This window comes from Podarcis cretensis (genome assembly GCF_951804945.1).
Source record: "Podarcis cretensis genome assembly, chromosome: 5".
In the NCBI taxonomy this organism is placed as follows: Eukaryota; Metazoa; Chordata; class Lepidosauria; order Squamata; family Lacertidae; genus Podarcis; species Podarcis cretensis.
The window spans coordinates 57,936,969-58,009,057 of NC_137174.1; the positions used below are offsets into that span (position 1 = coordinate 57,936,969).

The following is a 72,089-nucleotide window of genomic DNA, read 5'->3' on the forward strand; positions in this document are numbered from 1 at the left end:
ACCCAGGAGAAAGAATTACCCAGGAGAAAGAAGAAGGACAAGAAAGAAGAGCAGGGAAACGGAAGCCAGAGATGGGAAACAGAGCGCTGATGAATTGAGTGTGTGAGAGAAGAAACAGGCAGTTGCCATCTCAGGTACGTCATATGTTCTGATTACCCTCCAGTATGAGGAGCAAGGGCGGAGAAACTCTGCTCTGTCTCCATCTCAGTGGATAAAGGGCCCAGATCTGCTGTTGGTTTGTGTTGTTATTCCTGTGGGCATCCATGAGATCAGAAAAATTGTAGGTAGAGAATTTGCAAGTGTAGTGGCCATGTTTACCTTTGTAATGCCCTCTTTGGGTCTTTCCATCATGGAATTCAAGGCAGGATACAACAGGTTCTTAGATGGTCTCAAATCCAGGAATGGACCAGATTCAGACCTTCTTGACTTTAAGAAGCTAAAAAAAAGTATTTATTATATGATCCATACAATTTTCTGTTGGATGGTTTCTTTAAATGTAAAGGTTCATCGTTGTTCCACTCGATGTGTATGTCTTTAAGGGGCCAGAGCAAGGGCCAGAGCAAGATAACGAGACCCAGCTTTACAGCTGTGAAACATAGCAGGTGCTGCTGAGTTGTATTGATTAAGCTGTGTCAGCAATTGGGTGTACTATATAAGGAGCAGCACCTAGCTCTCCCATTACCCTGGGGGATGGGTTGGTGGTTGGGTCTGGTTTGTTGATGTATTTAGTGTAAATGGAGTTTTTGTTTTTGCTATTAAAACCTTTTTAAAGTTATTTTTGAGTCCCTTTTTAATGCATGGTCTCCCCAGCAAGCTCTCTGCGCTACTAAACTGCAAATAGCCAACATTTTCCACTGTAATAAGTCACAAAACACCAAATTGTGAAAACACTCCCAACTCACCCACCCATAACAAAGGTGCAGTCCAGCACAGGTAAGCATAGTATATGTAAAAAACAGATTATCATGATTCAGGGAATTGCAAGAAAGGATATACAGTCCAACTATTGGACCAACAAAAATATATTATAACCCCCTAGAAGACCAGTATTGTCCACTGTATTCATAATAAAACAAAAGCAATCTGCTGCAGATATGCTCTAGGAATGTTTCTGTGCCCTTAGACCTTTGTTTAAAAAGTCTGCCTATGGTCTCATGCAGTCAAATTCTTTCATGGAAAGATGGTAGGCATTCATTACACAGAGGTTGCTGGTTGGTTCTTCCTCCTTCTAGCATTTGCAAGAATGTGTCTCTGCTTAAGCAGCACTTCTTATTCACATTTAAAATAAATATCTTGTAGATTTTTGAGTGCAACAATAACATATACAAACAGCAGTAAATAAGACAAGAGTTTGGGAGAGAAATGAAGATACGTTGCTCATTTCAACTTCTGTTTTCTGTCAAGCCGCATTTCTAACCTCTGCTGTTGTTTCACTTCCTGTACAAGTTTTATGTGGATGTTTTTGGAAGGAGCCTATGGAAAAATTCAGGCTCTGGCAGTGGAATAACGTGCAGAGTTTAAATCAATAGTAGTAATTTTTAAAATGTCTAGGTTGTTTATAGACATACACCCTACCAACATTGGAAAGCGAATGGGTATTTTCCTCTTATGCAGTTAGTCCTAATGACCCACTGTTACAGTTTTTAAAGAAAGGCCTGGTTTCAGTGAGCGACAGACTTTTTGAGGGATAAGGCGAGAGCTGAACATCACTCCACAGACACCCAGATGCTGCAGAAACAGAATTGTGAATGACCTTGGCTAGTTACTGCAGGATGTATAAGACTGATAAAATACTCTGATTAACCTCTCTCACCAAGTAGCCATGTAAACTGTACAAAGTGTGTTAGTTACTGTGGTTTCAAAGAGAAAAGGTTGATTTCATGAGGGAACTGGTCGGAGAGAAACACTCTAAAGCAAATCTCATCTTTCGTCACCTGTGTGATGCAGAACAGAAAAAAAGTTTGAAATCTTAATTGTAGTAGTAACTCCTCCTCCTCCTCCTCCTCCAATTTATATTCCATACCTCCTCCCAAAGGAGCCCAGGGAGGAAACGCACAAGCGATAAAACAATTAAAACGTTTAGCAGTCTCTTTTCACCCTGGTGTGTTCTTTCTCAATTTCACCATGTTTTATTGGCAGTCAAGTCACTTTTTAACCTCAGGTGGCACTAAATAGACTTTGCTGCCAATATATCTCCCACTACTTGCATTTTATAGGGCTGCAGTGTTATACTATAAGAGAAAACATTTAAAACCTTGGGCTATATATATATATATATATATATATATACAACATTTTATTCTATAATTAATGGAGACTGAGTACTTATTTTTCTATGTAGATCTGTTGCATTTATTTATTTTTTTGCCCTTGAAAAACACTTCTTCAGAAACTGGTTTCATTCTGAAAAGTAAAGCTCACTGCAGACTGATTTGGCATCACCCCACAGGTGACCATTTGAAAACAGATGAAAACAGATGTAGGCAGTCCCAGAAATGGTGTGTCTGTGTGGCCACACCTGTCCAATGATGTTTTGGGTGGGCATATACCACCACTTCCTTCTTCATTCACCTGGGGCATGTGCAGGGTGGAAAAGGCATGGGAAATCTAATCAAGGGGAAAGTTTCCAAATGTGTATCAAGTAACCACAGGCTCCCTTCTGGACTGTAGAATCTAGAATCAATCTAGACTGAAAGCAGTATGTTGTGGATTAGCATGAGTGATTGGGACTGATAAAAACTACATTATTATTCTACAAGCAGGTTAGCTGTGTATGCAGCTAAAATCTGCAGAATGCATGTGTTTACATTTGATGCTCTTCTTGCAATTAGAGTTTGCAAGTTTTGTTTATTGTTTATGAGTTTCATTTAAATTCATGCAGGAATTTGGGAAAGGTTTTCTTTCTGGATCTCAAGCCCATTTAGAGCAACTGTTGTCCCGTGACCAGTTGGGATCTGGGAGACCTTGGTTCAATTTTTACCTTTGTCTTGGAAGTTCTTATCTCTCTACATAAATAGGCAACGAGAAGAAAAACAGTTCACCTCCACGGGTTATTATGAAAATCAAAAAGAAAAGGTTTCTGAAGCCCCCCCTGCACAAAAAGTGCTACGGCATTTTGCACAAGCAAACAGAGGGGAGCAGGCGTCTTGCCTTGCTGGCAAAGGAAGAGTTTCAGGAATAAACTTTCTGTATAATGACAGAGTGAGATTCCACTGCAGGATATTTGTTTGGGAACTGTGGCTTCAAACTAGCACTCCTACATATTTACTTAAAATAGAAATATATATATTTAAAGCAGCAGGAAATGCAATTCAGAATCCCCCATATCTGGGCCTTAGCATTCTGTTCCATGCGTGAGGGACCCTATATTTCCAAACAGCTGAAAGGAAACTGGATTATTCTCAAAGAGGCCGTATACCATTTAAATATGATGGTGTTTTGCCCTTAATTAAACAAGAGGGACTGCAGTGTTGCTCAGATGCAGTGTTGCACCCTTTAGCAGGTTTCTCCTCTAGGTACAACTCAGATTTATTTATGTTATATATTTTGTGCCTGCTTCCCTCCCCATCCCCAACATGCACATTAACATGTGCTCAGACTTAGAAACTAAAAGATAGTAAATAATAAAACACATTAAAAAGAAAAGAAAAGAAGCCTTAGTGTGGTAGGTTATAATCCTAATCCTGTACACCTGTGAGTAAGTCCCATGAAATTGAATGGGAGTTCTGAATAGGGATGGTTAGTATTGTAGCCATAGATGACATTGTGATGAGCTAACAGGGGTCCTCCTCTGGAAATTCATTAATTTTGAAATGGAACACACAGTGAAGGTAATTCATTTGTAAATATCTGTTGATGGGTAAAATATGTGTGCCTATTGTGTGCTATGATATACATTTTAAAATGTGTGGTTTCCCATTCATTCCCAAGGATCTACTCTGAGAAACCAATTGCAGTAGAACAGAAAACACCAGTTGAAAAAAACAGAGGAATGAATGTCGGAATGGGTTGAAGCACTTTCAGACAACGCTATGATGTCATCCCATTAGATGTAGTATTATCACATCATCAACAAAAAATGTGGGGCACCACAGTCAATAAGATCAAAGGCAAGTGTGGGCAAAGGAGACTGAGATGGAGCTGTGAAAGCAATGAAAAAGAGAAATGGAAATGGTGATGGGAAGTACTGAGACAAGGCTCGTATGTTCAAAACAAATGCCAAAATCTGCTGAAAAGGGGAGGTGCTTTTTGACATGAAAACAAATGCAAAAATGAGATGAATAGTTTTAACTTTGAGTGGATGAAAATAAACACTGCTAGCTGTGTAGACTGCAAACTGAGCAACATTACTGCACATGCTTTAATTTTACAAGGTGGGCATAGAATCCAGGAGGCATGTTAATGGACAGGCAGTTGGCAGCAGCTGCAAGATTGTACAGAGGCTCCGACTGCACGGATGTTTTGTCTAGACCCGACCCAGAGAAGGGGCTCGCCTCTTTCAGCAGTGTGCAGAGAAGGCCTGCAGAACTCCACTGTGAATGTATTCTTCATGCCTCAATAGTTTGTCTGTTGTACATGATTCCCAGCCCATTGCATTGGAAAGATTAATGCCCTCCCAAGGGGTTTGCTGCTTCTTTCTCTCTCTCTCTCTCTGCTACTTCAATGGCATTCCCCTCTCAGCAAAAATGCTGCACTGAAAACAAAGTTCCATTCAGTCATTTCAAAAGTGGAGCAGGTTTAACTCATTCATTCCAGCAGATGGGCTTTCCCAGCTTTTTAATGAAGTTATGGCTCAGATGGCTGGGCCTTCGCAACACATTTAAATGGCTCTTATTGATTTGCAGAGCTGTAGGGGTGGAAGAGGCCTCAAGAGGCTCACTGGGGTAGGATGTCGCCAACATGTTATCCTGCTGTTGAAAGAATTACATTGGCTGTCAATTAGCTACCAGGCTAAGTTCAAGGTGCTGGTTTTGGTATATAAAGCCCTGTACAGTTTAGGACTAGGATACCTGAAATATCATCTTACCCCTTATGTACCTAATCAAACACTGTGATCTAAAGGTGAAGGCCTCCTACCAACAGCATGTTATAAGGAGGTCCATTTTGCACAATGTAGGGATTGGACCTACCCATTGGAATTTCTTCCCCTTGGATGTTGTCTTTTTAGTACCTATTCAAAGGCCTTCCACTTTCAACATGCCTTTTAAGTTGAGATCTTTTCCAGTCTGCATCTGTATTGGAATTGTTTTGAAGATGTTTTGAAGATGTTTTATTTTTCTATCGCTTGTTATTTTCTATCGCTTGTTATCCATACTAAATTGATAACAAAAGGTTTAAAAAGGATAATTTGTAGAATTAGTTATTTATCTAGCTTCTTAGGTACTCATATTAGGCTATGATATGTGATCCTGTACCATTTACACAGTGACAGAGAGGAAGGCTAGCCAGGAGGAATTCTATTACTGATTTGCTACATCGCATCAGCCTTGCAAATAAGCCTACAAAAGTTACTAGCCTGAATTTTATTTTTTTTACTAGTCTGCTAAGAGACTTGCAGCCTGTGTTTCCATCCTGGCCATGGAGATGGGAAGCTTCCTCCTCTACAGCCAGCATGGAAATGAACAAACAAAAGTTATACCAAGTAGGCTGACAGAGGAGGACTAGATCACTCCACCCCCCACCCCCTTCACCACCATACCACTGCATTTCTGTGCTGGTGGAGGGGGAGGAATGAAGAGGTTCATCCCTCCTCTTCCAGCCTCATCATTCCCCTGCATGGAATTCCTGGTTACCAAGCAAGTCGTTAATTATAAGACATGGGCATGCCACTTCATTTGCTTAAGGTCCCCATCTTCCCTTTCAACTGCATTCTTGTCTATTTTACTTTACGTTCTTCAGCAAATGGACCAGCTCTCAGTATGTGCCCATAAGTATCCATTTTTGAGAGCAAAGGGGGCCCTTCATATACAATTTTTATGCTGAGAACAGCAGTGGGACGCTGATCAGACCTCATCTGCTTGCAGCCCTGGCCTGCCTTGTAAACTTCAGATGTAACCACAATAGCAGAAATGTATGGCACATGTACTCCTTGTTTTTCCAACCTCAGAAGTAGTTCCTGGTGTGATCTGTATGTTTCAAGTTCTGTTTCTGCGTTGTTAGAAATGGTTCGGCTGTCTGTAGCACTTAAAGTTAATGCCAGCTTGCTTTCTGTAGCCAGACATTATATGAAGCTGAGCTGTAGTTGCTGCTTGGAGGAGACCAGAGAACTCGGACAAGGCCTATAATGGAGAAAACATGCATTGAGACTGGATGTCCCAGGGAGCCTTGGGAGATGCAAGCGAGTGGGAGGAGAAACACACACCAGGTGCTGGACTGTTTAGTCTGCAACCTTCGAACTCCCACTTCCTTCAATTTAGCTCCAAGCAAAGGAGAATGTAGCATTACTGGAAAGAGACTTAGTTGGACCAACTTCACTTTATGAAGAAAAAGATGCAGTACAAAATACACAAACATGCAGGTTAAGGTGTCTATGTATGTATGTGTGTGTGTATGTATGTATGTATGTATGTATGTATGTATGTGTTGTGCATACTAGGAGAGGATGTCATTGGGCAGACAGCTATACTTGGTTCTGTAGGATTTGACTGAGTTTCCACCAGGAAAGCACATCTGGGTGGCATCTAGCTGACACGGGGGAAGAGCTTACTAGCTCAGCTTGTAGCTCAACCTTTGCTCTGCTTGGGCAGAGCCAGTCCGAAACATTTTGCCACCTGATGCAAAATTGCAATGCCAACAGCAGGTTTTATTATTATTATTACTTTTCAAACAGAAAAAACTCAAAATCCTAAAGAACTATACTGCTTACTGAGTATAGTCCTCACATGGCAAAGCACCAGCAGTGATAGCATAAAGGTAAAGGTAAAGGGACCCCTGACCATTAGGTCCAGTCGTGACCGACTCTGGGGTGGTGGTGCTCATTTCGCTTTATTGGCCGAGGGAGCCGGCGTACAGCTTCCGGGTCATGTGGCCAGCATGACTAAGCCACTTCTGGCAAACCAGAGCAGTGTATGGAAACTCCGTTTACCTTCCCACTGTAGCTGTACCTATTTATCTACTTGTACTTTGAAATGCTTTCGAACTGCTAGGTTGGCAGGAGCAGGGACCAAGCAACGGGAGCTCACCCCGTCGCGGGGATTCGAACCGCCGACCTTCTGGTCAGCAAGTCCTAGGCTCTGTGGTTTAACCCACAGCACCACCCGCGTCCCTAATGATAGCATAGCTTTGTGCAAATTACTTGGGCAGCATGAAGAACAGAATTTTTCTGGGTTTTGCAGCAGGTGTAAAATTCATGACTAGAGTGTGTGTTTGCCATTGAGGATGGCTAATGGCCCAGAATAGAGTTTAGCACAGGCCATGCATTCTTTAATATGGTTCTGTCACTGCTCTTTTTGCACTTGAGTAGATGCACAAAATCTGCAGGGCTTTTTTTGAGGCCCCTGCTTTCTGCTGTGCATCAGAACAGCATCCATCCCTCATGTGCCCTGCTATAAATGGGGGCAGGTGCTGCTGGCTGAGGGAACCTCACTTAGAAGAACACAGCTTGGCTGCTGATACACTCATGGAAATTTCTGGCTAGTCTTCACCTCATGCTGGATCTCTGCTAATCCCATGCGCCCCAAAGTTTGGGAAACAAAACAGAGTTTCCATGGTGTGGAGGCCCTTCGAACATACCTGAGGACTGAAGGGAGGCTGTAGCAGGATCCTTTGGCAATGCTACTCAAGAGCCTTATAGCATCCTCTACTCCTGAACCTATGGGGTAAAATGCTGATGAAAACACGTTGGCCTGGAGAGAACCAGACATTGGCTTGGGAAAGGGAAAGGTGCATAGAAAGCAGCTTTACCAAAGTGTAAAGGGTGAAATCGCTAATGATCAGGCATGGCCTATCCTAACCAGCCTTGGAGCATTAACAGTTTTTCTGGCTCCTCTGAGAGGAAGCCTGGGAAACTCAAGTGTGGCTGGCGGCAGCAGGCAGAATGGTTTCTGAAAGAATTTGCTGAGAGGGAAGTTTTTAACGGGAAGTCGGCTTACAAAGTGCCCAGAGAAAGGCAAGCCAAAGGCCCCTCGCTTATGGCTTCTGCAGTTAACACAGGTGGGGAATGTGTGGCGCTGCCGAACACAAGAGCAATTCCTCTAGCATGGCTCTTGTGGTCGGCAAGAGATGTTAGAGATGCAGTGAGCATCATTAACTTTTTCAGGTCTACCCACCCTGCTGGCTTCAACACGTTGGATAGCCATTCCCTCTCTGAAGGAGATCCTGGGAAATATGAGGTGGCCTGTATGAAGGGGCCTGTGGTTCAGTGCAGGGCCTAAGCATCTCTAATGGAGGGTTCCCAGCCTTTAATGCACTTTGGCAGACATCACTAGCCCACTAGTCTTACTGTAGCTGTAAGAAAAAGGACCACCACTATGAAAATAGTGGTGGTTCTTTTTCTTACAGCTGCAGTAAGACACACAAGTCTTACTTGGGGACCTGAATGTGGTGGGTAGTCATGGGAAATGAGAATCCTTTAGTGGACTGTAGCCAGAACATTTGTGGCAAGGAAACTTAAGGACCACAGAGCAGCCAGAACAGGTAGCCAAACAAATGCATTCAACACTATTCAGTTGAGTTACTTTTTAGTCAACAGTTGGGTACAATACAGTCTGCATGGTTTTCTTTCTGCAAGTAAAAAGGCTAACTTTCCTTTACAAAAAATGAAAACTGAACATTTACGGAGGTGTCTAAATCTGGACAGACCCTGAGGTTTCTAGGCATCCACATGACCCCTTGACTATGATCCTGATTATTTCCTAACAAGATCAACATTCTGGCAATGGAATAAATGAAGAACCACTTGGACCCATAGTGGCTGGCTTCTGCTTCCCCTGTTTTTTAGTCCCTTTTAGGTGCACCCAGTGACATACTTCCTTCCTACACGATCATGCCCTTTCCCATCAAAGTATGAGTTAAGCATTAGAGAAGGAGAACCATGACTTGAGGTACATTGGTTGGGTGGGGCAGAATGGGGGATTGTGAGGTTATGTAGGGGAAAGTCCAGCTGTTAACAAACTATAGGTGCATGCACTCCAGAAGTATAGGGCCATATCCAACACTGCAGCTCCCGGGGTGCAAGGGCCTTCTTTGCACACAACAGAACTTCCTCTCCAGTCCTCTCCAGCCCTTCCCACACATGTCCTCAAAATCAGCTTCACAGAGTTGGCAGGTTTTCCAGATCAGGTTTGGGAGGTGTACAGAGGGAGGAGAAGAAATGGAAGTCTTGTTATGCAAGCAGAAACTTTTCATTTCTACACTGTATTTGCTAGGGTTGCCATATTTCAAACAGTGAAAATTGCTGTTTTGAGCTATTTTTATGGAAAATTGGCAAAAACAGCACTGCCAACATGGGCTGCCATATGTCTGGATTTTCCCGGACATCTTTGCCGATTTCTGCCCGGACACTGCTGCCGACTGCAGCATTCCTGATATGTCTGCATATCCGTATTCCTGATATGACTGCATGTGTAAGTGAGCGGTCTAGCGCAAGTGGGCCTGTGCAGTGAGCAGGCAGGCAGATTCAGCAACCTGGCCAGCAGGCAGCCCAAGGTAGGGCTTTCTGCACTCGCCCTGTTTTCGCTGTTGTGGCCACCATCACCCCTGACAAAGGAGAGGAATGAAAGGGAGAAGCTCTTTCTTCCCTTCCTCTATCTCACCCCCACCAATGGGAGAAGGAAGGCTGCATTTAAAATGCAGGCCTCCTTCTCTTGGCCAAGGCAGCACTGGTGGGGTTGGTGGCATTGACGGGAATGACCAAGGGAAGAAAGCATTGGTCCCCTTCACCTCTTCCTGCCACACCACCTCAGCTAAGAGAAGAAAACCTTTGGGGATGGGGATGGTGGGGAATTGGGGTGAGCTTTGAGCAGGATGAGTTTTAAGGGAAGCAGGGACGGATCTTTTGGAGGGAGGTATAAAGGGGCGTGGGTGGCGCTGTGGGTTAAACCACAGAGCCTAGGACTTGCCGAGCAGAAGGTCAGTGGTTCGAATCCCCGCGACGGGGTGAACTCCTGTTGCTTGGTCCCTGCTTCTGCCAACCTAGCAGTTCAAAAGCACGTCAAAGTGCAAGTAGATAAATAGGTACCGCTCCAGCGGAAAGGTAAACGGCGTTTCCGTGCACTGCTCTGCTTTGCCAGAAGCGGCTTAGTACGGTGGCTCCCTCGGCCAATAAAGCGAGATGAGCACCGCAACCCCAGAGTCGGTCACGACTGGACCTATGGTCCAGTCAGGGGTCCCTTTACCTTTTATAAAGGTAGGGGTTTGGGGGGCTGAGGTGTGAAGGGAGGGGGAGGGCATTGGTATGGGGGTTTGGTGGGGGGTAATTGGGAGTGACAAACAACACAAGCAGGAGTGGCAGTCCCTGGTACAAAAGAAAGAAAGAAAGAAAATGAAAGGTTCCAAAATTCATAAATGAACATATCACATCTATGCATATATCTGGGCTTGTTAGTTTTTCCACTGCTAATATGAAGTCTATGCCAGTACTTTTGTCCTTCTGTTACAAAGCTTCTTCCCAGACCTCAAAGCCAAGCAGTCTCTCTATAGGAATTCCTTGAAGAAATAAAACTAACAATGGCTAAAAAGTCTATGTTTGATTTCCTTGGCTCAAAGCCCTGGGATTTCTCTGTGTTTGCATAGGAAGAGGTTCCAAATCAGGTGCTGGTGGGAGGCAGACTTGTCGGCTCATTTCCTCAGATCTCTGGGCTCTTGCCAAGAAAACCTATAGAGGAATTCCAGCTTAAGGAGCAGTGAGTGAAAGCTGGTTTAGATGGCATAGACTAGAGAGATTTATGAATTGGCCAGCAGTGCTGCGGATTACAACTGCTCACAATGCAACCCCATGGCTTGTGCTAAGAATGATGGACTTGAGACAAGCTTGTTTAGACACCTGGCTTCATAGTGAGGCATCTAATCATAGCCTGCATTTTTATTGAGGCTTGATCAGGGCCTGTATTTTAAAATGAGCTTAAAGATTTTCAAATGTTCATGCCAGGCAGAAGACCAGCTGCCTAAGAACCTTGGCAAGATGTTTATTCTCCTGGATAAGGGGGCCCCCTGATTTATAGCAGAAAACAATTCTCAAAGTCGTAAAAAGGGAATTACAGGCTGACAGCCAAGGTTACACTGACCCTACAAATTAAGGGTGGATAAATAGTAAAATGAGCCATATCTTCTTCCTAAGGTTAAAAAGGTCAAGAGCAGTGAAAAGCAACTGGTCTGGCTGGCAGAAAGGGAGCATTTTTGGGAAGTCTTTTCTAAAGCTGTTTCTTTCTTAAACTAAGATCCTTTTAAGATTTCTTTTCCTTTTAAAAGGTTATTTATGTATTAAATATATTAGCTTAAATATAATTATGCAAAGGATTTAAGAAATGCTAGATTCTTATTTCATATAGTTGGAAGAGATCACAGGGGCCATCAGCCACCAGCCTCCTGCCAGACAGGAGACGCCATCGAGCACTCCTGATATATGGTTGTCAGGCCTTTTGTTTAGAAACCTTCAAATGAAGGAGATCTCTCAATGTTGATGTGAACTCAAAATCCTTGACATATGTTTAAGATAAAAATTCAAGATTAACCATCTGTTTTGGAAGGCAATAGGGCAAGGAGGGCAAGAGGTGAGCTGGTAATTAAGATTCCTTGTTGAGACACATGTAAGATATATTACTACTTATTTGTCATTTATAGATAGAAGAATATATAGCTTTTTGATTCCCATAAAAGGGCAAGAGGAAATGGGTGTATCTTTTGTGATTGGTTCTAGCAAACAGCCAATAGGAATTTCAACCAGGCTGATTGGACAGAGGCAGCCACAGGAGGAGCAAGGGGGCTGGATTAAGGAAATATAAGTGCTGGCCAGAATGGCAAGAGGCCAGGCCAGAGCTTGGTAACCATATACCACTGTGCCTCATATTTATTTGTCTGACAAATAAATTATTATTTTAATTTCTCTATTGCTGCGTTGAATATTTCATTCCAGCTAAGCGTTAACCACAAGCAGGGTGCTACAATAGCAGATGAGAACAACAACCAAAGCAGATTCTCTTGAGCAGGACAAAGCACTGAAGTTGCTGCCAACCTGTGAAGGGAAGTCTAATGATGTGTAGGAGGCATTGTTTAGGGAATTAAATCCATAGTGAACAGACTCTTTATGCCAAGGATGGGGAACCTGTAGGCCTTCAGACATTGTCAGACTCTATGTCCCAATGGTCAGCAACAACAGGATCTGTAGTCCAACAGCTTCTAGAGGGCTGCAAGCTCTCCACCTCTGCTTTATGATCTATCAGAGCCTCTCACAACTAAGTGTCTGTAAGCTCATGGAGCAGAAACAGCATGCCTAAGCAGTAATTTGTATTTAGACACCACTCAGGTGACTGGCAAGGGGGAAAAGTCTTTTGCGTAGCTCAAAAGTGCTGGACACTCCCCAGCACTCATTAATTGTTGCTTTCACTCTGGTCCCAGAGTGTGGCCTGAGAGGATACTGCATTCTTCCCACCTCCAGATAGACAGTAATGCAAATGTTGGTTCGTATCCAAAGGATCCTTTGGCAAACCAGTAAAGGGTTTTCTAATCTAGCATGCTTTCTGACATGCACTGTGTTGCAATCTTCTGATCCTAAGCATAAGGATCAATTACAATGAGGTGCTGGCTGTACGAAAGGACTTTTCCTTATGCAAGGTTCTGTATGGCCCTGGCCTGTGTTGAAATTATACTTATTCATGTGTGCAGCATCCACATGGAGGAATAGTATCTGTCCAGGCCAAAGATTGCTAATGAGCACATGCCTGGAATTGCACATGGGTCAAGAAGAACCCTTTAAAAATGGTACCAGGCTGCATGGGACTCTATACCCATGCACACACAACCTCTCCTTTAAATCAACCCCAAGGAATTTCCCCTCCAAGCAGACTCAGCTGCCAGCTTTGCAGCGGTTGTCAATATAATGACCGCATGATAGTCATCCACCATCCAATGCCCTGATGATGTCCTAGTGTGGGGTGGGAATCAAATGTTTCCTTGCACAAAGAAAACCTTGAAGTCATCTGTGAGTTTGATCCAAATGACAAAATGCCTCCAGTGTTTAAAGGAAAGAACAGTGCAAGGGAGATTGGCTCTTCCTACAAGGGACAGGAGAGAACAATGGCAGGCACAGAACACAGGCAATTGTTATTATTTCTTTAATTTATTATTTATTGAATTTCTATGCTTCCCTTCATCCGAGGATCACTGGGCAGTTTAAAATATAAAAACACAAACATATGTAACATAAAGGTAAAGGTAAAGGGACTCCTGACCATTAGGCCCAGTCGTGACCGACTCTGGGGTTGCGGCGCTCATCTCGCTTTATTGGCCAAGGGAGCCGGCGTACAGCCTCTGGGTCATGTGGCCAGCATGACTAAGCCGTTTCTGGTGAACCAGAGCAGCGCACGGAAACACCATTTACCTTCCCGCCGGAGCGGTACCTATTTATCTACTTGCACTTTGACGTGCTTTCAAACTGCTAGGTTGGCAGGAGCAGGAACTGAGCAATGGGAGCTCACCCTGTCACGGGGATTCGAACTGCCGACCTTCTGATCAGCAAGTCCTAGGCTCTGTGGTTTAACCCACAGCGCCACCCCGCGTCCCAGTCGTTAGGTTGGCAGGAGCAGGGACCGAGCAACGGGAGCTCATAGTAACAAACAAAAGCAATACCCCCGTCCCTGCACGGTCTAAAAGGCCATAGACTCTATAATTAGCCAAAGGCCTGGGAGAAGAGGAATGTTTTTGCCTGGCGCCTAAAGATATGTAGTGAAGGCACCAGGTGAGCCTCCCTGGGGAGAGCGTTCAGGAGAAAGCTGTGGTTTGAGTAAAGCTTTTGACAAAGTCTACCATGATATTCTTGTGGAGAGGCTGGTAACCTGTGAGCTGGACAAGGTTAGGTAGTAGCAGTACCACAATATTCTGCCTTGGTCAGACCACACCTGGAATAGTATGTCCAGTTTTGGGCACCACAGTTTAAGAAGGGTGCTGACAAGCTGGAATGGGTGCATAAATATATGTTTTGAAGGTGCCAGGTAAGCCTTCCTGGGGAGCACATTCTACAAACAGGGAGCCACCACAGAAAATTCCCATTCTTATGTTGCCACTCTCTAGACCCCTCAGCGGAGGAAGCACATGAAGGAGGGTCTCAGGTGGGCCTTGTGGCAAACCAGAGTTACCTCCTGAACCTTTTAAGCATAGTCCTGCTACTTAGGTTTAATTGCAGGTCACAGCAGTGGCTTGCACCAGTTTGGAAGAAGAGGAGAAGAAAAAAATGTCCCCTCAACTGTTTCTCAGTCTATCTACTTCACAGCAACTTCTGGCTCATCAAACTGTTTCTTGCATCTGGGTTCTCCATAACACCCTGCAAAACTACTCTCCTTTTCTACTGGATTCCTCTCCTAGCCCATCATGACTTTCCTCAGGATTCAGGTCTATTCCTGGCTGGGTTTCTGGGTGCTGTGATTATTGACATTGTGATAAAAGTTTCCTGTCTCTGTTTCAGGGTCTCATTTTGAATGTATATTAGGAAAAAACCTTCACTTTGTTTCCCAATTCTCACAATAGGTTGTCTGTAGTGGGGATCCTTTGGGGCTGGGGGTTTCTTTTAAGCTAAGGTAGGAGCCAGTTTGGGTGGGTGGATTTCAAGATCAAAGCTGCTGAAAACATTTCAGGGGTTGTGTGTGTGTGTGTTGTCAATAGCCAGTCTGCCTCTCCTGGTTACCCCCCCCCCCCAATCATCAGGAGTTGTTGCTGGAGAACCAAGGGATGTGCAGAATGAAAGAAACTAATGGAAGTGGTAACACTGATCATAGAATTGTAGAGTTGGAAGGGACCACGAGGGTCATCTAGTCCAACCCCCTGCAGTGCAGGAATCTTTTGCCCAACTTGGGGCTCAAACCCACAACAATGAGATTAAGAGTCTCATGCTCTACCGACTGAGCTACCTCGTGTACTTTAAAATAAATACAGCGAAGTAGAACACAAAAGTCTTTCGCAATGGATCAGTTCCCATTTGTTATTTGCACAACTCTACTTCTCAGAAGCTTGCAAAGAAACTAAATGTGTATTTCTGATTTTTAAAAGGTAATCTAGATCTACTATTACTGAAAGCATTATGCAAAGCCTTGCAAATGCTACTGAGGCCACAGGATGGCATTACTTTGTTCTACTGTTTGAATCTTTATTGTAGCCAACTACTAATTAGATAATCATCACCAATTTGAATGTGAACTGATGATACTATTTTGAGTACAGGACCACTCCCTACCTTGGAGGGCTCCAGTTTCCCCCTCTTTAATTGTATTATGACACTCTGCAAATATTTCTTTGCCCTGCCAAGATTCTGTTTTGATTTAGCCTTCTCTCTCTTCCCTTTGTGATTATGTTTGGATAGTCAGCTCTGGTATGGGTTTGTTGTTGTTGTTTTTAAGCTCCCGGCTTTATTTTATTGTTTGATTGTGTTTGTTTTAGTTTGTGATTGCGAGCTACTTTGGGGACTCTGTGAGAGGCTGAAAGGAAGAATGGAAATATTGCAATAGATAAATAAATGAATACTACTCTGAAAGAATATCAAAGTAGTGCACCCAGGCACCATTTTCAACCCTTACTCAGTCCTTCCTAGCTCAGTTTTCAAGTGGTGTTCTTTATAAACACATGAGAGGTTAAAAACATAGGAAGATGAGATCAGGGGGCCATCAAGCCCAGAGTCCCCTTTCCTTCAGTGGCCAACCAGATGCCTACAAAAGCCCCTAAGCAGGATGGGAGTGCAACAGCACTCTTTTGTTCACGGTATTCAGGGGCAAGTTATGGTACCTCTGTTTCTGGAGGTAGCATACATCCATCATGACCAGCAGCCATTGATATCTTCCCTGAAATTGTCTAATCCCCATTTAACCATTGAGGTTCCTCAATGAAAAGATTGGCAATGACACAGAAGCTGCCTGAAGTTAGCTTGTCCACTATTGCTGATTGTCCTCTCCATTCCACAGGAGTAGAGGGGTGCTGGATCCAGGGATCCAGGATCTGCACTTCCAGATCACGCTGGGCAAGAGCTAGACTCACAGCAACAGTTGGAATCCTATATGTGAATTGTGGTGGAGCCTTAGGATGGATCCCATAATCCTCATCAATGAACTTTTCACTCAGTGCTAAAAGTCTTGGTCCCTCCGTATACATTTAGTTGAGGGTTGCTCCCTTAGTTACACCTATAGTTCTGCAATACATGCAAGTGCAAAAGATCACTCTGGGGTTGTTTTGGTGGGAAGCAGCATACATATCAAATCAGGTATCTTCTCTTTGAAAAGAAAAGGGACACACTCCTGTTGCTGTTCATATGAACATAATTGGATCAGACAAAGAGTATTCATTGAATCTTTTTACCACATAGGCATCTTAGCCAGCACGGCTTTGATATCCTAGAGAAGACAAAGGCAAATGTGTTGATCGGTGACATAAGGGCCCATCCATAACAGTAACAGTATGCAGTTGTCAGAGAGAAGGCTGAGGTAGGCCTCTTATTTTTGACATGCCTTAAAAAACACACCAGGGTGGGGCCTTAATTAACTATGCAATCTAGCGCACAATATGATTCTGCTGCCCTTGTATTTCAATTGGGAAACCTCATCGATGAGACAATCAAGAGAAGGATCACATGACTTTCCCAAGGAAATTCTGTTGTGATGCCTGGCTTGTTTATCTAGGTTTACATTCTTTCTCGGGGTATGAAAGAGCCCACATCTGAGTGGCAGACAAGGAAAAAGAGGGATTGCTTATTTTGGCACATACCAGATCAAACTTTTCATCTTTTGCTAGCAAATCATACACAGAGATCTTTCTTTCTTTCTTTCTTTCTTTCTTTCTTTCTTTCTTTCTTTCTTTCTTTCTTTCTGTTAATTCACATCTATATAAATTAGCATATGCCATTTTTTTACAAATACGTGCCCTCTTTAAATGCTCTCTTTGGGGAGGCAGTGTGAATGTGGCTACATCTCAGGTGAACTTTGGCAGGCTGTGGATTCTATCTTGAACCAACCTGCACTGCTGCTTTGGCAGAAAAAGTTCGGTATTTGGCGCCTGGCATGTCTTAAAGATGCTGCCTCTTCCCATCTCACCACTCTGATGATCCTCACTGAGAATGCCCTCTGAAACATACCATCCATGTGGCAACTAAATATCACTTTCCCCAAATACCTCTCACTTTCACAGCTTTTCTTTACAGCAAGCAGAAGGGGCCACACCAGGAGTTTCTGGGGGCTCTTCTGCTGTGGAATGTTTTGCTTCGGAAAAATCAGGCACATCTGCCACCCAAGAACTCTGAGCTCCCCCCTCGGACATGTTGAATTCCAGTTTATACTTCTAATAAAAAAAAGGATTTTTCTGCCTAGAGCTTGCTTCCTAAGTAGTCAGTGAAAAAAGTGTCTAGTTACAATTGTGGTTTCTCCGCAGAGCAGAGCCAGGAGTAGCGAAGGAGGTTTCTGCTGGGCTTCACTCATGGCCATTCAGCATGAAAACAAGTCTAGTGGCTAATCAGGCAGGCTTTGGTGGAAGTAGTACTGTTTGTGTGTGTTGAGGGGCGGGAGAGAGGAGAGGGCTGGGATCAGGGGATCACGTTTCATTGTGACATCACTGGTCCTCATTCCAAGCAGAGATGCAGACAAACTAATCCACTGGAAAAGGCAAAAATCATCCAGCTTAACCCGGTTGGAGGGGATATTCAGGACGGCGTTGGAAGCAACTGATCACCAGGATTTTGAACCAGCCACAGGCTTTGCCTAGTCTGAGCGGAGGTAGGTGCATCCACCACTGTATGGGGAGCAGAGCTGCCTGATTTTTTAAAATATATATATATGAAATATTTTAGGGCTACATTGTCTACTGTATATAGTATGCAAGGAACTGGGGAGTTATCAAAAGAAGGAATATTCATTACCATGATTCTCTGGATCAAGGCAATTCAAGTCAGGTCTAGCATTTAAAATAAAGGAGAGTAAATATTTGCATGGTGAGACACTTTCAAATACTGGAGCTTCCTAAACCTTCCTTTCAAGGTTAAAGCATGGTCCTCCAGACCAGCTGCTCAGACTAACTTTCTGACAGTAAGAGCTGTTTGACAGGGGAACAAATTCCCATTAGAGGTGGTGGATTCTCCTTCCTTGGAGGTTTACAAGCAGAGCTTGGATGGCCATCTATCATGTATGATCTAGCTGAGATTTCTGCATGGGGGCAGCGGGTTGGAGTAGATGAGCCTCAGGGTCCCTTCCAACTCTACAATTCTATGATTCGATGAGCTCCTTGACCATTCCTGAAATCTCAAGGTATCCATTGATTTCTGAAACTCTTGGAGTCAATTCTGGAAAAACGAGCATTTCAGACTTGGCTCCAGGTTTTCAGCCACAGGAGATAGATATCCTTGGAACCATTTAAGCATTGGTTGGATAAACATCTGTCATGGATGGGATGCGTCCAAGGAATCCTGTCTACAGGCAAAGCATGAAACAATTGGCCTCTAAAATCACTGCTCGCTGTGTCTCTATGGGCCCTGACGCTTCCATTATTTCCCCTGGTCCCCTGCGCTAAGTTCCTCTAAAGATGTATCTAAAGTCTAGCAAAGTTTTCAATTAGCAGGGAGAGAATAACATTGTTGAACAGTAATATTCCTGAGGGTGTTTGGAAACTGAGTTACAGCACTTCATTCATTCTGATGTATTATATTTAGCATCATACTGTTATTTACATCACAGTCCTAGACATGTTTACTCAGAAACAAGTCCCACTGTGTTCAGTGGAGCATACTCCCAGGTAAATGTGCATATGGTTGCAGCCTTAACTTCACAGCAATTGAGCCGTCATAGGGCCCATCCAAACAACTTTTCAATTGCATGCTCATGATGATTTGTGATAATGATGGTATCAGGGGTGGTCATACACAATCTTGCTTTCAATACTGTTTCCACCAGCAAATGTTTTGGGGTGTTCATACGGCCTCATTTCCATTCAGTGCATATCCTGCAACTTCCTGCTGAAATTCCAAAAGTTTTTATGCCACAGATGTTCAGGGTGTTGTCCTGCATATGTCCCACTGTAGTCCCTCCAGACAGCAATAATTTGGTAACATTGGGGAAGCACAATTAATGATATATAATAAATCCACCACTATTGTGTCAAGAATATGTTGCAAAATTCCTCTGCAATAAAATATGTTGTAAAAATCATCCACAATAAAACACATTGCAAAATTCATCCACAACCAAACACTAGAGACCTGTCCTGAGTCTTTCTCTCTCCCCCCTGTATTATTATCATCAGAGTCTCAAGACCTAGTATGTTGGCAGAAGTGTAATTTCTAGCTCACCAATAAAAGTTGCTATCATCATGGTAGCTAACTAAAGGTCTGGTATGAAATGTGCATGTTTGTGGTTAGGAGGGAGTGGGGAGTAAAGGAGAACAATTCTGGGAAGGCTTGGCTGTCACAAGATAGCCCTTAATGCCCAGGGCTATACAGAGTGTGTTTTCTATAAAACAATAGAACTCCTTCTGTTATGGATTAGTTTCATCTGAAATGCCATGCAATTTTTTCTTTAGCGCTTGTCAGTAAGTGAGAATATTGCTAGGAGTGCTCATTAGTGCACTTCCATAATAACAGAGTGGGGTTTGTATCTCCAAAGTTAGGGGGGGGGAATGCAGGTTGTCGTGTTAGTCATTAGGATATGGATGAACAGAGAAATCTAGAGATGGTACAAAAAAGCATCTGAAATACTAGGTTCTGTTTTTAGACCTGAGGTGTGTGTGTTCTAGTGATACAGAGCAGCCCAGAGGAGTTGGGTTATTTTATTTATTGCTGAGGATATATCTGTTTGTCTATTAGACCAAAATAGGTAGGTGGATCTAGGACTCTAGCTTTTGGAGGCAAGAGGCATGAAATAGACATTACCATGGAGGAGTGGGAATGGGGGTGGTAAAGGTGATAAGAACCAAGGATAATGTACTGGGGGGGGGGGAACCTGCTTGACACTTAATTGGCTGCAACTGCAAGTGAATGACAGAAATAGCAATTGCATCCCCTCTTCCTTACCCAAGGGCCATTTCTTTCAGAACAACTGTTAACTACCTGATACAATGCAACAGATGTCCCTGTCTCAGTGGCAGCCACATGGCTGAAGTCAAACAACCCCCAATATTTTGAATGAACTAGCCTAGAAAAATGATCATGGACAAGAATAACTTCGTGCTGAGTGAATATTTTCACAGCATGACTGCTCCCTCATTGACCTCACAGTCTTTGTTCTAAAAGGAAGCTTGTACAATATACATGAAAGGCAAGCTTGGGAATTAACATTCATAGCCTTATGGCAGAGAAAGCACAGCGGCTTAAATAGACTAGGGCTTGAGTTCCTGGCTTGGGACAACAATAGCCCATAACCACCTGTTAGCTATTATATTTTTCAATGCTAAAATAATTGTAAATAAACTGTGATCTGAAATGATCGAAATGCGCTTTTACTATTGTTCTGGATATAATACCTCAGGTTTAACTTTCCTGTCTGCCTGATGAAACATCTTGCAGTTATATATATTGTATGGGCGACTCTCATCTTTCACGGGAGTTACATTCTGGTGATAGCGTGTAAAGCTAAAATAACGTATAGTCAAAATACATTGGATTCAATGGTGGGTGGGATTGCCTTTTTCCCCAGTTGATGTCCCTTGTTCCTCATATAGTTCCACAGGAACACAAGAAACTGCCTTATACCAAGTCAGCCCAGTGGTCCATCTAGTTCAGTATTGTCTACACTGATTGGCAGGAGGTCTCCAGGGTTACAAGAAGGGGACATTCTCAGCCCTACTTGGAGGTACGGCCACTGAGCCACAGCCCTTCCCCACACCTCAGGGATTCATTAAGTGGTTGTCTCTGAATATATCCCCCTCTTCTAAGTTCTGTTTCTTTTTTGCAGGCATTGATGGCCTTGTAGAGAAGATTGCAGTGACCGGTGCTGAGGACCCAAGTGTCCAAGGGATGTTTTTTGGCAAGGGTGATGAATGGATGCCAAGTTCCCGAAAGCTTGTGAGAATGTCTCAGCCTGCTAACTTAGTCACCTTTCTCTTGCTGTTTTTGTGCTGGGATGTACTCAGTCGAGCCCTGCCTGTCGGCCCAGATTACTTGCAGCGTGGCTGGCAGAGGCTTCTGGAGGAGGGAGAGAGCTGTGTGCAATGTAGATTGGAAGAATGTCCCACGCCACGTGGCTGCCTTGCTGGGGTGGTGCTGGATGCTTGTGACTGCTGTTGGGAGTGTGCCAATCTGGAGGGCCAGATCTGTGACTTGGACAATACCAACCACTTCTATGGCAAGTGTGGGGATCACTTAGAGTGTTGCCTTGATTCTGGGGACCTACGGCGCGGTGAGGTGCCTGAGCCTCAGTGCACTTGCCAATCTAGCCAGGCTCTCTGTGGCTCCGATGGCAAGACCTATGCCCAAATATGCAAATTTCAAGAGGTGCATAACTCCCATCCAGAGGCTAATCTCACTGTGGCCCATGAAGGACCCTGTGAATCAGGTAAGGCTTTTGCAGGTTTTCTCTAAATTTCCAAGTGAAGCTGCAAGCAATGATTTGGAAATAAAATGAGAAGGCATTTCTCCAGATTTACATTTCAAGAAAAAGGGGCATTTGGGAAATGAAACGGACAGCTTTAAGCTGGACCAAAGAGAAATGGGGAATGCTTTGACAGCTATCTTAAACCAGTTCAAGCTTTTGTTTTTTGAGCCCAGTACAATGACTTCTGAAAGTGTTCCAGGATCTCAGGCAAAGATCTCCCCCATCACTTGCCATGTGAGCTTTTTAAACTGCAAATGCCAGGTATTAAACCTCAACCTAGGACTTTCTGTATGCAAAGTACAACCTCACCTTAAGAGTTATGCATAGACCTCTTCACAGTGCACTGTAATTATTTTCTATGGAAAGCTGTGAAGACCAAGATCATGGGGTTCCACCTGTCCCAAAAGCAGCAAGTAATTGAAAATAAAGCCTGTATGGTTGTTAGGGGGCACCTCCTTATGATGACATCTCCAGTGCTTAGAGTGAACCTAAACATCTGGCCAGAAGCCTCTTAAGTGGCAAAGTGAGACCAGTCTTCTTTTTCTTTTTCTGTGTCATTTTCACTTGTGTTCAATCACATGTCCATTCCAGCCTATTTCATATCATCTGGATATTTTTTGTTGCCATTGAAAAATCCAGGAATTATTTTTTTTGTATCGACAAATGTTTTTAAATATTTAAAGGTAAAGGTAAAGGGACCCCTGACTGTTAGGTCCAGTCGCGGATGACTTTGGGGTTGTGGTGCTCATCTCGCTTTATTGGCCGAGGGAGCCGGCGTACAGCTTCCGGATCATGTGGCCAGGATGACTAAGCCACTTCTGGCAAACCAGAGCAGCACACAGAAATGCCGTTTACCTTCCTGCCAGAGTGGTACCTATTTATCTACTTGCACTCTGACATGCTTTCGAACTGCTGGGTTGGCAGGAGCAGGGACTGAGCAACGGGAGCTCACCCTCTCGTGGGGATTCAAACCGCTGACCTTCTGATCGGCAAGCCCTAGGCTCTGTGGTTTAACCCACAGTGCCACCCACATCCCTCTTTTAAATATTTACTATCCCACAAAAAACACACTTCTAACCCGATTTTCCCTCGAAGCACATTTTTCTAAACATATTTTATTCTAAAATATACAGGTTGATCTACATTTTTGTACATTTTTTTTTAACCTGGGGACTATATCACAAAATTTGGACAAAAATTAGATTGCTATTTAGTGTGCATGTTGCATAGTCTGGTCCAACATGTGCGTATCTTAAAATAGATGGAGCAATTCTGCTGGATTCCTTTGGAGGGGAACGATAGAAGAAATCCAAGGTGTTGGGGCAGGATGGTGTCACTGGGATTGCTAACATTTGGCCTCACATCACTACACTATTTGGAAAATCCAACTGAAACTTAAGAAGGTGCCTGAAATTAGCCAGAGACTCTTTGGTGAACTGATCAAGGATTACGGTACCCATTCTGCAGCTCTCCAAGGTCTCAAGTAGAGAGCTATCTATCTATCCCAACACTTGGCACGCAATCCTTTGTTAGCTGGAGATGCTGGAGATTGACCTTGGGGACTTCTGCATGCAGAGTACATGCTCTACCACAGAGCTATGGACCCCTCCCTGTGCAGCCAACCTCACAACAGGAGGAAGAGAGGGACCAGGATGCTTTAAATGTAGCCAAAGCATCTGACAGTAAAGCAGGCTGATTAGCAGCTGCCACAAGGATGTCACGTTTCTGCTGCAACATGAGACTCAAGCGACATTCCCTGAGAAGCACTTCATTTAAACGAGTATGACAAAGCTCTGGACCACCGTTTAGGGGCCAAGGGCTGTGGTTCACAGATGTGCCATGATGCAAACACATGCTTGACTAACAACTGCTGGTGGGCATGGCGAAGAGGACTATTCAGCTCAGTCATAAAAAGCCTGGCGCTTTTCTGTTTATAAGAAATAAGGCAGCGTAGTGCAACAGTTGTACAGAACAATGTGCTTAATTATTATTCTGGTGGTTGCTGCTGCAGCACCTAAAATTGCTAGTTGCTGAACAAAAATATTAAAATTACACAGGCACTGCTTGCAAGCTGACAATCGAAAGGTAAATATCACATCATGTACTAGAAAGATTACTTGGAAAACACACCTAAATCAGATCTCAGCTAGAACAAGCTGAGAGAACTAATCTATAAAATCCAGCATGAAAATGTTTTGTCTTCATATACAAGCAACCCAGAGATTATTTCTCTGAGATAGTTTTGGGTCTTTTCCAGAGCCCCACATCATATCGCCTCCCTATGACATCTGGAACATCACTGGGCAAGATGTGATCTTTGGCTGTGAGGTCTTTGCATACCCCATGGCATCTATTGAATGGAGAAAGGAGGGATCGGACATGCTGCTTCCTGGAGATGACCCCCACATCTCGGTTCAGGTGAGCTACGAGTTCCAGCAAGAGCTCAGGGGGAGAATGGCTTGTGTTTATGGGGCAGGTCTGAAAAAGGATTTTTCAGCAGAAGATACTCAGATTACTCAGTTATTTGGCAGGCCTAATTTACCTTCTTTTAGCAACTGCATATCATGTTTATCATCTTCCATCACTTACCGTATTTTTTGCTCTATAAGACTCACTTTTTCCCTCCTAAAAAGTAAGGGGAAATGTGTGTGCATCTTATGGAGCGAATGCAGGCTGCGCCGCTATCACAGAAGACAGAACAGCAAGAGGGATTGCTGCTTTCACTGCGCAGCGATCCCTCTTGCTGTTCTGGCATCTGAGATTCAGAATATTTTTTTTCTTGTTTTCCTCCTCCAAAAACTAGGTGCATCTTGTGGTCTGGTGTGTCTTATAGAACGAAAAATACGGTAGGCTGACCTTAGGTCTTCTGCCCACCTACCACAGATATGCCACAGATGAAGTTTCATTTTCTTCAGAATACAGTGGTACCTCGGGTTAAGAACTTAATTCATTCTGGAGGTCCGTTCTTAACCTGAAACTGTTCTTAACCTGAGGTACCACTTTATCTAATGGGGTCTATCTAATGGTGCGCTGCCACCGCACAATTTCTGTTCACATCCTGAAGCAAAGTTCTTAACCCAAGGTACTATTTCTGGGTTAGAGGAGTCTGTAACCTGAAGCACCTGTAACCCGAGGTACCACTGTATGTCTTTTTTGCCGCTGAAAAAACAGTTGCATCCATGCACGTACATTTCCTTTGTTACAGTGAAGTTCAATTATCTTCTACTTTTTACTGTTCCCCTTTGAGGAAGAATAATACACATATCCACAATGGCAGATGTGGAATATTGTACTCACTGTGCATAACCCTAAAAGGCTCACCAAGTTATCTTCAGAAGGGTTAACAGGCTTGGAGCTCCATCCCAAAATAGAACTTGAGAGGCTGTAGGGCAGCCGCTTGTATACCCTTCTATTTAAAGGGTGTGTAAGGAAGTCCTGGGAAACTTTTATAGAAACTACAAATCTTTATTATTATTGTATGGAATGTTTGGGTGAGGCGAAAACTACATCACTGCTGGATTGAGAAGCTTGGGGAAGCTCCATGTTTCAGGCAGGGGGAAAGTAGTGTTATGCTTTCCTTGACTGCTTTTTCTTGCTGGGCCACACATCGGGGATGAAACCCAACAAATGAAAACTGGAACCAGAAACAGCTTTCCCACAGGGAAAAGCTGAAACAATGGAATAATCTCTAGTGAGAAACTCCATTTTCTGCGAGTTAATTAAAAACAGTTTAAATGAAACATTATGGAATATATTGCGCAGAAAAATCTTCAGTGTGAGGGCAGGTATTAAACCAGATGATGCTACCAAGGTCCTAATGCACCCCTAAATCCCCATGCACCCCTACAACTTTAGGATTCTATCTTTAAAATGGAATGGAAATCCTAGGCAGGTGGGAAGTGGTCTTCATCAAACACAGTAGTATTTACATTCTGGCAATCCCGCACAGGATTGTGCTGTAAATCAGTCAGTCCCACTGGAGGATCCTCAGTTTAAGGTTAGGTTTCCCAGTTTAATCAGGTAATCTACTGCTTTGTGACTGCATATTTTAGTCTATTGCACAGACTTGTATAGCTTTGTAAGAATGCAGAGAAACCTAGTTTTCATTTTAAAAGTTTGTAGACCTCATCTTAAAACTATATGTATGTAGGCATATAGTTAAGTATGTAGGCATAATCTTCTAAGAGCCGAGAAATCAAAGGGGATGTGGGTGTGGCATTCAGCAATTGAGAGTGAAGTTTTTGAGTCCCATATAAAGCTTTCTGATTCAATCCATGGCAAGCAGTCCCTCTCCTGCTGACTCCACAAACCCAGTCCCTGCCAAATTCTGGAATTTGTTTCAGTGTTGCACTGCTATTAGATAAGCAAATGACTATTTCAGAGTGATCTTTTAAATTCTGTGCTTCATGCATTTCTGCCCATTGGTGAGGTAACATCACTTTTTGGATGTGATTCTGTGCTCTCTGAGTTGACAAAAGAAAGAGAAAGACAGAGCCTGTACATTCACTTTCTGAGGAAAGCTGCTTGTATCCTGTTTACAAAGGAGACTGAGAAACAAGAAGACAGTTTGTGGTCACTTTCCAGTCCGTTCTGATTTATGCTCTAAAAGAAAAGAGAGAGTGTGCCACAGTACAGTTTGCTACATCTGCAAGAAATTTAGATTGTTTTCCAGTTCAGAGTGGGGGTGAGGGGAGACTTGGTATTTCACAGCAGGCTGAGATGTCCTAGAAAATACACAAGTACAAAATATGTATGCGTCAAGTGTGAAATGTGTGTGCATATGTACATCTTTTAAAAACCCAGAAGTGGGCCACCTTTCTTGTTTATGTGTACCCAAACACTCAGGATGGTGGAATATCCCATTTAAAGTGAGAACAAGGAATATGGTGGAATCCTACAGTTTCCAAATGTGTACAGAGATGACAGAAAGAGACTAATTGTTTGCTCTAACTGCTGGGATTAGGAAAAGAGAAAAAGGGTCTAAATTATAGGAAGACAAATAATGAAGAAGAAATATGCATGCCTCAGAGGTCGTGGAAACCTTTTAAAGTGAAACATTCAGTCTTATTGGCCCTGCTTTAGAACAGGAAAATGAGTCAACAGCTTTTGCATTCCAGGTGTGTGGCTTTCTAAATAACAAAAGGTGTCCTATGTGACACCTTTTATAATTTATAAATGACAAGATATGCTTGTGCAAGAAAATATGTTTCAGAGAACATGATAGTGCTTCAAATGGAGCGATGCTAAAACTGAGATTTGACTGTGCAACCAATATCTTAGATATGCCTGAATTGATTGATCTGTGATACAGGGACTGTCTCAATAACTCCCCATTGGACATGTCGGCAGCAATCCACTTGCTATAAAGTTTTTAACAATGGAATTGTGTCTCTCCTGTTGGTATATAATTAACTCTAGTTTAGGGGAGGCCCTCAGAAATATGAGGTGACCAGCTGGCTGCAGATTCAAGCTGTGCGAGTAACTGATGAGGGGACTTACCGCTGCTTTGCGAGGAACAACGTTGGGCAGGTGGCAGCTCCAGCCAGCCTCATGGTTCTCACTCCTGGTAAGTAGTTCCTATTCTTCCTCTCCTCCTCCTGACGGATTCATTGTGTTGGCATTTCAGGCCCAGCACACCAAACACCCTTTGCCATATGTGAGAGCAGATATTCAATGTCTCTTTAGTCTTCCCCTCTTCTGAGCTATCTGATATTGTTCAGGCAACCGCTGATCTGATATTCTTCAGGCAGCCGCTGCTATCAGTGCTCCTTAACTACCAAGTAGTGTTTCATATATCCTGTGTAACCAACTGCGTTACAATTGAAGTTTTTTTAAAAAAGAATCAAATGGTTTATCCATAACTACTGACTATACCAATCTAGTCCTTAGTAAAATGTTGTTAACAGTGTTTTCTAAATAAAAGGAATTCAGGTATATGGAATACCATTTCCTCACACTCAGGGCAGAACTACACATTACCAAAACATGGTTGCCAACAAAACTGGCAGCTCTGTGTCCATTTCCCCTAGATTACATCCTCATTTCAATCAACATTTCCCCACCCCCTTTAGTGGCAGCAAGTCCTGTGTGTAAAGGGATTTTCAAAAAGCTAATGTAATGCTGTCAAGATATGAGGGTAGTTGAACTACATGCTACAAAGGAACAAGTGGGGTTCTTAACAGGGGGCTCCCAGTTTCAGTGAAAACCATGTGCTTCCCATAATGTTTAGTTCTTCTCTATGGTCACAATTCAACACAGAGTTAAACAGTTCCATGGCAGACGACTTCTGGGCCCAAATTCTATTTTTTGTTCATTGTATCAGGATATTCCCTCTTTAGCATTCAATTTAAAATATCTGCAAAAACAATTAACATCAAATATTAGCTTAAGCATGCTATTGTTTGTGACATGCGTGCTTGGTTGATTTATTGGTTTGGTGAAAAGAAATGCAGACAAAGACATGGAGATAAAATGTTTGACAAGTTGTTTGTCAGACGAGGCAGCTGCTTCAAGCAATGGATGCTGAGATGTGGACAGGGATGGTAGCCAATTCTTTCTGAACCCCTGTCCCAGCTATTCTCCTGTGTTAGAGAATAGAGAAGGGTGTGTCATGGGACCTGCACTGAGTCCCCCAAGGATGAATAAGATTCAGCTGTCAATCTGGTAAGTTTCTGCCCATGGAATGGGGTAGTGGTGACATCTTGTCCTTCACCTCAGGCAACAGAACTGAGACTTGGGCCAGCCCTGATCTTGGCTGCTTGTAAAATGGACAACATCCAACTATCCCCACAGTGGTGAAGGATAGTGTCAGGGAATTGCCATCAGTGCCGGAGGGAGAGAGCAAAAGCCAGAGGGATTCCAGAGAGCGTCCAGAGATCGGGAGGAGCAGCCCATCTTCTGGGGAAGAGAATCAGCATAGCACCAGTGGAGAAGGGGGGCAGATGGGGGAAGCGGCGAGGCGGTCCCATGACTCCTTGTCCAGGACCAGCGGGGAGAGTAGGGGTCCTCCACTGCCCACGCCCTCCTTGCGCAGAAGGCTTTCGCGCAGAGAGAGTAGGAGGAGACTAGGCGTCAAAGAGCTTCTTTGCTGGAAGAAGTTTAAGAAATGCCCACTGACGGATTCTGCCAGCGATTGAGTCAGCCACGGGTGAGTGGCTGTCCGGACAGAAAAGGTTCACTTAGGCAACCCAGCCAGGTGTTTGCACCCAGCCGGGGAGATACAGCCGGCTTACGCACGAGCAACCCCTAGAACCATTACAGATAGATAGCAAAGAATACAAACACTGTACAAGGACTAATAATTTGCTTTGTGCCCTGTACTTGCAGATCAGCTGAACATGACTGAATTGGCCCTGCCCAAGATGCCCAGACTAGGGCCAGACGATGACATGGAGAGTGATGATGACTCATATGACTATTACTGATGGCACATGCATGAGGGAGCTGTCAAAGTGAAGAGCAATGTACATCTATTCCATTTTGAACATTTGTCTCCTCATCTACTGCAGACCTCTGAGATAGCCAGTACTGAACCTTTGTGCTGAAAATCTTCTATGAACAGTTTGGATATCAGTTAATTTTGGGTGGGGAAGATTTATGTATTTAATCATTTGACCCCTTCTTTTGTTAGGTGAAGGGGACAACAAGCAAGTGGAAAGAGGGGTTTTGTTTTTTTTTAGCTGATCCTAGAGCAAATGGGCATTAAATGGTACCTTGATCACCTTTGGAGAATATAGTTTCTTTGACCTCACATGTCTCAACACTCATGTAAACTTCCCCTTGAGGAAACGAGAGGCTTTATCCTCAATGCAGATAGCAGATACAAGATTCTTAGTTGAGAATATAATATGAATGGGGGGGGGGGAGCACAACCCCCCCCAACCCCTCCACACCATGGTCCCAATCCAGATTGCCCCCCATACTTCAATTTATTTTTAAAAAAAAACAGTTATGCAAATGCTAATTGCATGAATGATATTTTGACTAGTTTGATCAGAGACCAGGGCTTCATCTAGACAATTTGATGGCACAGCACAGACTCTGGAGAAAAGACGAAGCTATGAGACCCCTTCTTGTGATGAGAACCCATCGTATTTCTTCTGTTCCAGATGCTCTCCACTCGCTTGTTCTCTACCCTGCCCACCATTCCTTTGTTCCTTACCTTAAAGACTCCAAGTTGTCTTCTTATCCTTGATCTGTACTTCTATTTGGTCTGCTTCCTCACTTTGGATCAGCTCTTGCCCTCCAGATCAACTGCAGTGTCATTGTATGAGACACTATTCGCCATATGAGCTGAATGCCTTGACGATTTTAAAGTGAAACCACCACTCACATGTAGCAATAGATATGAAGCCTCTTATGCAAATACACTGGCATGATCAACTCTTCCATACTGAAGACAGTGCGGATAGGTTACAATGGTATATAGTAGGGATGCATATCCCTGCAACCCACTGAATCCTCAGGGCTCTGCCCAGGTCCCAACCCTCACTGGTCCTGCTCTGTATCTTCCTCTAGTGATTTTATCTGGCTGAAATGTGTCCTTTAACTGTGGTTACAACTCTTACTTGCCTGGATGGACAGTGGTATGTGATTGAGCACACCGGCCACAGGTATGCTGTCCCCAAAGGTTAACCACAAATGAATGTGGGGCCCTTGGCCGAAAAATGTTCCCCATCCCTGGTGTACAGCAATGTAACAAGATTGACCTTTGAATAAGAACCACAATTCTCACTCCTGAAAATAAAGCAGACCTGGGAGAATCTCACTTTAAAGCACAACTGGAGGCCTGACTTATATGCAGCAGCTTCTCTCAAGCCTTTTGTACAGATTCATCTGTGATCTCATTTGTGTTGTTATATTTGTTACTGTCCTTTGCTTTCTAACAAAATCAAAAGCAGGGCAGGGTGGAAAGCATTGTATTTCCTGAAGTGCTAGCAGACAGATCCACTTTCCCACTGTGTTTTCAAAGGTCTTTTCAGGTCTCATCAAAAGTCCTGAGGGAGCAGCTCCTGAGGATGTGTACACATCTGTTTTGTCCTTCACAGCTGAGATCCTTAGATGAAACTCTGGTTTCTGGGTGCCTCCCCCAGGAATAAAATGATATGCTCATTCAGAAGAGCTGGTGGGTAGTCCTTTGCCAAACCAGGATTTTCAACAAACAAGAGATGAACAGAATGGTCTCTTTATAGGATTCGTATGGGCTCCTTTTGATTCTTGGAAATGGATTGTTTTCAGTTCTGGAAGCAATTAATTGATTTATAAACTAGTCTCAGAGCAGCTGACACATAAACACCACATACACTATGTGAGCAGATCACAAGCTTGGAGGATTCATATAAACTTGGATCTGATGGCCACTGCTGTAGTGCGCTAAATGAAATGTGCATGAGCAATGTGTCATTCTACAGGGAACAGTAGTATGCCTGCTCCCCCTGTTCACATGATATGGGGTTTAGAATGAATGCCTGCAGAGTGATAGGATATAATCCAATCTATACACATTCAACAGACCTTGTGAACAGATCCTATGTGCATATAGATTGTATGCATGTAGGCCCTGTGTGTGCAATCTGGGACACTTGTTCCCAAAGTTTTTTTCTCACCCGGACCACTTGAAAATCGCTGAAGGTGTTGCCGGATCACTTAATGATTCCCTCCCTCTGAATTTTATAAGCCTTCACTCTCTTTCTTTCCCTTCTCGCTGCTTCCTTCGCTTCTATGAAGCAACTCTCCACTCCTTTCCAAGTGCCTTTTCAGCCTCTTTCTCTGCTTGAGATTTTGCTGCCATGCCTTTATTCTTTTGAGTACAGCAGACCATCCTCCCTGCTCCATCACCGGGGCCTAAGAAGGTTGGGGTCTAAGAATGATGGAGCAGCAGCTGTGTGCGCCCGCAATATTTGTCACTCACACATAGCTCTGCCACCCAACAGAGTCGCTGCTGTGGGCCACCTGTATAAAACTCATGGACCACAGCTGGTCCATGGACTGTGCTTTGGGAGCTTCAGATCTGGGACCTTTCAAAAAGCAGGATCCTCAACTGTGCAGAAAAGCCAATGTGTGTTTAGTTTGTACAAAGGCAGGCTCTACTGAATGTTGGGGGCAGAGTCAGTGGGTGTACTCATTTGACACCTCATGTTGTTTGTGTGTAAGCAGAGTTAAATGGCCAATTCATAGGTTTAGGTTTACTGTGGAAACCAAGTGATCTGTATGCGTGTGAGGTTTCCATAGCTGCTACCAGACCCAGCACCAGAACCCAAGGCAATGTAGGGGTCCCAACCCTGGGAGGGTTTGCTCCTGCCCACTCAGGCCCTTTGTACTAAGCAATTGAATCTGCGAGCCACTGATTCTCACAATGCCTTTGAGTGACACCTACAGCAGGAGCTTTGTAGGAAATTTAAAAGGCAGTTCCCACCGGGCTCTGAACAGAGCTCAGCTGCCTATGTTAGGGGTCCACAGTGTGATGCTGACATTCAATGCAGCAGTTCAAACAGTACAACTAGGGGTACCATGGGATTTTCAGGTTGGTCTAAGAGAGGAACAGGTATGCTAAGTGGAGGCTGAATTCTACCAATGTACAATACTGCTTTCACCTCTCACCTAGAAGGTTAGATTGAGGAGAGTCTGCTCTCAGAATGCAAGTTTTAAGCATATGTGCCGCCATCAGATGCACTTGCTCTCACCTATGCTGAGTGAACAGTGAGCTAAATGACCAGTTCACACAATGGTTAATTTTCATATCAAGCAATGAAATTAGCATTGAAGCTTCTTCTCACTTCTGACAGACACTGCACTCATCTTTAAACAAAGCTCTTTGTGACCCTTGCAAGTTATTGCAAGCAAATATGGTGCAACATGACAGTTGTATTTATTGCATGATAAACATAAATGAATTGTCCCCAGTAAATCATGTGTTGACATGCATAAACCCATCAGTAAGTATTAGAACTGGAAGACAAAGAGAAAATTATACACAGCAGCTTTCTTAACCAACTAAAAATATTTCCCCTCTGCTTTCCACAATGCACAATTGACCTGTGGAATTGATTACTGCTGGAAGCTGCAACAGTAAGATGTGTAAAGATGTTTTTAAATAAAAAGGATTCATACTTATTGAAGACAGGGGAATTAACTGGGGTCAAGCACAGGTGGGATAGGAAACAAGTGCACTTTCCTGGGAGAGGAATCCCAGGCTGCAACCCTATTATTATGAAGAGAAAAAATAGGCTAAATTGCATATCATGTTTGAAGATGTTTATAAAAGCTTCCTATAACTGTACAGGGTTGTCAATATCTTGTTAAGATATTGTAAAATTTTCTGGAGTCAATAATAATTCATTAATTCCATTTTTATCTTGCCTTTCCTTTAAGGAACTCAGAGCAGCACACATGGCTCCCCTCCCCCTTTTATCAATATGAAAGATCTGTGACTTAGGTTAGGCTTAGAGGTGGTGACAGTTGGGACGCAGGTGATGCTGTGGGTTAAACCACAGAGCCTAGGACTTGCTGATCAGAAGGTTGGTGGTTCGAATGCCCACGATGGGGTGAGCTCCTGTTGCTCGGTCCCTGCTCCTGCCAACCTAGCTGTTTGAAAGCACGTCAAAGTGCAAGTAGATAAATAGGTACTGCTCCAGTGGGAAGGTAAATGGCGCTTCCGTGTGCTGCTCTGGTTCGCCAGAAGCGGCTTAGTCATGCTGGCCACATGACCCAGAAGCTGTCTGCGGACAAACGCCGGCTCCCTCGGCCTATAGAGTGAGGTGAGCGCACAACCCCAGAGTTGGTCACGACTGAACCTAATGGTCAGGGGTCCTTTAGAGGTGGTGACTGGCACAAGGGGATCTGTGGGGATCTAAACCCAGGCCTCCAGGGTCCTAGTCTGACACTCTAGCCACTACATCACACTTCCCCTTAAAGACTCTGTTAGAACAGAATAAGCAACATTCTGAAAAGTGAGCTGCTGGCCCAGGCCTTCCTTTAGAAAAGAGAGAGAGAGAGAGAGAGAGAGAGAGAGAGAGAGAGAGAGAAGTCCCCTCCACAAATTATCCCCCATGCATTCATTACAGCCAGTAATGTAAGGCGCTTAAATAAAGGGAGCTAACAGAAACTAAAGGAGACCAGTTTTAAAAACAGACAAGACCTTTCTTCTTATTAAAAAAGAAAAAAGAAAAGAACAAGAGAAATTAATGGGGGAGGAGGGGGGTGATTAGCTTCAGCAATGGAATGAACATATAGTAAGATGTTCAGTGCATTCATCCTCTTAAGGGTGAGTGTGTGTGACTTAATACCTTGAGCTTCCTGAAGCATCAATGTCTGTTTAATGTTTGTGTCATTACAGCTGTCCTTCCCCCCCCCCACACCCCACACAGCTACATGCGAGTGTTTCATCATACCATCACTTGACTGCATCATATTCCCCCATCCATTTATCATAACAATTATTTAAAGCAAACGTTTTCAACTTTTTTGAGTCCACAACTCCCTTAACCAACTACATTCTTTTTGCAGGAGCCCAGTTATGTCACCCCTTGCCTGCAGAGTTGGCAGTCTCTCACCCTTTTTCGAACACCCTCCCTTGTGGAGTGTGCCCTCAGTCTCCTCTCCTCTCTCCTCTCCTTGCTGCTGTCCCTGATCTCTGAGCTCCCCACCCGCTCCAGAGAGAGGTGCCTCTTAGAAGCACCATTGCCTGCAGAGCTTATGGCCAGGGCTGCTGCAAATAACAGCTGTGCAAGCCTTTGGAAGGCAGAGAGACAAGAGGGCATCAGAGGAGGGAGGGAAGGAAAGAGGGACAGGTCAGCGTTGCCCACGGCACCCCAGACCATCATTCAAGGCACCCCAGGGTGCCATGGCACACTGGTTGAAAACCACTGATTTAAAGGTACAGTGGTACCTCGGGTTACAGACGCTTCAGGTTACATATGCTTCAGGTTACAGACTCTGCTAACCCAGAAATAGTACCTCAGGTTAAGAACTTTGCTTCAGGATGAGAACAGAAATTGTGCGATGGCAGCAGGAGGCCCCATTAGCTAAAGTGGTACCTCAGGTTAAGAACAGTTTCAGGTTAAGAACGGACCTCCAGAATGAATTAAGTTCTTAACCCGAGGTACCACTGCATGTCTCTCATAGACGGTCCTAGGTCAAGCAAACCTAAAAAATGTGCCTGGTGATCCCAGACTATAGCCACTGACCAGCTTCCCAAATAACTAAAACCTGCCATACGACCCCCTTCCAGCCTGTGGTAGGAATAGAATAGTGGCTGAGGCATATAAAGCTGATTTCAGTTCTTTCCCAGAAATGCCTTCATTCCATCACCACCATTAAATTCTATCAACCGGGGAGTTCATACAGGATGCTGAAGACTGCTCAGCCTGTTCTTTTGCTGCAGAGAGAGTCTCAAGGGTCACAAATCTTCCTTGTTTCAACACCACTTAAAAATTAAAAGAAGAAAATAACCTTCTCTGCACCGGGCCTAAGGTTAATTGTTCGGAATCTGTCACTGCCACAGAACTTAATTAAAGTTATTTGTTGTTACTTTAAAATATGCTGGTTTGGCACTCCTTCCGGGACAGCGACTGGCGTCCAAGTGGTGGCTTGGAAGCTTCCATTAACCCTGCAGTGCCTGGGCTTCCCTCCACCTACCACACTACTTCTGTTTACCAACAAATTTAAACTAGGGTCACCGAACCATTTTTTTAAAAAAACTGGCACAATTTCCTGGGTGACAGGCAGATATGGAACAGGAGAAATATTTCTCAGTGCTGCACCTCTGTGGTGGGGCAGGGCGGAATCTTCATCTGCTGAATTTATTCTTGGCAATCAGGTTTTAAAAGGCACAGAAGCCTTTCCAGGAGAGAAAACATAATGTCAACCTTAGTGCTACTTCGCTCCCCCTCTTGCTATTATAATAGCTGTATGCTGCCTTTGTGTTGGCATTGGGGGCTCATAGGAAACCAGTTCCTGCTCAGTGTGTTCCTCTTTGCTATGGTTCCTCCCTCAGGCACCCTAGAGTCTGCCATACACCAGGGAAGGCACAGCTCTCTCTCCTTCATTTGAATCAGTTTTCCTCTGGGCAGTGGACCAAAATAAGCATTGCCATAATAACTGTCTGTTTTGTCTTAGTTACACTTAGAGGAGCTTGAAAAAGTTTTTAATCATGCCCTAGGGAGGCTCACTATGGTAATAATGTTTAAGAGCCGTTGTTCAAGCTTTAAAAAAAAAGAAAAAAAGCCTTTAACGTATTTTCCTCATTTTTAGTCTTTAATTCAATAACCGCAATAGGAGGGGGTGAAAAAAATGAGAGAAAAATGAACACAGAGAGACACTGTGCCTATGATGCTGTGCGGGCTTTGGACTAGCCACTCGCAGGATGTGTGTGTGTGTGTGTGTGTGTGTGTGTGTGTGTGTGTGTGTGTGTAAAGGCATCATTTAGGATGTGTACAACGTGGAACCTTCTAGAACAGTTGTTTAATCGAAGCATCCTCACCGAAAGGGGACCATATATCACATCTCTTTGCTCTGGGTTTCATCACTTATCCAGCTACACAGCAGTTTGCCAAAAAAGAAATATAGACTAGGGAGTCAGAGATCTCCACCTCATAGCTAGAAACATAGATTTATGACTCAATGCATATGGATCAGCCTTTGGGGGGAAAACAGCCATTTTATCCTATGACAGGCCATGGTTTCAGTGTCAAGACTGGAGCACAGATGGAGGAAGCAGTGAGTGCATTACTCCATTAACAGAAGCCAAGGAACTGCTCCTGGTTTCCTTCAGGGCAGAATGTCCTTTCTGGCAAGAGTCAACAAAGCAAAACAGCCAATTAATTCAGATGAGATGCATTGTCTTATAAACATTGGTCACATTTTCTTCTTGTCTTGTAAAAAAAGAAGAGCTTGGAGGATCCAGGTTCTGTTGTTGGGTCACACAGATGAAATGCGATCAAGTGCATCTATTGGGCTTCCAGACTTCCCAGTCATACTCACTTGTGGAACTCATGGCAGAAAGTGGAAGCTGGTTTCTTTTTAAAAAAATCCATCCAGGTCAGAACCATCTTCTCTGATTGACAGCAGCTCTCCATGGTCTAAGGAAGAGGTCTCTCCCCTTATTTGCTTCCTGATCCATAGCTATCTGATCCTTTAACTGAAGATGCCAAGGTTCAATGTTTTAAGTTTCAAGAACAAGACTTGGAACACTTCTCTTAAAAAACAGTAAAAAAATGAAATATGTCTGTGGTGATTTTGAAAAGTGCTTCAGATTCACTCTTCACACAGCACAATTCTAGGATCTCTCCTCCCACTACCTGTTTGTCAATGATTGTCCACTAAATAGTGCCATCTACTGGCAATCTCTTCAATCACATTGCAATCTTCTGTTTTGTATTGCTTGAAGCTGAAAACCATTGAAACTGATGGATGCGATTTTTCCATCCATCAGTGTGTTGGAAACATCTATTTGCATTTTGTGCTGGCAGAAAATAATAATAGTAGTAATAGTTAAATAAATAAATAAATAAATAAATAAATAATACCCTGCCCCTCTGGCTGGGTTTCCCCAGCCACTCTGGGTGGCTCCCAACAGAATATTAAAAATAGAATCAAACATTAAAAACTTCCCTAAACAGGGCTCCCTTCAGATGTCTTCTAAAAGTCAGATAGTTGTTTATTTCCTTGACATCTGGTGGGAGGGCGTTCCACAGGGCGGGCGCCAGTACCGAGAAGGCCCTCTGCCTGGTTCCCTGTAACTTCGCTTCTCGCAGTGAGGGAACTTCCAGAAGGCCCTTGGCGCTGGACCTCAGTGTCTAGAATTTTTTTCCTTTGGATTCTCCATCCTTTACAAGGTTCTTGTTGGAAACCCACATAGTCCAAAGAAAAATTGCTTCCTTCTTGCCTCCCTATCCACCCTGGTCCACTCTGCCATCCTGGCCTTCCAGATAAATGTTATGAATACAGAAATACATGTTTAGACTTACCCCTGGAAGTGGTACATATCTGTACCTGCACTAGGTATAGAGTACAGTGATTGTTGGGAAGAATCTTTCTGTCTCTGCCAGGCTGGAGATTAATTCATGCAGGATGAACTCATAAGTTACACCTGGTCCTTTGTATTCACTGGTCATTAGAAGTCTATCTTTGCTGTAGCAGGTTTTCTTTAAAGAAAACCTCTCTTCCAGCATCCCCAACCATTTCCTCCTTAGATCAACAACATTCCTGTCAACCTGCCTCCCTTGTTGGCTGTCTTATGTTGTATGTTTTCCAATCTCCAAGGGCTTGTTAAAATACTCTTCATTGGAAGCATATAGAATGTTTTCCAACACTCCTTCTTGGATTGCATGCTATTTCATGGGGGTGGAAGAGGGAGGGGGGTTGCATCATATATATGATGATATTATAGCTCATGGGAGCTAAATGTGCATAGGCTAGAGAAGGGAATGCAGGGTTTTGCCACTTTCCCATCTCCATCATCTATTTGGATGGTGAGTACATCCAAATATCTAAAGAGCAATGGGAGGTGGCCCAAACAACAAGCACTCTGAATCACCACATTATATCACAGAATATTTGGCATCTTTCTCTTGCATCTTATTTCAAATATTCTTCTTAAAATTCCCCATTAACTTTAACCAGAGGCTCCGCTCTGTAGCCATAAGTGACATGCCCATTTCCCGCTTGAATACTTACTTTCTAATTTCAGTTAAAAGAATAAGCCACTTTATCTCTGTCTCTTGCTGGCACTTATTCTGTCTGGCAAATAAAATGGGGAAGGGGGAAAACACCTTTTGCAGTTGAAGCAAAGGGGCCTCATGGGTGAGGGGGGCTGAGGGGGGCTTCAATAATTCACAAGGCTGCAGCATACTGAGTGAGCAAGCTCTGGTGGGTTTTAATAAATGCAGCTATAATGTGACATCCAATTTATTATTAAACTTTAAAAAGGAGAGGAAACGGCAGAGTTTAATAAAAACGTTCAAATGCCTGATATTAGTCATGGCAAATGGATGAAGGCTGTGGATTTGGCTGAGGGTTTTAATGAATAATATCTAAGTTGGTCCCCTGATACATGCAAGGGAAAGGAAGGATATACTGGCAAGACCGTGGTGGGGGCAGGGAGGAGAGGCCTGGTCTCTTTGATACTAGCGTTCTCCATAATGTGGGCTGGACAAAATAACTGTTAGGTGGATTTATAGCTGGTTGACTGACTGAGCCCAAAGAGTGCCCATTAATGGTTCCTCATCATTGAGAAAAGTGGCACATGGGGTGCTGTAGGGTTCTGTCCTGGGCCTTGTTGTTGTTCAATGTCTTTATAAACAACTTAAATGAAGGAATTGAAGGGATGCTCATCAAATTAGCAGATGACACCAAACTGTGAGGGGTAGCTAATACAGCAGAAGACAGCATCAGGATTCCAGATGACCTTAACAGATTGGAGAACTGGGCCAAAATGAACAAAATGAATTTCAATAGAGAGAAATGTCAGGTTCTACACTTAGGCAGGAAGAACCAGCTGTACAAATATAAGATGGGGGACACCTGGCTTGTCAGTAGAACATGCGAAAGGGATCTAGGGGTCTTACGAGACCACATGTGTTGACAATGTCATGCAGCAGCAAAAAAAGTGACTGCTATTGCAGTTTGCCTCAATGGAGGTATAGTGTCCTGATCAAGGGAAGTCATAGTACTGCTCTACTCTGTCTTGGTCAGAACCCACCTGGAGTACTGTCTGGGCACCAGAGTTTATGAATGATATTGACAAGCTGAAATATGTGCAGAGGAGGGCTACCAGGATGATCAAGGGTCTGGAAACCAAGCCTTATGAGGAACGGTTGAAGGAGCTGAGTATGTTAAGCCTGGAAAAGAGGAGACTGACAGAAGATATGATAGCCATCTTCAAACATCTAAGGGGATGTCACATGGAAGATGGAGCAAGTTTGTTTTCTTCCAACTCTACAATTCTATGGTCCTGTGTTTGAAACTGTTTTCCCTGCTGGCTCTTGCCACAGATTGGGCTGCTAATCCAGAATTTTACCCCTCTAGTCTTGAACTCAGGTTTGGCCATGACCAGATAAGCACACCACCAAGGAATTAAGCTTGAAAAGTTGTAAAATGTTGCTGTCAGTTTAATACTGTTTTGAAATCATGCCACTATACATTACATAAAACTGGTGCATCATGCACAAACAACTTTTCTACATTAAAATGAATGAAAATCAGCAATGAAGTAGAGCAAAGTTAAATCCTTTTTAAGTGCTTTGAATCACTGTCAAAACCAACAGATTTAAACACTATGTTGACTCTCCCCTTGAAAGCAATAGAGCTTCAAAATACTTGTTTTAGTCGTTCTCCATCATTCTCCTAAAGAATGTGACAATAGAGTAAGCAGCCATAATTCATCTGCTCAATCTGACATGATGCTTTGCAAGATTTAGAGAACTATGATCATTCCAAAGTGAATTGGGTCTGTCACATTTTCAACCTTGCAGTCACATTCCACTTGAGGAAAACACTACAACATGCTATCAGTCCGTTTCAAGTAATGGCTGAATAGTTGAGGCAAAATGAAGTGGATCTGACAATGGGGTTGGATACCAATGAAGAACTCATACAGAAATACCTAGAGTGAAATTGGGGTGCTCTGAGGACAAGCACCCATGGTCCTAACATGGGAAATTGAAAGGATATGCTTACTTAGATAATGCAGGGCTTATGTTGCTAGATCCTCATCTCAGAAAAAGGGCAAAACACCAGCAGCATAACACTAGGTGAAGAGATTCACACTGCAAGTGTACTTTGACCAAAATAAAAGTGGGCGTTCCTACCACATTATCCTTGCATTCATCTGCACTGCAATCTATTGCAGCTCAAGATTACAGCGGCTTCACAATCTCTGTATATTTTATAGAATCCCTTAAGGGATTGAGCGTGGTGCACTGTGCAATAGCCAGGCTCTAATCTTTCCTTAGTCATGAAGCTCACTTAAACCTTGACTACCAGTAGCCAGTCCAAACAAATGGCTTCCCGTGGTTTTTCCAAATGTTCTAGCTTGGATAGCAAGTCTCAAAGGGGAAGGGAGGTCTTAAATATGGAACAGCCATGAAAAATGCTTCTTCTCTATGATCTAAACATGGCACATTGATAGTCTTACTGAGAGGCAATTGTAATTTTTCTTGGAGATTGGGTGATAGGACATGGAGGGAAGTGACCATCAAGCTGTTACAGTTTTTTAAAAAATAAATCAAAGCCAAATTTAATAGTACCTATATGGCGGATTCACCTTTTCTTTTCATTGATACGGTGTCCCCCCCCCCCCCCGCACCGTTTTCCATGGAATGATGTGTTGTTTGCAACATATGTTATTTATTTTGAGTTCTTCCAGATTCAGAATAGTTTTATATCAGCAGTTAAATAACAGGTGGTGCCCTTTAATTCAAGCACTGATTAGGGCAGTCACGACACAGTTATTATACAGTAAATTACCAAATGAAATTGTAACCACAAAGATCATTATTTCTCTTCAAGACCTGTGTTACTGTCTAGGTCAAACTTGCTAGGAGAAATATGGCACAGCTGATTTTTGTCTTTCCTGGAGGGAAATGGACTCTAAGTGGTGATAGGATACAGGGCAATAAATTGTCAGTGGACAGAAAGGAGAAGCCCGTATTTGCATGTGGTTTGGCTTAGGAGTCAGCTAGGAGTACACCCATTCATAAAATCAGTAGTAGCTCTGGCTTCAGTCATTTTTGACCCTCAGCTCCAGGTTATCTCCTTGAGTAATGGGACTGTTTTGTGGAGAAAGAGCTTATCAGAAAGCAGCTTAGCTGCTTGTTGTCTTTCCTCACATTCATTTCCACCCTAGCCATTGCTATCTGTTACTGTCCTGGTCTGTAGTTGCCTTTGCCTACAGTCTGTCACTTCGTTAAGATTAGGCATTTCTCTTGCTCCTGGCCTGCTTTGAACTGCATAGAAAAACCGCAGCTAGGTTCAAAGCAGGTGATATACTTACAAAACATGTTAGGTAGAGAGGCAATTTAAACCTGCAATTAATTTGAAAGAGTTGCATTTCATCGCTTGAGCATAAAGGGGCAAAAGAGAAGAGAGAAAAAAGGAGCAGCAGCATTGGTATGTTGAACCACGTCTTTTTAAATAATTATTGACAAAATGTAAGAATATAGCCAATATATTGCCTGGGATCATAGTACTTGGGAACATTTAATGGTGTGATCCTACTGATGTATCTCACTGGCAATTGAGGAATGCTGCTAATGGTACAAATGGTTCTAAGAGATAGTCAACATTCAAATGAGCTTTGTATCATTCTTAAGGAGTTTAACCAATGAGAGTTTGCTTTTCCTCCCAATAAGAATGGTACAAATCTTACTCATCTTAGACATTGCCATTGCTCTATTGTGCCAATGTTTACAATTCTCTGAATGTTTAAACATGACATTTTAAATGTTGCTTTATTCTATCTGTTTTTGAAGGTTGTTAACATCTATCCCTATACTCTGCTTTTTGGGGCACTACTTCCTAATCTTAAATCTGTACAAATAAAAGAATAAAAAGCAAAAGATTTCTAACTTAGGTAACTGCACTCTGAGATAGTTGCACAGCAATTAGAATATACAGACAAATATCCTAGCTAGCAGATCACTCTTGTTTTCTGCATGATAAATCATTAATTTGCCATTAAGCCAAAATTACATGGAAATTAATTTAATCAGAGTACATCTATGCAGTCCCAGTAGACAAAAGAACAACTACATCCAGTAAAACCCTGAGCCCCCTCTCCATATTCTGGTTCCCCTTACCACTTGCCTGGACTTTTTAAATCTGCCAACTGTGAAGAGGAAAACCCAGCCACTTCCTCTTGTTAACAGCTGACAAGGAACAGATCGCACACTGGGGCAAAACTGGATAGCATTGTGTGCAGTGATGGAGATGAGCAACAGGCAGGCCTGGCAGCTAAAGCAGCACTACAAGAAGAAGAAGAAGAAGAAGAAGAAGAAGAAGAAGAAGAAGAAGAAGAAGGAAGAAGAAGAATAGTAGTTTGGATTTGATATCCCGCCTTTCACTCCCTTTAAGGAGTCTCAAAGCTGCTAACATTCTCCTTTGCCCTTCCTCCCCCACAACAAACACTCTGTGAGGTGAGTGAGGCTGAGTGACTTCAGAGAAGTGTGACTAGCCCAAGGTCACCCAGCAGCTGCATGTGGAGGAGCAGAGACATGAACCCAGTTCCCCAGATTACGAGACTACCGCTCTTAACCACTACACCACTCCAGAACAGATCCAAATGGGGATTTGGGACATCTCTTCCTGGCAAGTGCTGCAAAGAGAGATCACAAGGTGATCTCTTCCCTTGGGACATCTCTTCCTGGCAAGTGCTGCAAAGAGAGATCACAATGTGATTGCTTCAGAGTTTTTGGAAGCACATCCCCTTCACTGCACCAACAAACCTGGCATGGATGGCCTCCCAAACCCATGTGAACTGAAGCAAGCTGAGTAAGAAGAATGCCCTGAAAGCAACAGGACAGCTCCTTAGAAATAGGCCATTCGAATGCATCAAGTGATGCTCATAGTTAGGAAAGATCATCAAGCTCAAAAACACATACAACACAGATAATTAAGAAGAAGGTTTTGGATTTTTCAAGATTGCTAACAAGTAAGCTAGTAATTTCGGAGTTGTGATACTTCCCATATATCAACAGCCCACCCCACTCATCTTTTTTTGAATTATTCCTTTATATAGATCCTTGAGAAAAGGTGCTGGTAACGGCAACATTTTGGCTGGTCTATTGGATCTCTTTTCTGTTACTTGTCGAAGTTTGTCTTGCTCGGTGCTTTCTTCTTCTCCTCCAGGAAGTACTCAAGGGTACGCAGAACTGGCACCTCTTTTTGTTGTTGTTAAAAATGTGGCACTTACTGTAACAGCTTCATGGTGAGTACAGCAACTATTTTTCTAGAAAAAAGCACTGCCTATAAGTCAATACATAACTCTTCCCAAAACTACCAATTTCCTTCATAAGAAGTAAATGAAAGCCAACTCAGTTCACAAGGGTGCACTCTTATGTGGGCATGAACAAAGTGTTGGGGGAATTGGGTCAGAGTTAGGACAGTTGGGATCAGAGTAAGAAGCTACATTGTCATACATTCCAAGCAATCATGCAACACGTAAAACAGCCTGTGACCTCTTCATTGCCTAAAGTCTATATTAGCACAGGAGAATACATAACTAGCATTTCCCCCCCTTATTGTAAAGACTAAAGCACAGGCTGAAGGAGCATCTGTCTCTCTCCTTGCCAGTTCCCTGTGTCTTTCTGGCAAAACAGATGAAATTGTGCCCCTCACACTGAGGCCTGAGGGGATAGAAATCTGATAGGCCTGAGTACTGCTGTAGAAAAGGCTCATCTTTTAAAGCAGAATCCTGTGGGAGTTGGTGGGTGGGAGAGAGAAAGAAGGCCTTCAAGGTGGGGGACACACCACTGTCCTCTCACAATGGCTATGCTGATTTAGTTTAAGTCTCCCCTGACCATGAACTTGCAAATGGTCCTTATGTTCTTCTTTAATTAAAGTTTGAAGGGTTTTGCACAAGGTAGCAGCATATGGGCCTTTCAAAAAGGGGAATTTATCTGTTTCAGACTGGCCAGATTTTAGGTGGAAATGTGGTTGGTCCAGTAGCAATGAAAGAAGGACAAGAATAAATGAAGTTTGGTAATAAAGTCTCACTAGTCTTCTGAAGGTACAGGATAGGACCTACTTGTTAGGAACTCGAAAGAAATCTAGCCCTTCAGTGGACAAAGAAATACAAATATTTCTCCCATGTTTCAGAGTGAAACACTTGAATTTCAGAGATGCCCAGATTAGCAATTTGCTTGGACTCTGGTCTTCAGAGCAGAGAAACTTAGTGCTGGCAAGTTTTTGCATAATAAAACTAAATAAACCACAGTATTTGAAAGAGGGCTCATTCACACTTCCCCTTGCCTTGTGCGTAGAAAAAGCATGGATCTGAGTGGTTTTCTGCTTTTCCCATCATCTGGCCATTATGTAGTCCTATGACATCTGGAGGCCACCATGTTGGCTACCTTGAGTTATGCCACCATTGCTCTCCTGTTTATATGCCAACAAGGCTCCCTCCCCCCATGTTTCTGAAAGCCTATGGAGATTAAAGAGGAACTCCTAGTGCTCAGCAGCAGGTTCTGTGGGACTGCTGCCTCCACAGCATAAAATATCTGATAAGTGTTGAAAATAGGTGTCCAACAGGGGGACACACTCACAGAAGCTTCTCAGCTGTTAATTCACCAATCCGGATATATTCCAGAACTAGAAGAGTTAATGTTTCTGCACAGGAGCCCCCACTCTCCAGTGCTCTTAGCTCCTCTCGAATGATGTAGCCAGGCCTGGAGTTCATGGGAGCTGTACCTGTGCTTTGTCTTCATCTGTCACCTCTACTGACAGTCAGATCCATCTTAAATTGGGAGAGAGTCGGGGTGGAGGGAAGCAATAATTAGCCTCTGTGCAGTTTGCTCTGCTGAAATACCGTAGCCCAATGATGCACAAGGAGACAGTCCTGACACTTTTATTGCTGCCCGGCTGTCCCTATTCATCCTCCATGTAGGAGGGGATTCTTTAGAGCTGTGTTGCCTAGGATAGAGACCCAGAAAGGACTTCAGTTTGTAAGAGAAAAGGCTGCCACTGATTCATCATCACCAGGGGATCCAGAACACGTTGCCCAAACACTCTACAATTCTGCAACAGTACAACTTAACATTCTGTGATGAGAATAATTATGTAAACAGACCTCTTTTGGCATCCCCATGCCCCTTTATTGAGAAAGCATACATTTATTTTTATATGAAATATTTCACTTGCAAACTCCCCCCCCCCAAAAAAAAAAACCCCACACCACTGTGGAGATGAAGGTTGCAGAACTTGAGTTTTTTTCTGGCAGGGACTGGAGTGCACAAAGAAGAAACTAGGAAAACCAAAGAGTGCATGATGGGTGAGTTTCAGAAAACAGAATGCTGTAGTCTCTTTTTCTGACCACTGGAAAGCCTGCAGAAAAGACAAGTGTAATCTTATTTACCTAGGAATAAATCCCACTTCTAAACCGCTTAATTAACTACTAGCTATTTTTGTCAAAAAAAAACCAACCACACAGTTTTCTGGACCAGTTTTTCAGATTATATATCAGGTGAAGGATAACAGAACAAGAGTTCATGCCTCTTCTCACCAAAGGTCTGAAGATTTTGAAATTCAAGGTGCTTAGATTTATAAGAATTAAATTGTTTTAGACCCACCTGCATATCAGCTCTGCCCCACTCAGCAAGCCATTTCTAGAATATACAAAGTCTCTTTTGTGTTTATTTTTTATGAACTCTACTGTCATTACTCCCCCCTGGGGTGGATAACCTTAAGCTGGGGTCTGACTGTGGCCCTCTAGGTTTCTCTGGGTCAAGAGCACTGTGTAAAATGATAATCAGGACAATAACAAAGAAGGAAAAACTAAAAAAAGAAGAAGGCAATTGGATTCAGAGAATAAATGAAGACAATACCATCAGCCAATATCAGTTATTCTTAAATCACCATGAGTTTGAAGTGGAATAAAAGTTGTTTTCTTTATTAGAAGTGAATTCAATAAAAATCAATAAAATGACACCGTGTTTTTTTCCAAATTTGTCTGACTCCTTTGCTTTTCATAATGCTTTCATTTTATGTGCTATTTTTCCATATATATGGTTGACTAGATTTCTTGGAATCAAACTTCCAATAAACCCAAATGGGAAGCTTTCCAATATTTTGCTATTGTTAATCTAGCAGCTGTCAATTTGTGTCAAATCTTACCTGCTCAACCCTGCAGTAGTGTGAAGGAAGCTACAGGTAGAATTATGACAGATAGAAAGACAAAAGCAGAATTTGGTTCTGAATGCTAAGACTTGTTTTGTTCTGGGAAAACCATTTGAACTTGCTTCCAGGCATCAAAACATTTTGGGCAAGCACTGTTCAACATTCTCGTTTAGGGAACATAGAAGAAGGGACAATATGGCAGAAGTAAAGATCTTGTAAACTCTGGTATCTTTTTGCTATGTATATTATTTGTCTTACATGGGACCTTTGCAACAAAGATGGAAATTGAGATAATACATTCCCTATCACTCTCCTTTCCTTGAGTCAGCATAATTGAATTGTTATCTAATTAGCACTTTCTTCAAGAGTATAGTTTTGCTCAACAACAGCTATGTTTAATGTTATAAGGAGTACCTGTGCCTAATGAACAGACCTGTGTGGTCTGAAGTGTACACTGGTACCAGAAAAGATTTTTTTTTTTTTTTTTTTTTTGCACTGCAGCCCTTTTGAAAAAGAATCTAATCGTGGTAGCTGTCCACAGTGCTGAAACATGAGACACTCTACCCCTAATGGAAGCCTTGAACGTCTCTCAACAAAATTGTTCTTCATGTAGTTTGATTAGAACACATAGTGCTAATTCATAGTTTTTGGAGAGGGTTATCTTGAACAGTGCTGAGCCAAAAGAGGGAGACACATCTTGCAAACATTTCAGCACACTACAAAAACGTCTTTCCTCTTTGTGGGGGTTTTGCAGCAGAAGCCCTCTGATGCATTTTAAATGGATTTTTACATCCTAAAGTAAAGTATTGTTTTAGCCTGTTCACAGTCAGCATACTCTGCTTCTCTTAAAACTGAGAATATTCAGTGACGGTTTCCTTAATTCAGAGAGAGGGGATTTGTGCATTTATTTGGCTAAGCATATAACCACACAACCTCTCAGGAAGGAAAGTTAATTCCCAGAATTCCCCTTTCTCAAGAGCATCCTGTAAAAAACTGTTTCCTGGCAACACAACATGCATTATATCGCAACATCATGAAATGTGGTGCTAAATGGATGTATCAGTAGAGGTTAAATGATTTGTAAACTGCTCAGAGACTGTATTGGAATTAAGCAGCATATAAATATATTAAATTTTAAACATAACAATAGTGATGGAGAAACTGAGGGAACAAGGTGAGAAATGCATGAACAAATCTAATGAAAAGTTTAAGTATAAAAAGGACATCTGTGAAAGCAAGCTGTTGTACTTGCTCTTTTACAAAAGGAGTATTGTCATAGTCTATGCCTTCTTATTGCATATATCACTGTAATAGGATTCCCCCCCCCCCTCAGTCAGGGATATTAGGTTTTTTATCCAATTTGGTAATACTGAATTTATTTTTAATGCACCCATGTCACACTATTGGGGATTCTTGCCCAAGACTATTTTAAAGCTTTGTGACAGAGACAGGAACCCAAATATTCTAGGTCCCTAGACAGCTTCTTGACTGCCCATCATGAATAAACCTTCCTGTCTTTAAACAGGTGTGCCACAAAAGTTTCTAAGATTAGAAATTATTCTAAACCTTAAGTGTTTTGTAAAGCCCCAATCTGCTGTAAATGTTACACAAATCAAACATTTATTTGAACTCTGCTGGCCTTTTCAATTTGGCCCTGATGCACTGAGCCCCTCTGCTAACCTATTTTTCAATGAAGTATCACTGAACAGGCCAAACTTCAGAGATATTTTGTACTATGTTGTGAAAGAAGGAAACACAGCTTGAAATTCCCTGGGGTGACAGATGGGGGCAGCAATCCTAGTTTTAAAACAAACCTGAGAACTAGTTAGCACAGTATTTGCTTTGGCAACGAAAAGTAGGTATTACCCTAAGAGACATTGATAAGTTGGATGTATTAATAACAGACATCCTTCCCCTCCCACACAAGCATCCAGTTTCAAAACAGTAGTCATAATAAACCCTTCAAATGTTGGAAATGCACAGATGGGATTTTAATCAAGCCCAGTTTGAGCACATGGGTGCTCAAGCTAATCTAATTCCAGTCAGTTCATTAGGAAAGATATAAATCACTCAGTGATTGACAAAAGGCTGTAAGTCAAAGTGGATTCTAAGGAGCTATGTCAGCATTGGAACTTATCAGATGGGACATTGCCCAAACTTTTCAGTGCTCACTTTCTGCTGTAGAAATGTTCAGAATGATAGCTGCAAGTTTATTTTCAATTTGATTTTTAACAGATAAAATGTAACCCTCTATTTTTCTAAATGTAATTTTTCAGCATCGAGAAACTGCCTTTTGGGCATTTCCAATTAGTTAACTTTCTTCTTCATTAGAATGGCTCTTATCATATGCAGTAACATAGGTGATATTGTCATAGTGCGATCTTATCTGTGCTTACTCAGAAGTAAGGCGCTCTGAGTTCAGTGGGACTTACTTCCAGGTACATGTGTCTAGAATTGCAACCAGAAGCATTTAGGAGGTAACTTCAAAGGTCAATGGGACAACGTATGATAGAGGTCAATTTCCAGAATGATCTGGCAAAAATTTAACAGGACAATGGGATGTTTGAAAGAAAAGAAAATGACTATAAAATATTATTTAATAAAACATAGAAATATGTGAGTAATAAATGTTAATCAAAACCAGATAATGGCTTCTTTCATATTTGGTGGGAATGCTCAATAATGAAACTCTTTAGGAATAAGAGGAATAAGGTAGACTTTCTGCTGGCAAAGTCCAGGTACATCACTCCAACCATCATTACTGCTCAAACCCTCATGAGCATTTTTGTCTGCAGAATCATACTACAGAGGCATGCAGAACATTACATTACAGCCTCAATGGAGAAATATATTCACAGCCTCTCCCTTCCCCACATGAGTGGGGAGGATAAGACAGGGAAAAAGGTTGAACACCTGGATGCCAACACTCACTATTCTCACTCACTTACTCCCAAATGTATTGGACAATGCAGTTCCGTGAATACTTACTGTTACTCATTATTGTTTATCTATGTCTCACTTTGCTCTCCGCAGGCCACTCTCATGGGAACAAAATTAATCTCATGCCTGGTTCTGTCCTGACCAAGAGGGAGGCCTACCCCATGACCAGCAGTAGTGAATGGGATGCTTCTGGCTTTTCCTTCATAAATGTGTTAGCTACTTGTTCCAGACAGCCTCCCACACTCTTGCAAACTCTGTGGCACATGGTTATGCAGCAGGTGAAGATGCTCCTAATTCACTTGTACAACACTGGATTCTGCCATTTTTTATATGAGTCTACACAAAATCAAGTCATTTGCTCTCCTCCTCATCCATCCTTCCAACATACAACCAGGTTCTTCTCCTGGGTGGCCTCTGTTCCCACATCAGGCTCCACAAAGTCCCACCCCAATTCTACCAAGCTCAACCACCAGATTTGCCAGGATCCACCCCTTCAGCTGCACCTTCGGGAGACCCAGCACAGTACTTCATAGAACCATAGAACTGTCATGTTTGAAGGGACCACAAGGGTCATCTAGTCAACATGGGGCTTTTTGCTCAACATGGGGCTCATATCCATCACCCTGAGATTAAGAGTCTCATGCTCTACTGACTGAGCTATGCATTTCCTTACCAAATAATCTACCATGGTGCCCACATAGCTAAGAATTATTGTTCATGATCTGTAATTTTTGTTCTTATCAAATTGCATCTTCCAATTTTCTCTCACGATCCCCCAGCGTTTCACTATAAAGTCATCTCCCGGCAAACACTTCCTTCTTGTTCGTCCCAATTCTTGCATACAAACATTATATATATTTTAAAAATCCTTAGACAGCTTTTCTTTATTTCACTTCTTTAAAAAACCCCAGTCTCACCAGCCCTTATCTTGGCTGTGTGTCCGCGAGCACACACACACTCTCTCACTCTTTTATGGTGGCTCAAAGGGTGGAGCTCTCTGAGGCAGACCAAGATGAAGCCTCAGCATCAGGCAACCCCACTATTTGAATGGGAATGGCAGGAGCTCTTTGATGGGAGTAATCTATCTCCATCACTGTAATGACCATTCCCATTAATCGGCCATAAACTAATAAAGTAAGCACTTTCCCCTCTGCACCCCCCACCCTTCCAAACTTCATTAAGTCTTTAGTACATTAATATGTCTTACTTAGTGTCTGTTAAGCCTCTTTTTCTCTGCGTACCTGATGAAACACCTCCCGTGGGACAGCTGAAGCCTTGACAGCTCAGGCCTCAAGTTAGAAGCCATCACTAGGCCTTGTTGTTACGGCAACACCACCCTTGCTACATGCACAGCGGGTTGGGGAGGGGGGGATGATGATGAAGGGAAGGGGGAGAACAGTAAAAGAGCTGCTACACCTCCAAATTAAATTTGCGATGCCAGGCATCAGATGGGCCCACAGCCAGAGATTAATTCGCCTGATCAAGTTATAAAGAGTGCTGAGGCTGGTAATCAATCTTGTAGCTGTCAGGGAGATAGGCAGTGGTATTAACCTGGCAGGACTCACGAAAATGCAGGCCTCTTTCATTCTTTTCACAATGACTATTATTTCCCTGGCCTGTTTTGTCTGGTTGCGCTGGTGGTGTCAGGGTGGGATGGTGTGGGATTGATGGCTGTCCTCCCTCCCTCCCTCTGTCCAAGAAATAATTTTGCATTATTTAGATTTCGGTTCCAATTTAACTTGACTACTGGCTTCCATTCAAACATTTGCCTAGGAGTCAGGAAGGTGATGGTGGTGAAGCAGGGAATGGACATCAGGGCCTAATTTTTTTCCATTATTGTGAACAGGCAACCTTTTGGTGTGGGGGGGGCGGGTTAAGGAACAATCACTTCATGTTAATTTGCTGCCCCATTAGTATGCTTTTAATTCTCAGGATCTTGGGGGTGATGACAGAGTAGCAAAGGGTGGCCTTTTTCTACCCTTTCAATGGGTGATGTGTGACCTGTGATTGTAAATATACAACAAGAGCATGGTATTCCAGGTTAATTACTCTGGTGTAAATGTGTGATTAATCCAGTGACAATGGTTTATTGCCAAGGCCTAGGTATGGATTGTTGTGATGATACAAAGGTTAATTAGGAATTAGAAATAATTAATGAGGTGGTGCTGACTCAGGCAGAGATATTGAATTGGAGTTAGCGGTGGGACTGAGCAGCAGATTAGCTAAGGCTCCGAACATTGTAGAACTTCCCTTCCTGATCATCACTTTACATCCCTTTCTGCCTGTCCTACCTTTCTTGGTGCCATCTGCTTCTCAGCTTAGAGAGTGAGCCTGAGTAAAAGCAAGAGTACACATTACGCTGAGTTTTAGGTAACCTTCCCCTACTTGAAAAAGAAAAAGAAATTAAAGGAGGAGTGATGGAGAGAGGTGTTTAACCTCAGGATGCTTTTCCTCTCAAAATTGTCCCCAGCTGCCTTCCTTCCTTACAAGTTCTTGTATCATTTCCTCTACAGAGGTATAAGCAGTTTGAGGTGACCTTAGAAGGAAAAACAGTTAGCAGGAAGGAAAAGTTAAGTACCTTCTTCCACGTGGGGGGAAAGATACATTGAATTTTGTGCTATATGTTGTGCAGGTGTGTGGCCTTCCATATGTTGATGGGTCCCAATTCATTCCAGCCAGCATGGGATTGTGGGAGCTGCAGTCCAGCAACATCTGGAAAGCCACAGGTTCCCCACTTTGGTTGTCGAGTTTTGTCCTTGTCCTTGCAAGCAAGAATCAGATTCATTTTCTAGTGGTAAGGTTGTAAAACCCTAATTCAGGCTGCAAATAGCATTATCTATTTTGACTGCCATTATTTCAGCTGGTCTGATGTCACAGAGGACTCTGCCATAAGCATTTCCATGAAATTCTGAAGATGCATTTAAGCAGAAACAAGTATTTATGTTGCTTATAGATTGCACGATTATAAATAGAAGTAATAAACTGTCCAGCTTTCCAAAAGTTTTTAGATAGAATGCTGTTATTCTAAGCCTAGTAGAAATCCTTGGAAATTTAGTGTCCGTCTTTCCAACTGCTGTTCTCCTTCTACACACACTTCTGCTGCTCACAAACAGCAAGAAATGATGGAAAGACAGGGGGTTATAGATGCAACAAGCAGGGGGAGTGAGGACTGCAATTAAATGTATGTGTAAACATCTATACAGTGGTACCTCAGGTTACAGACGTTTCAGGTTACAGACGCTTCAGGTTAGACTGCTAACCCAGAAATAGTACCTCGGGTTAAGAACTTTGCTTCAGGATGAGAACAGAAATCACACGGCGGCAGCGGGAGGTCCCATTAGCTAAAGTGGTACCTCAGCTTAAGAACAGTTTCTTTTAAAAAAATAAATAATAATATTTATTACTTTTAAACCTTACAATAAAGAAGAAAAAGGAAAAAAAGAAGAAGCAAAAGAAAGGAAAACAACCAATATGATACAATATATAAACAGTACACGACGCAACATTAACACATTAGACTAAACAAAACAAAGCAAAAACAATTTAAAAACATACATCATACCATTTCAATGCCTTGTTTCATCGACCTCCTCTCACCTCCCTTTTTGTATTCCACTTCTATTAATTGTTTCAGCAATTCCTTTCCATCTTTCTATATTTTCTGTCATATTATTATCTTAACTTATTTTTACCTTATTTTCCATTAATACTATAATACTTATTTATGCTTAACTCCTTATAACATTTCTAAAGGTAAAGGTAAAGGTACCCCTGCCCGTACGGGCCAGTCTTGACAGACTCTGGGGTTGTGCGCCCATCTCACTTAAGAGGCCAGGGGCCAGCGCTGTCCGGAGACACTTCCGGGTCACGTGGCCAGCGTGACATCGCTGCTCTGGCCAGAGCCAGAGCCGCACACGGAAACGCCGTTTACCTTCCCGCTGGTAAGCGGTCCCTATTTATCTACTTGCACCCGGAGGTGCTTTCGAACTGCTAGGTTGGCAGGCGCTGGGACCGAGCAGCGGGAGCGCACCCCGCCGCAGGGATTCGAACCGCCGACCTTTCGATCGGCAAGCCCTAGGCGCTGAGGCTTTAACCCACAGCGCCACCTGCCAGCCATATAACATTTCTACTAAAGCCTTATAATTTCATTCCAACATTTTTCTGACACTCATTAATTTTACAGTATTTCTATAAATAAACTTTAAACTTTTTCCAATCTTCTTCCACCGTCTCTTCTCCCTGGTCTCGGATTCTGCCAGTCATTTCCGTCAATTCCATATAGTTCATCAACCTGGTGATCTTCTGTCCGAGGCTCTTAACTCTTTTCCAAGTCCCTTCTGCAGGTCTTCTTCATATTTATACATGCACTTTACTTTGTCTTCTGCTGATCTTGTTCTTAATTTCCTTCCTTTGATGCTGAAGAGTAGATCTCGGGGAAGCTCCGACCTAGCAATGTTTTTATTCATTCTCGACAGGTCAGCCAAATCTCCATAATTAAAACTAAAATCCAAAAGATATTTCAGGACGTGTTTCAAAATCCCTCCAAATCTGAAAGTCCCCACAACTCCAATCTCCTCCTGACCCAGGTCCAGGTCCCAAAGGTCAGTAAATCCCTGCATGAGGTGATCTATCCAACTTTCCTTCTCCAGTCCAAGCAGGGCTCCAATCCTCAAAATCTGACCTTCTCTGAATTCAATCATAGAAGGCAACAACTTATAGTCATCAAATTGCCTCTTTGAGGAAGATATTTGGTATCTGTGGATTGCCAACACCTGTAACTCAATCAATTTTGCACTTCTCCATATAACCCTACTTTGAAACAGTTGCTACTTACCGCAGCTACTATTATGCCATAAGATCCACTGTTCTGGGAGACTTCCAGGTTGGCGCCTCCGACAATGGCGGAATTCCTCTGTTCGGGAGGAATTTGCTCCGTGGAAATCAGGGTCTGGCCGCCACGGCGAAGGCGGAGACCCACTAAAAATCACAGGCAGGAGAAGCCTGTGAACATGGGATTCGGCTGGCATCTTTTGCACCCCACCTACTCGTGGGGAGACCTGGTTTCAGGGATCCGGAGCGATGTGGGGTGAGCGGCGCGGTGCTTCAAATTGACTGCTTCTTTCACAGAGTGAAGCTGCACTGCTGTTGCTGGAGAGCGCTGACTTTTTCCTGTGGACAATTTGATCCTAAACTACCCGTGAGTAGAATGGAAAACTGGGTTTTTAAATGTTTTAATTTGGCACCGAAACGGGGAGGTTTCAAACAGGAAGTCCGCCTCCCCCTTTTGTAAATAGATTGAAGCAAAGAGCTTGCAAGCTAAAGTCTTGGAAAGTCCTCTGTAAAGGATTAAACTTCCATTGGCTAAAATCATTAAACCCCCCCTTGGAAGCAGGAGAAGAGGGGGGAAATTTGGGATCGCGTAAGCCTGCAGGAGAGAGTGAAGAAAGTTAAATTACCACCGCTCTGAACCTGGAAACGGGCTGCTAGTAAGACTGACGTTTTGGGAAAGTTCATTGACTGTGAATAAAGCGTATCTTGACAGCTAGTTAAATAAGAGAAATACATTGTTTCCATTGTCTCCTTCTGCGTTTAAAAAGGAGTAAAAGTAACTGAAAATTGAAACTAATTTTATTGCTTGAACTGTGCTTAAAAGGATTGATACAAATAGAAATTGTTTCCCTCTAGAGGGAGCCTTTGAAACTGTTACAAGAGTTGAGCTGGTGGAATCTCCAGCTGCAAGATAAAAAACCGTGAGAACCAGGGATTGACCTTGGATAGGTTCAGAATGTCGACAGAAGAAGCCTTAGTGATTGCATTATGTAAGATAAGTGATTCATTGGAACAGCTCCACAAGAAGACGGATTTGATGACTATTAAAATTGATAACTTGGGACAAAAAGTGACTAATTTGGGACAAAGAGTGAACATCTATACAGAAGCCGTTCAGGAATCGATGCAGGAATCTACTTTGGCGTGGCAAGCTGTGGAGAAGGCGAGGGAGAAAGTTGTTGTTGTTGAACCTAAAGTAATACGGGTGGAGAGGGAGAGAGCCCCAGCCTTACAGGTTAAGAACAGTTTCAGGTTAAGAACGGACCTCTGGAATGAATTAAGTTCTTAACCTGAGGTACCACTGTAGATGCATCCCAACAGCACTTGAAAACAGAAGGTTCAGATATTCACTTATAGCTTTAAAGCAACAAATGTACAAATGGTGTACAGAGAGCAATTTTGAGTTTCTCACAGCTCTTCTCGTAATACAGTTGCTAATTTTGCAATGGGGGCATTTGTCCAATACGCTTCTTTGGGCATGGGATTTCCAAACCTCTCCATACAAATCAATGGGTTGAATACTACTTCAACAACTTTTTGAGGGATAGTTCTCCATTCCCTAGGGAGAGCACTCTATTCAGGAGCTGTAAGAGGGGAAGGGACACACTTATGGCCACAATTTACCTTGAAAGAGATCTTCATTTTCTGTATGGTTCCTGTTAACAGGAGATTGATGTTTCTGGCAAATACAGAAGTTACTGCTCTGATATTTTTTTTACAGCTATTAGGGTCAGGATGCTAACTGCTCTTTCAAGGTCACATATAACAGGAGCTTGTACCAGGGTCATGAATAGCTCATGAGAGGTGTATTTTATATGAAAGTCATGTCAGCTGTTCTAATACCATGAATCACAGAAATAAGCCATGTAAAATGTCCAGACTAGCTCCCCATCATCATTACACCCTTAACATGGGTCTCAAGGTGATTTACAAGCAGACAAGAAAAAAATGTCAATAGTTGTTGAAACAGTGCAGAAATAAGTTTAAAAACAATACACAATAAACAGATATGATTTGTTTGGGGATAATGTCTCCAGCTGTTTCTAGAAAGTACAAATAGTGGTTGTCCCTCATCTTTCAACAACATTGTTGTTCCACAAATCAGGGGCAGCCACACTGAAAGCCCTGCTACAAGTTGCCGTGGAGAGAGCTTCTGATATTTAGGGACTTCAAGAAGAAATTCTTCTGCAGAGCACAGACCTACTGGGTACATAAGGCCATGTCAAGCTTTTTTCTAGCTCAATGCTTTTTGTTTCAAGTGGAGTCTTCCATAACAGGCATACTCTGTATGTGGGAGACGCCAAATCCTCTGGGAATTGCAGTGGAGGTGGAGGATGTGTGGGAGAGAGTAGCCACAGTTCCAAAGCTATGTCAAGTCTTTTAAAAGCTTCCCGTTTCCTACTTCCTTTCCCTTAAACCACATCTTATGAGCAGTCAGTCATGATATTACATCTTTTACACAAGCAGCTAAGTAAGATAAATGCTAGGATATGGGAACTTCCTGTTGAAGACTATAGCATGTGGGAAGCCTGCAGAGGTATCTGTTGTTGCAAAGAGAACAGTAGACTAAATGAACCTTGTCCTTGCTCCATCAAGCCACAATCTTATGCCATGGCCCATTTTCTGTGATATTGTGGAAGGGCCCTTTAGGAACATAGGCGGTTGTCTTATACTGAGTCAGACCATTGGTCCATCCAGCACAGAATTGTCTATGCCATCTTTCAGTTGCTGTCCAGAGATGCTGGGAATTGAACACAAGAACTTCTGCATGCAAAGCAGATGATCCGCTATTGAGCTGCAGCCTTCCCTATGCTTCATTCAGTGGCTTAGCACATGGGAACAATGATAAAAACACAGGTGCTCCTTATACACCTTTTCCATTTGAAACATTTGAAACTGGCTGAGTGGGTATATTCTTTATTTAAAGTATTTATTATCTGTTCTTCACTGCACAGCAATTTCAGAGTGGTTCATGACTAAAGCAATTTCAAATTCAAACTAAGGCCACATCCACATTGTATACTTAAAATGATATTAGACAACTTTAACAGCCATGGTTCCCACCTCCCAGAGACTCTTGGGAGTTGTAGTTTGTTAAGAATGTTGAGCATTGATAGGAGGCCCCTATTCACATCACAGAACTACAATTCCCAGAGTGCCAGATTGATTGTTAAACCACTCTGGGGGGGATAGGGGTTTCCTATTCTCTGGTAAAACCCTTAACTGTTAAAATGGTTTAATAGTGCTTTATTCTACGAATATGGCCAAACCAAGTACACGAGTAATCTGGTCACAGTCTCCTACGCTATGCTGAGCTGTATTGTACTTCTGTTTAAATTCTAGAAAGTATTTCAAAGTGCTTATTATCTCTAAATTTGCATCTATCAATATAAATCAGCATGGGTACATTTTATACAAATTTGTGTCCTTTCTGGGGTGTGATGTACAAGTGCCCCCTCCCTGGCACAGCTTATCTGTCTTGTCCAGAAGCCATAGGGGCACCCAGTGTCACCTACGCCTCTCTTGATATCTCAGCTGCTGTCAAAAGGCTCTGCATACACGGTGCCAGTGAGTCACTCTTAGCAGGTGCTGCTTGTATGGAAGCCAGGAAGCTCTTTGGCTTTGATTGGCACTAGATGGCAACCATGTTAAATTTGTGCAATGCCCACGAGCATCTGATACAGCTATACTGGTGGGCACTTTGGGCAGCACAGTGGGAAATCTAACAGGGTGGCTGCTCAGTTTATGTGTGGCCTAACACTACATCTGGGAAGTGTTCTGGGTTTGATCAAATAAGGTCTCCTAAAAGGAGATAAAACGATACTGCTCTTATGTAGCCTTGCAACAGAAAAATAATATGGCCACAATCACAACTTGAGCAAGTGAGGCAGGAATGAGCCTAACTTGTACTTGGCCTATAAAAACAATTACCAGAGAGGTAAGGGTGCATCACTATCCATGAGTAATCTATTAACCACCACTAGAGGGGGGTTATGTGCTGTAACTGCTCTCTGAGCTTTCCCCCCCTTTTCTAGTGGGTGGGGAGAGGAATGGGTGGTTATTGCTTTTAAACAGAGCCTAGGGCTTGCAGATCAGAAGGTCGGTGGTTCAAATCCCCGCGAAGGGGTGAGCTCCTGCTGCTCGGTCCCTGCACTGCCAACCTAGCAGTTCGAAAGCACGTCAAAGTGCAAGTAGATAAATAGGTACCGCTCCGGCAGAAAGGTAAACAGCATTTCCATGCTCTGCTCTGCTTCGCCAGAAGCGGCTTAGTCATGCTGGCCACATGACCCAGAAGCTGTACGCCAGCTCCCTCAGCAAGTAAAGCGAGATGAGCGCCACAACCCCAGAGTCATCCACAACTGGACCTAACAGTCAGGGGACCCTTTACCTTTACCTTTAATCTAAAATAACCACCATGGTTCTGTAATCACAATCAGCAGCATTAATTACAATACTGTTCCATAAGCATACAATGACAAGGATGGGGAAAGCCTTACCACTCTTAAACTGCCCTAATGGGAAGTATGGCAGGGTGGTTAACTGTTCAGCCTAACTAATGCAACTTAAGGAATCTTGAGCTTACTGTATTCTGAGGCTCAAAGAGCATAAGGAAATTATCTAGGTTTACCCAGAACTATAGAACATGGAAATGAATTATCTCCTGATTTCCAGTCCAAGCCATATCATCATCAGGATATGCTAATGATGCCATGGAGATAATTCTCAGCCAAAGAACACAGGAGAAGTCAACTGCTTCTTCCCATCTATCAGTTAAGTCCAATCTCTGATTAATAGGTGAACTTTTCTTCTTAACTACTCTGCAACTCATCAGACACCTGTTTTCCCCACATTGGCTGTATCTAGTACGCTACCACCATCCTCCAAAGCCAAAGGCTGCCATGGAATGTTGAGGCCAGCCGTGCTCCATCTCAAAGTGCCAAATGTGTACTGCTTGGACATGCTCCAGTGTATTTTGGAGCAGATCGTTGCCAGCGCATTTGCTGATTAATTCCTACCCTCCTCTCAGTCCAGGATAGGCCCCATCTATCTTAGAAATGTCCAATTGGGTATATATAGCAGAAGTAAAATATTTTTCCTTGTATCTTCTCCCCCTTTCAAAGACCCGAGGATTTGTGTGTGTATGTGTGTTGTGTTGGATATGATTATCAGAGAGGAAGATGCTGAGGCAGTAATAAAATGAGCAGAAGAAGCTCTGCTGTGGCAGGCCATTACATGCACCAAGCTGTGGAAAAGTTTGGTGATCCTACAACTTCCAGATTCCATGCATCTGACAAAGTAGCCTGTTGCCTATGGAAGTTTGTTGTGAAATGTATTTGTTGGCCTTTTTAAATTGTCAAAACCTGGTGTGTGAGGGTGTGTGTGTTCAAATCAAACCTTCACATTTGTGTGGTTGAAGCTGGATCATTGCTAGTTAGCCATTTCTTTTGTCCAACAGAAGACACAAAGACAAAGACACACACACACACACACACACACACACACCATGTTTACAGCAAAGAAAATCAGAGGACAGCTTTGCCCGTTGCCTGCCTGTTTGCCAGGGCTGTGTTTTGGTTTTCTTAGGACTTATCCAAATTTTAAGTAATTCCAATCACAGATATGAATCTTACTGCGAAAAACCGTTCAGCACTATTTTAAATACCTTTGCATCACCTCTGCATATGTCAGCTAAGTTGCAGGGCAAATGGACCCTTGCTGCATGACTCACAAGGTAATCTCTCTCACTAAGGACCAGGAAAAAAATGCTCTGTAAACATAATTGTGGGAAGAAGGGGGAAGAAGCTACATTCGGAGGTCAAGGGTTAATGCTGATAGAGCTACTAGTACAAGCAACTAAGAAAACAAGGATTTCAGCCGTTGATAAAAGAAACCACCAGGGAGCTGATCACAGCAAGACAGGGGAAAGGGAGTCCCAGGAAGAGAGAGTGGCTGAGCAAACACATTGATCTGTCCAGCCTGGGTCGTTCACCTAATGCCTGAATGTGGGCTCTGCCCGGTAGACTTACAAAGAATGTGTTATCAGTGGTTGCCACTTTTACTCCTGACACGAGGCTCTGGACCTTTAAAAGAGCTGCATGGGAAACAGAAATTCAACAGGTGTAACTGCTCCCATAACTGTGTCTGTCTTAAACTTGACAGACAGATGCCAACAACAATGTGCTTCCAATAGATGTTTCGCTACAGCAACAAGTGGCAGTAGAAATCATCCTCACATCTGTTCGTCATTCGGATCAGTTTCCTCCACTTTGTGTTGTGCCATCCCGGATCTTGTAGGAAAGTCCATGTGGCTGTAGAACCTTCCACTGTTTCTGAATCCATAAACACTTGTGCATATTAAATGTGTTGCTTAACACTGCTTAGGGTAACTTTGCTATGAATCAGAGCATTCCTGCCTGGTGTTAAGAATGTAGCTCTAGGAGAAAACACACGAGGTAGGAAAAGTTACAGCATGTCAGCACCAAACAGGTAGGAAGTGGGCAAACAATGGAACACATCCAGCTTCCCCACTTGCCACAGATGCCATTATTAATCCTGGGGAGGGCTGAGCGGAAGCCTCCAAACGTAACAACCTGCCAATTATTCAGCCTGCAAGTCTGATGAGGCATGGGGTGCGGGGACAGGGTACAATCTTGCAAGGACCTTGAAGGCTTTGCAATGGAATTCAAAGTGATTTGCGAGTACAGGAGTCAGTGCCTGGACAAGCACCACTCAATACATTCCAAGGCATTAGCTAACCAAACCAGTACCAAACGCTTTACCCACTCACCCACAATCTGTATCTAGCTTGCATTAACACTGCATATCCTACTGCTTGGGGATATATATGTTATAGGGAAAGGACAGGATGGAGGGAGCTAACTTTTTTTGCTATTAGCAGGCTAATAGGGTTCCTTAATGGAGTTTGAAGGAGGTACGCTGGATAAACAAAACAAACATGGAATTAAGGGGATGAGTAACTGCCCTGCTGTCTACAGCTCTTAATCCCTCCTGTGTTGGTCATGGGAGCCTGAGGTTACAGGATTTGCAACATTTACCTGGGACAGCAAATGAATCCATAGAGTTTGGGTCTGAGGTCTGTGCAGTTTGCCAGCAACTCTTATAGTATCAAGCTCCATTGGGCATTCTGCTTGGGTTCTGAAAGTCTATGTAGAAAAAGCAGCTGTGGGTGTTTCTTTGTTTCCCTCTGTAATGTGGGAATACAGGCTCTCAACACCAGCGGGGGGAGGGGGACTTAGAAAAGGGAGGACATGAGTGAATGCATATCTACCCTTTTTTTGTTTTGCTTTGTTTAAGGCAGTGTGCTATAGTAGTTAGAGTTTTGAGCTAGGACTGGAAAACCAAACATTTGGTTCACAGACTAGGTCTGGCCTGCATGCACTGGGACTTTTCCGATCGTGCCAGATCTGCTGAGGTCATTCCCTGTCTTCAGTACCATTCCATCCTGACACATACCTGATGCCTCATCTTGTCAGATGGTAGAAAACTAACTACATTTCTCATTGCATAGTCACTTCCGACTCCTCTCTGCTTCAGCGGTATCCTTCTACATGAATGAGAAGGCTACTTCATGCAGAAAGCTATCAATGTCTGCTAGTCATGGTAGCTGTATTTTACCACTATGATCAGAGGTGGCATCTCTCTCAACTCAAGTCCCTGGGGAACAACAGCAGATTTTGCATTGTAGCTACTTGCAATCATATAACTATATATGAAGTCTCCCAGAGCTATCATGTCCTTAGTATGCTATTAAGGCTGCAACCCTGTGTTCACTTATCTGGAAGTAAACCCCACTGAAGTCAGGTAGACATTTGTAGATTTATGCTGTAAGACAGAGGTTTTCAACCTTTTTGAGTCCACGGCGCCCTTGACCAACTACATTCTTTCTGCGGCACCCCTGTGGGCCTCAGGAGCCCAGTTATGTCACCCTTTGCCTGCAGAGCCGGCAGCCTGTCATCCTTTTTCAAACACCCTCCCTTGTGGAGTGCATAGCTGTCAACTTTTCCCTCTTCTTGCGAGGAATCCTATTCGGAATAAGGGAATTTCCCTTAAAAAAAGGGAAACGTTGACAGCTATGGAGTGTTCCTTCAGCTTCCTCTCCTCTTCCCTCTCCTTGGGAGTCCTCTGGGCTACTCAATAAAATTTGAGTTGCTCACATTTTCTTGGAAAGGTCATGTTGTGCTTCCAAATGTAGCATGTAAAACATTATCTTGGCATCAAACAGAATGATGAGGAAAACTTTATCAGCACAGTTCCTTTTTGTCATACACCTGCTAAAGGTTTAAGAAGTCTGCTTTTGGACAGGATGAGCTAATCTATCTACATAGAACAGAGTATTCAAGAAAGCAGTGGTTCTGAGACCAGGGTGCAAAGTGTCCTTTCTCCAAAGATACCCATTATCAGACTCTACTTCATGGTGTACACAACATGAAGCTAGTGTGCACCCTATCAGGATCTCATTATGGAGAGTTTATATCCATGTAGTGGTACGTGACTGGGTGCTGAGTTTCACCATATCCCAGTAGTGAGGAACATGTGGTCTCTAACTGTTGTTGGACTCCAGCACCCATCAGCCCCAGCCAGCATGCCCAGTGGTCAAAGGTGATGGGAACTGGAGGGGACACATCCAGTGCCCTATCATGGCAACATTGATGATGAGGGCTGGCTACTTTTCTTCTTTTAATCTCTCTTTCCACTGAAGTCCTTGGGAGGGACATTTTTTTGCACCGGTCTGAGGCTGGTGTAAAGTTATGCAATCACTTGGGGTCTAGGGTTTGGCATAAGTGTGCCCCTATCCTGCCCATGTCCTTCTCCTCCTTGTTCAGCTGTTCCTCCACCATATATTTGCTGGTGAAATGGCTTCTCCAGCCTTGTGTTCTGCTGCCAGCATAAATATTCTGCCATCAGCATATCTGGCGTTGTGTCTATGGTTTCTGCTAAATCCTAAAGCATGTCAGCCAGTGTAATTTCAACAAAGTATTTAATTGTATGTTAGTACAATTAAAATCTTCTGACTTTAAGGTGAGATTTCTTTTCTACTTTAATGCTTACAAAGCCAAGTAAGAACAAATGTTCTCATTAAAAATACAAAAAGGCCTCGATAACTCTGTAACTGTGAAATAATAATGAAATGAATTAATTGCAGTTGCTACTGATCAAATATAACCTCTCAAAGTAAAGGAATACAAACTAAGACTGCAAACCTTACCCCCTTTACCTGGGAATAACCCCCAATGAATTAAACATGACTTACTTCTGGGCAGGCATGGTTAGGATTGCACTGTTAAATATTTATCAAGAAGCAACCATTTGTAGATGTTATTTGCAAATTGCAAGAAGCCTATTCATCCTACCCCATTTGTGAATAATGATGATGATAAATAATAAAATATAAAAGTGATTGTTGGAGGGAGAGAGCATTTCTTTAACCTGGAAACCTAACTGCTGTTCTAAAACAAGAACGACAACATGGCCCAGCTGTTCCTAGCATGCACAATGCGGTGTGTGTGAGAATAGTTCAGCGGTCCTTTGCTCCTTTGGCTTTTAGATGTCTCCATATGGAGATTGATTTCTATTTGTTGCCTCCCTTCAGCTCCAACAGTGCAGGGTTTGAGTTCTATGGAAACTTGGGCACTTTGCTGACGTTGGGGGTGTTTCTGTGGAATGAAGAGGGCTTGGGATACAACTTGGTTCCACTTGGTATATGGCCATCTCTCTCCCTCTCCCACTCCCACTCACACATACAGCTTCTTTTTCTAAAAGGAAGGGAGTTGATATTTAATTTTCCCTCCTACTGTTTCCTGTTATTCAAATAAATTCATCTTCTACCCCAGTTAACCAGATGTTTTATGCCATTGTTCTCCTGACAGTGTGTCTTTTCTGCCCCTTAGTCCATGAACAACTTTCCCTGGTGAATCAATGATTGTTCTTTCCTCTAGCATCTAGGCCAGTGTTTCCCAACCTTGGGCCTCCAGCTGTTTTTGAACTACAATTCCCATCACCCCTGACCACTGGTCTTGCTAGCTAGGGATGATGGGAGTTGTAGGCCAAAAACATCTGGAGGCCCAAGGTTGGGAAACACTGATCTAGGCAATCCAATCTGGGCACCCCCAATTTCAATTTACCTTGGACAACCTCAATCATCAAAAGCCAAATACTGAAGCATCACTTGTCCTATCCCAGCAAGGGATGTTGCTCCAGATGTTGCTGGACTTCAACTCCCACTGCCCCTGAGTATTGGCATGATGGGAACTGAAGCCCACAACATCTGGAAGGCCACAGGTTTCCCATCTGTGCAACCCATTCTGAGCAAGACCATTTAAGAGCTTGTAGCTGTGCATCTGGCTCCTGTGTGCAGTGGAAGCAGAATTGCAATAGATCTTCTTTGCTTGTAAAATTACTCATGCTAATTGTAGTCTCTGATTTATTGTTTCCTTAGTCTTTCTTGTACATAAATAATCCACGGCATTAGGGAGAATAAGTTGGAGCAGAGCAAATGAATGGAATGAAAAGTTCCATTTTTATTACTGTTGCTCTTGGATTATTTATTTCATTTATGCCTATGAGGCACCTCAAACCAATTTACAATGCAAGGAAAACAGATACAAAACAGTTGCTTTTATAAAATCAATTTCAAATCCAATACAGATGCCAGCTGGGATAATAATCTGCACACAGAAGGTTTGTTGAATGAGGGATGTTTTCAACAAGCACCTAAAAGGCAACAGAGATGATGCCTTCACTATTTTGCTCTGGGTGCAAATGTGGGGGTCCACTTCCCAGTGACAGCAGAAGCTTGGTCAGGAAAGAAGGGGTTTGTCACCACCCCAAGAGCCATGAGTTCTGCTGCATTGGCACATCTTCATTGCAATCCATGGTATTTTGTTTCTTGCTCTTATTGTCACTGTAACAGCATGCTTTGCTGCCGTAACAATTTGGTTGTTAACTGACCAGAAAAAATGTCACTCACGCTATTCATTCTTGCACCTTTAGCTAAAGCTTGATATGCAGGAACCAGCAAATTAAGCTTTCTGTGGCTTGGAGCTTAATGCATTTTAAAAGCAAACACTTGGCTATACTGCTGTTTATAATATAACACCCATCACAATGCTGCATTTGGACCAACTGAAATTTCTGAACTACAGTATCTTAATGAGCCGCTCCACACATACTGCATTACAATAGTTCAGTTGAAACTAGTTTGTATGCTCAACTTTACTCCTCACTGAAACGGATGCAAAAGTAGCTGGGGCAACCCAGCCAGATGGGCAGGGTATTTATTATTATTATTATTATTGTTATTATTATATCAGCTGTCTAGGGGCACAAAGCCTTAAAACAGCAGGATAGCCAAGTGTTTATTATTTTAAGAGCATCTCAACCATATAGAATAAAAAAGAAAAGATGAGCCTTATTTCAGACCAACTATCTCATTGTTTATATCTTTGCTTATAGTTTCCCTTTCATACTCTACCTTTTCTATTGTTTTTTTTCTGGTCCTGAGCTAGTTGGTTGAGCATAAGCATGGGGCTCTGTTATCAGAAGGATGCCTGGAAGGAAATAGCATGATGGCATCCTAAATTGCCAGGCTCTGAGCTAAGGAGTTCTTCCATCTCTTCAGACTCACCTGGCCAGATTAGTTTTGTAGCTGTGTATTTCTGGACAGGCTCTGTCTACATCCTTTCTTCAGGGATGTGTCCATCACTGCTGGGCCCCTTTCTCCCTCCCTAAAGAGTTGTTTTCCTTTGAGCCCCAATTAAGCTCAGACTCATACCAAAACAAACAAGTTACAGGTCTCTGAGGTGCATGCCAGGCTCAGACTGCCTGGTGCCTTGGCCAGTCCGGCCTCAGGGGGTGATAAAAGAGTTTGAGAAGCTCCTGACAAAGGAAGCTGGAGCTGCAAGCATATCACAAAGTTTCTCTTGACAATTAATCACAAGGGAACACGAAGCATCAATTCACTGAGAGAGGCAGGACTTTTTCCAAGTGGATTTCCTTTTGGTCATGAAAATGTCCTTAACTTCTTCCATCCTATATGCAATTTCTCAGAAAATTGGTGGGGTGGGCGTTGGAGAAATTTTGCCCCAGCTCTGTCAAATTCCAGCCTTTCAAGGCAACTGGCATAATCACACAGAACATGTTTTTTTTTGTGTGTGTGTTTTTTGAAAACTTGGGATAGTGGAAAGGCTGAACAAATGAGAACCACAAGGGACTTCATCCTCACTCTGAAGTATCAAAAGTTGATCATCAGCCATGACAAATGGAACACAGTACACAAACACACAAAATATCATATTTTAGTGGATAGACTTAGGTTTGTGGAGAACTTCTGCTGGCACTTGTAGCCCTTTGGGTCAATATTTTATCTGAATATGAACTGTAAAAAAAAAAGTTAATTAGTCTGCTATTTATTTGTTGGTGTGTGTGATTCCTTGGGTTTGAGAATTAAATAGAACAGAACCACACTGAATACTTCGCAATCTAAAAGGCAAGATTCTAGGAAGACCTCCTTTAAGACTGCAAGTTTGCACATTCTCCTATTATTTCAGATTGTCTATGCTGGTTTATGTTGATCCAAAGGGAGGGAAATGTTGTGGTACAGGTGATACAGCTTCCCTTGGAAGCAGGATGCCATGAAGGAGAAGAAGTGACCAGAAGGGAAAGACTTACACACTTGATACTACATCTGTTCATGCAGTATTCATATACATTCTGTAGCTGCATAGTGGAATCCCACCAAAGATAAATACCCCTTCCGTCACATGGAAGTGTGAATGGAGCCTTCCTCATGCTAAAATGTGTGGTAAAATGTAGCTGAATGCTGGGAGTAGACATATATGATATACCTGTTTATGAAAGCAGCAATATTTATACAGAATAGGTACTCTCTGCAGAGGGCAATAGAGAAACAGCCCCTTTGACAAGATGCCACCTAGTCTCACATACCTACTGGAATAAAGACTACTATCCTACTGCAAGAGGGATACAGGTGGCACTGTGGTCTAAAACACAGAGCCTAGGGCTTGCCGATTGAAAGGTTGCAGTTCAAATCCCCATGACGGGGTTAGCTCCCGTTGCTCGTTCCCTGCTCCTGCCAACCTAGCATATCGAAAGCACGTCAAAGTGCAAGTAGATAAATAGGTGCCGCTCCGGCGGGAAGATAAACAGTGTTTTGTGCGCTGCTCTGGTTTTGCTAGAAGCGGCTTAGTCATGCTGGCCACATGACCCGGAAAAACTGCCTGCGGACAAATGCCGGCTCCCTCGGCCAGTAAAGCGAGATGAGTGCCGCAACCCCAGAGTCGTTCGCAACTGGACTTATCTGTCAGGGGTCCTTTACCTTTACCTTTTTTTATCCTACTTCAACAGGCTTGAATGATGTTCCACTTCACCATTATAAATCCAGCTGGAGACATTAGCATAGTAGTCATTATTCATGAAGACTTGATGAAAGAGTCAAGGCACTTGCTATCATAATATATTTTATTGGTCAACCATCTGTGAGGGTGCTAAGACTTTTAAATGTAATAGAATCTTTCTAAAGCCCCAGCCTTTGTTCTGCCTCTGTGCATTGTTGGCAGAAAATAGCTTACCTAGCTGCATTCAACCATCAACTCTAAGAAATGGCAACTTTTTTCCGAAGGGAAATGGAAAGGGTGGAGGAGTTGAGGGTACTATGGTGACACAGATTGTCAACATGCATCATCAGCTATTGTCTCCAACAATAACACTGGCCAATCAGTCTGTCACTCAACCATCCAGGGAATATTATTATTATTATTATCATCTCCTTAACTAGAACGTCACCCTCCTTTGTGCAAGGGCCATCTAAAGTTAGAGAGGACACACATTTCCAGGTTAACAATATTGTTCTCTAGGAAAGTTCTTAGCTCCTGGTTGCCTGAACAAACAATGAGCAGAGTGTGCGTGTGTTTTCAGAATCCAGGCTACAACCTGACTATTTTAATGTTTGTGTGCTATGTTTAGAAAAAAACACATATTATATTAACCCTTCTGTCCCTTGCGTATTGTAAATCTAAAATTTGAAGGAAAAAAAGAAAAGAGATATTTGTAGACGTGTTCATTGTTGAATGAGTATAGAACCCAGTAGGGACCAGCTACAGCAATTTTCTCTCATTTTCTTTGGCTCACTTACTTGTTAGGATATCAAAATAGCATATCCACAAAGGATAGAAAGCTAAAACTCTAAAAACAGAACATATTGGAGGTTTAATGGTCGACATACATTATTACTTTTCTTTGGCAGTAATGTCCAGCACTCTAACAGAGAGCAGGCTAAGCCACACATTTGATAGAAAGTTGTGTTATGGGAGTTCCCCTGACTCCAATCTGAAAACTGTGTTAAAACTGTAAAGGACGATTTCCAAAATGTTTCTATTCTTGCATGCTATTTTAATTCACATAAAAACTAATATATTTCTTCCTTTGATACATTACTGCAAGAATACATTATCAAAGCAAGTAAGGAGATGGGTAAATATTAGTCTATATACCTTGATTTTTGCAAGGATAAAAAAATATGCATATGATTTGGGGAACACCACAGAACTAATTTTGAGGCAAAGTCTGGTATGTGAAACCATAGGCAGAAACTTGTCTTTCATCACTGATGGCACTTTCTGTTTAGGGCTGGTGAAATTTAAATAAAACATAGGGTGGTATTTGAATAGAATGTATGAAGCCTAAGGTGATTTTTGCAAGATGTTAATATACACTTTAAACACTATTTTTAAAAGAATATAATAAGGGCAGTATTTGTGTTTAGATGCTTCCAAGCTGGGTCAGTGTTGCACCTGTGTTTCTTAGGAGCAGGAATATACGTACCAACATTTTGCACTGGCACATTAATATTTGCAAGACAGCAAGTATAGAGTTAGTATTGTTCATATTACAAATGAGAATATTTCAGTACAGAATAAGGAAGTGAAGTTTGTGTTAGTTTTTCTCAGATGATTAATACTTCAGTTAAGAGCAGAACTCAGACGCCACCTGTACAACCAACCTGCCTTGATCATAGCTCCACCTTTCCTCTAAGGTTAATGTGACTACAGGGTTTTCAGATCAATAGAACCATTAGGCTGCACTGGCTCTGTCTTCTGCGTAAAGGTATTGCAAGTCTTCTGCTTTAGATCCTTGCCAAATCAAAACACACCAACATGGGATCATTTAACATGTGTCAAGCTTGCTGCAGAAGCTTGTCCAAAGAGGCTTATTGTACTTTAGTAGTGCTGCTCTAAGAGCACAGTGAAGTTTTTGGGGGGACAGCTGCTGCTTCTTAACAGGCGAAGAGGATCAGGTGTCGATTAGTTGCTGTGTTTTGAATGTGAAGTGATTTAGGCGGAGAGGAAAATAGTTTCCATTATGGCAAAATGTTGAAAAGGACATGGATGAACAGGAGACCCTGGGACCAAAGTAAATCAACAGTTGACCTTCCACCTTTGGAGGTCAAAGATCAAACACAAACTATGGCTGATGTGAGTTCAGAAGACTCCAAACGACACCACTCTATACTTGTTGGGGTGCATTTTCTCTGTCCCTGCATATGTAATCTATATGAATGCAAGGAGGACTCTTTGCCCTAGGGGAGTCTGGTCCAGTGACTGCTCACTTGGATGGGGCCTTTAATTAGCTATCTGATGGGATTTGTTCTGCTTTCCTCAGCTCCACCAGGAAAAAGTTTGTTCAGTGACTAGCACGGCCAAGGGCTGATTTCCTTTCTTTCCCACAAGGCTGGCAGCACAGCTTCATGGCTGGGGACTGGGCATTGTGGACCCTGGCTCTGGGCAGACTTCAGGCCTCATGTGAGTAACAGGTTCTCTGCTATGTTTTGCTCACATGTTACATCACTACTTGTCTATTACCTTCATGGGCCTTCTCCTTCTTTCTATTGTCTTTGCCCCTTGCTGCTTTCAAGCCTTTGTTCTCCTTTTAGCACAGGCTTTCCAACTCCATTCTTTTTACAAAGGTGCAATAACAACCATCTGGTTTGCCTTTGCCTGTGATTCTTGCTTCTTCCTTTGCAGAACTTCTGCCAGCATAGCTCTGAGTCACCAATCCTACAAAGATTTTGCTCATTGAGCCTAATCTGGTAGGAAGCAGAGAATCTGTGTATCCATCCTAATCTAGCAAGGTTGACATACAACATGTCTTTGTCTTCCTCCTTTGTTGTGAGGAAGTGCTGGACTCCTAGTGTGATAGGTTAGGTCCAGTCGTGGCCGACTCTGGGGTTGCGGTGCTCATCTCGCTTTATTGGCCCAGGGAGCCGGTGTACAGCTTTGGGTCATGTGGCCAGCATGACTAAGTGAACCAGAGCAGCGCATGGAAACACCGTTTACCTTCCCGCCGGAGCGGTACCTATTTATCTACTTGCACTTTGATGTGCTTTCGAACTGCTAGGTTGGCAGGAGCAGGGACCGAGCAACGGGAGCTCACCCCGTCGCAGGGATTTGAACCGCTGACCTTCTGATCAGCAAGCCCTAGGCTCTGTGGTTTAACCCACAGTGCCACCTGCATGATAGGTTAGTGATGTGTAAAAATAAAAGGCACCATAGATTGAAGCTTAGTCAAATATACTGGATAATTTAATTTCTCAGGTCACATCCATGCATGGAACAACATGCTGTCCTTCAGGCACTGGATATTTTTCAAGAGAGTCCAGCAGTTGCATCTCATTGTGTGAGTAACAATAACACCTACAGAATTTTATTTCCCCGGGTTCATCCTCAACACCTATAATATGAAAGCCCAATTTTGGGGGTGAAGGAAATGCATTATCAAAGTAGGTGTGGACTAACCTCTTATTTAAATCTAGACCATATGATTGGCCACCCTTAGCTACATTTATGATGATACATTGCTAAGATATTGGAAAAGGGCAAGAGAAGAAGGATACAAAGAAATATCATATGAGAGTAGTCCTCATGATCAAAATAAAAAGGAAGTTACATATTGTCTTTCTTCCCACTTAACCTTCTCATTTGTGTTTTTTTTTGGAGCTGGAGGACTGCACTGCACAGTGAACTTCTTAACCTGGACTATCTGAAGTCATGCAAATCTGCCAGTGTTTTAATGGGCAAGCTTCCTTTCCCTCTCTAGGTATTTAACAGCTACCATGAAATCTCCAGCCTCCTCTTGCATCCTGCAAAACCTCAGCATCTCATTGAGCTGTTATTAATAGGGAGTTTGTCTTGTGTCAGAACACAGACATAAAACACATTAACATTATCACATAATCTTATTTAGTAAACACTTGGTGCTGTTTCGCCTTTGGTAATTGCATTTGCTAGATGCAATATTTATGAAAGGGGAAGCGGAAATGTCACAGCTCATCTCCATAGAGCTGTAAAAGTCCTGGAACAAAATTGCATTAGGAAGGGTTTTATATGAGCCTGGGAAGGATACCATGGCTGCAACTAGATAGCTATATTCTAGTAGAACATCTATCTGAATAACTTTTTGACCACTAGCTTTAATTTTCTGGAGTCTGGAGAATCTACAATACAGGATCCCAAGTACTACAGCAATAAGTTTTCTTTTCTCTCTCTGATGTTTATGTTTGTTTAATTTATTGTTTATTACTTTGCACAGACCTTAGAATCAGGAAAGGGCACAGCCTTAGCCAGTGTTGTGTAGTGGTCAGAATGTCAGGCTAGGACTGGGGAGACCCAAGTTCAAATCCCCGGTAGGCAATGGGCTTGGGCCAATTACTATATTTTAGCTACTCTACCTCACAGGGTTCTTCTAATAAGATTGTCT

At 42.8% G+C, this 72,089-nt stretch overlaps 1 protein-coding gene across 2 annotated transcripts; it reads left to right on the forward strand.

The window, feature by feature from the left end:
* The first annotated feature begins 17,701 nt into the window (after positions 1-17,701).
* KAZALD1 (Kazal type serine peptidase inhibitor domain 1) lies at positions 17,702-29,426 on the forward strand. Of its 2 annotated transcripts, none has more exons than XM_079977502.1 (5): positions 17,702-17,897; positions 21,063-21,662; positions 23,959-24,119; positions 27,120-27,267; positions 29,028-29,426. In XM_079977502.1, the coding sequence occupies exons 2-5, from the start codon at positions 21,125-21,127 to the stop codon at positions 29,123-29,125; spliced, it is 945 nt and encodes a 314-aa protein (XP_079833628.1). In that variant the 5' UTR covers positions 17,702-17,897; positions 21,063-21,124; the 3' UTR covers positions 29,126-29,426. The 2 variants fall into 2 exon arrangements, with proteins under 2 accessions (XP_079833628.1, XP_079833629.1); XM_079977503.1 differs by lacking the exon at positions 17,702-17,897 and adding an exon at positions 20,828-20,960.
* Positions 29,427-72,089: the final 42,663 nt, after the last annotated feature.

Excerpts from the sequence above, each read along its gene's own strand:
- KAZALD1 (XM_079977502.1), top strand. The coding sequence starts at position 21,125 with ATGTTTTTTGGCAAGGGTGATGAATGGATGCCAAGTTCCCGAAAGCTT. Across the intron at positions 21,663-23,958 it reads TGAAGGACCCTGTGAATCAG|AGCCCCACATCATATCGCCT; the intron begins GTAAGGCTTTTG and ends GGTCTTTTCCAG. Across the intron at positions 27,268-29,027 it reads CCTCATGGTTCTCACTCCTG|ATCAGCTGAACATGACTGAA; the intron begins GTAAGTAGTTCC and ends CTGTACTTGCAG.